The sequence below is a fragment of the Saccostrea cucullata genome, unplaced genomic scaffold, assembly GCF_032062105.1.
Source record: "Saccostrea cucullata isolate Sc308-1 unplaced genomic scaffold, CSIRO_AGI_Scuc_v1 ctg111, whole genome shotgun sequence".
Lineage (NCBI taxonomy): Eukaryota > Metazoa > Mollusca > Bivalvia > Ostreida > Ostreidae > Saccostrea > Saccostrea cuccullata.
Window position 1 is genome coordinate 655,240 of NW_026936933.1, and position 72,089 is coordinate 727,328.

General features: G+C 32.1%; 3 protein-coding genes, 1 long non-coding RNA gene and 1 pseudogene across 4 annotated transcripts; all 5 read left to right on the top strand.

The window, feature by feature from the left end:
* The first annotated feature begins 8,060 nt into the window (after positions 1-8,060).
* On the top strand, positions 8,061-13,310 carry LOC134246885 (uncharacterized; annotated as a pseudogene).
* On the top strand, positions 12,485-13,310 carry LOC134246901 (uncharacterized). The gene is made up of 3 exons (XM_062729248.1): positions 12,485-12,587; positions 12,774-13,118; positions 13,300-13,310. The coding sequence occupies exons 1-3, from the start codon at positions 12,485-12,487 to the stop codon at positions 13,308-13,310; spliced, it is 459 nt and encodes a 152-aa protein (XP_062585232.1).
* Positions 13,311-18,801: 5,491 nt separating this feature from the next.
* Positions 18,802-21,563, top strand: LOC134246884 (uncharacterized). Its single transcript, XM_062729229.1, has 4 exons — positions 18,802-18,850; positions 19,383-19,509; positions 19,668-19,734; positions 19,848-21,563. The coding sequence occupies exons 1-4, from the start codon at positions 18,817-18,819 to the stop codon at positions 20,067-20,069; spliced, it is 450 nt and encodes a 149-aa protein (XP_062585213.1). The 5' UTR covers positions 18,802-18,816; the 3' UTR covers positions 20,070-21,563.
* Positions 21,564-40,537: 18,974 nt separating this feature from the next.
* On the top strand, positions 40,538-52,023 carry LOC134246902 (uncharacterized). The gene is made up of 4 exons (XM_062729249.1): positions 40,538-40,772; positions 46,077-46,196; positions 48,997-49,099; positions 51,912-52,023. Exons 1-4 carry the CDS (start codon positions 40,538-40,540, stop codon positions 52,021-52,023), a joined length of 570 nt encoding a protein of 189 aa, XP_062585233.1.
* Positions 52,024-52,527: 504 nt separating this feature from the next.
* On the top strand, positions 52,528-62,356 carry LOC134246886 (uncharacterized). Its single transcript, XR_009987738.1, has 5 exons — positions 52,528-52,616; positions 53,231-53,260; positions 55,701-55,730; positions 55,866-55,925; positions 62,321-62,356. It is a non-coding gene; the product is annotated as an uncharacterized LOC134246886 (long non-coding RNA).
* Positions 62,357-72,089: the final 9,733 nt, after the last annotated feature.

A 72,089-nucleotide genomic window follows, 5' to 3' on the forward strand; every position in this document is an offset into this window, starting at 1 on the left:
TGGTATGATAGTAAATACGCCCGATCAAGCTTAAGTTATGCAACATATTTCATACATTTCAATGCTCACAAAATTTCTAAACTTAATTAATCATCGTACATTCCATTTTGTGCTCACAACAACCTCTTTTTACTAGTATGAAACATATGGAGCTAACGAAGAGTATTCAATATCAAAAGTCCATAAAAAATACAAAATAGAATCAGAGCAAACACGGATCTCCAAAACATCCTGAAGTGGGATCAGGTGCCATAAAGGAGTGAGCATCCCCTGCTGACCGATAACACCCGCCTATAATAATACTTATCTCTTTCCATTGAAATAGAATTATATTTCTATAACAATTAAAACTTAAAGTAATAATCAGTTACTAAGTAATATCTTTAGTTGGTACTTCAGAAAAGTAGCAGAAAACTGTGCAATAATATTTTATAGGGAATGTTTACAAAACCCGTGCATTAGAGTTTTCAATGAATGCAATGTACGAGAGGTTATCAAAAGTTCATACACTAGCGCCATAAAAATGAAACAGCACATAATATACCATTGAATTTTTTATGATTTTGTAAGAAACTATATTTCTATAATATATTAGTAAAACTATGTTGCTCTTTTGATAAATTATTGAAGTGGTTGTTTGCAATGGTGCAATTTTGTCCAGGTGGCGAAATCTCGAAGATTACGTTTAAAACATGAGTAAAACTGAAAAAAAATCTTAAGAAATGAGCATTTGTCATCCAGAAATCCCTGTATTTCACTCACAAGACATGACACGGCTGTCCTGTACAGTTAACTTTTTTTTCTAGTTTTGCATGCTCTTAAATTTTATGTGAAATATTTTAACAATAAAGGGCTTGTACTAACATCGAAAAGGGGAGGAGGTTGTTTCCAAAAATCTTTAAAGTTTCACTCCTTCAAAAATTGGCATAAACCTATAAATTGTTTAAAAGGGCTAAAGAGAAATGAAATGCATCCAGCTAGTACTTGTTTTTAAATACTGAGAAAAAATAAATATTGAAAGAAATTAGACTGACGGAAAATATACAATTCATGTCGACATGTTAAGGGGATGAAGGATAATTAGTCACATGACTCAATTTAATTCCGTCATAAATAATCTCTGATAAAATATGTACAAAACAAGATTGAAACCACAGTACATGTACATGTATAATTCTGTGACTCTTTGTTCTAGTTCACCATCTTGTGTAAAAATATCTAAAAACCATTCAAACTTTATTGCAAATTTTATCACGTAATAGATTGATCCACTTTTCTGTTTCCCTACACTGCGCATCAACTTGTGTTGACGCCATAGTGGATCTCTTAGTACACTTTAGATTATACACGGTAAATCACGGGTAGTATAATATCATAAAAACGGGTCATGATCAATACATGGTGGGGTATTTTTGAATTAGAAAGCATAAAATATTTTTTACATGGTTGTTGACGGAAATATTTTGTAGGTATGTCTTATTTTGCTTATTTCACAAATGTGTGACATCATAGTTTGGTTTTCCCGTATTGGAGAATGTAAACATGACACGTTTTTCTCATGCTCATGTCTTGTTTAACTATGCCCTGTGCAAAATTGAGATTAGTTTCACCATTCGATAATTTTCACAGTTAATCAATAAAACAAAGAACTTGCATTTCAACGTATATTTTCAAATATTGAATGATAGTATTTTTTTGCAAATTAATTTTAAGGTCAAGATCTAGTAAATAACTTGAGACTAATTTTTTAGTGCTAGATCCATTATGACGTCATAATCAATTTTAACTTTCTTTTTCCCGTACTTTACGGCTTTAATTGAATTATGTAGAAAATATGGTATTTTCATGTCATTCAATATGAAATCATATGAAAAGTAAACCGGATACCTATACTAAATTTGATATTGATTTAAAAAAGAGGCCATGAACATACTAATTACCGTTTTCTGAGAGACTGTAGGCAATCTGGATACATTTCCTTTGCCGAATACGAAAAAAACTCCCATATTCATGACTGGTTTTCTTAATTTTTCATTGAAAATGACAGTTTAAAATACAGTTTTTCGTCTTGTTTACCTACAAATTATGCCCCGAAACACCTTATTTGACCAAGCTAAAGTTGTAAAGCATCAATAAAGGAATTTATTTCTCAAGTTTCATAAATCTGTAGGCACCTTTCATTTACTAGATCTTGACCTTAATGTTGTTTAAGTTGTCTTAAAAAGTACATATTTTTCCGTCTCTAAATGCTGTGTGAAAAAAGAATCTCGCTTTTTGAATTTTTAACCATATTAATACTTCGAAATATTTTGAGAGACACATGTTTGCTGCTACATTTTTTGTCTATCCTGAAAAAAAAATTCAGTATGGACCGAGTAATGGGCCCATAAACATGGAGATTAAAAACTTCACTTAGACACTGTTGGGCATAGTATTTGTCACTCAATATCTCAAAAACAAGTCTAGAAACCTATTGATATATAAGCTTTAGGGTACAGTGTATGTGTGACATACTAAATTAGAAATTTGCAAAATATGAAAAAAAAATGAACGACAGGTATTTTTCAGCTAAAGGTCCTTCTTCCCCTTAACTTAACTTAAGGTAATCTCATCATTAAGTGTATGAATTAGAAGGAACGGGCATTTCGAAACAATGATGCTGTCGGATGTCATGAATCTGTACGGCGACAGCGCCGGGAGATCATATGTTTTTATGCCCCCGTAAACGGAGTTTCGGGTGTATATAGTTTTTGTCGTGTCCTTCTGCCTATCTGTCGAGCTTTCTCTCTGTCTGTTTATTTGTCGGTAAAAACTTCAACCTTGTCCATAACTTTTGATTTGGTGGAGCTTTAACTTTCCTATTTCACATGTGTATTCCTTGTGACAAGACCTTTCTTTGGGTACCATCAAATTTGACCCTGACCTTGGAATTCCTACTCTTAAAAGACAACCTTGATCATAATTCGTGAAGGGTTAGGACTAGAGCTTTCATACTTTACATCTTTAATTCTTGTGACAAGACCTTTCATTTGATATCAAGAGCATTGACCTTTTGATTCTGACCTTGGAGTTCCACCTACTTTTTACAAACTCTAAGTTTTGCCATAACTTTTGAACGGTAAGGACCAGCACTTTTATATTTCCCATATGTAAGCTTTGAGACAAGGCCTTTCTTTAGAAACCAAAAACCTTGACCCTTTGATCTTGTCCACGGAGTTTGTCCTACCATTACAAACGTTAACCTTGGTCATAACCCTTGAACAGATGATGCTAGCTAGGGTTCTGTATCTCAAATTTGTATTTCTTGTAAAAAGGCCTTATTTAGGTACCAGCATATTTAATCTGCATTTGAAATATAGCTTAATCTTTGCTATGTTGCTATTCGGGGGCATCAGTGTTTCATAAACACATTTTATTTTTCATCTAATGATAATTTTGCAATTTATCAACGTATTAAGATAAAATTATGAATACATTTTTAACTTTTATTGTTTTATGTTCCTTAAAATTTTGTAAGCACAGACTAGATAGTATAAAGTTTATGGCATCAGTCTACATGTGTACGAACATTTGATAACCGCTCATACAGGATTAATTATTATATAAATATTGCATGTAGTTGAGTGTAACATTGAAGATTTTCACCACAAGAAAACCACTGTCAACCGAGGCGCAGCCGAGGTTGACAATTGTTTTCGAGGGGCGTAAATTTTCAATGTTACACTCAACTACATACTATATTTATTATATTATACTGAATGTTTTAAACAAATGCATATAACAGTGAACCGTGCGCGCATAAACTCTGCGCAGTCGCTATTTTTTGGAATACCACCCGTCGTCAAGCAATGTTGACTGTTGCTACGCTGGTGGGCGTGGCTTCATTATTAAGCGGTTAATAGTGTTTTTAACAAATGTTTCTCGACCAATCAGATTCAACTAATTTATATAAATGTATAATATAATTATTTATCGTAATGTGTTACCTCACATTTCAGTTTTCCTTCTTCGTGTGATATATATTTAGACTGTACAAGGTAATGATTATTTCCTTTTATCTCCAAACTTCTTCACGCTCAAAATAAGGTTATATCTATTCTCCTCTGTTCATGATTTATAATTTTAAACGCAATTTGTTTTAGAAATCTTAATTTAAATGTTTATGATTTCCAGGGCAGTCTGCTATCTGGACGTACTTTCTTTTTATTACTCATCAGAAGCCTGTGGATTCGATTTAAATTCTTTTAAAAGTACTTTTTACGGTATTTGTTTTAAATAGTAATTGTTCAAACATGTTTTTTAATGTTTTTTTTTTCTTTTTCACTGATCAACTACCAAAGTTAAATAAATGATAAATTAATTTAATGCCGTAATAATTATCAACGGTAATTTTTTTTAAATCTCAGATAACAAACGTATAAAAATCAAAATACAAGTATACATGTATGTCTTAGACTAGCAGTATATAAGATGGAATGATTTTTTTGAAAATTAATGTATTTTTATTTACAGAGAACAATGACTTGTGTAACATTAATTGTTCCGTGACTTTCTTGGGTTCTGGTGAAAAAATAAGTGACAAGTATAAAATCGAGGAAATTGAAGTAATATTCTCCCAAACATTGAAATTCACGATGTCCAAGCCATGTCCTGACTATGAAAATACTGAACTATACATAACAATGGATTGTGAAAAGAAGACATATAAAGGTAGGTGAATATAAGGGTTATACCATTTTTACAGCAGTTAATAAAAAATTACCTGTATGCTTGTACAATTAATAAATATTTCCTACAAACATATAATGTACATGTATTGAATTTTTTTTATATAATTTATCATGAGCATCAAGTGTTTCCTATTCTTTTCATTATTCAGAAAATATAGTAATGATCAGTACATGTACGTTTATAAAAATATGATAATATGAACCTGTTTATGAAACAGAGTGTCTGGTACGTTTTTGTCGTTATAACACTGACTCTTTAAAGCTCAACGCACTTTTTACACTCACATGGTTTTTCGCACAAATAAAGGTCACTTTGATATAATGCAAAATTGTGTAACCTGACAACAAAATATATTTAAAGAGCGATTTAAAACTTAAATTTGATCTTATTCTATTACTTTAAATATAAATTTGAACATTTCAACTAAATAATATCAAAGAAAGCTCGTTTAATTGTTTTGTGAATACCTGTGGTAGAATCATATAAATGAAACACCATACAATTTATAAACGCATTCCCTTTCAAAACACCGAGTTTTAAAACTTAAGATAATGATTTTAGAGAATATGCACCTTTGATATGATATATCTAATAATATAAGGATTATGTCTCGCTCTGAAGCTCGATAATATTAAGTTTTATTGCAAGAAAAATGTTACAGTTGTTGTATATGGAACGCCGGGACTGTCTTATATGAGGATTAAACATTATATGCAGTGTTTCCTTCATTATATGCGGTACAATCTTTATTATATGAAGTAGGTTTTACTTTATATCCTGTACAACCTCCATTATATGCAGTACTTCTCTCATTATATGATGTAGATATGTCATTATATTATGTACATCTATCATTATATGAAGTGCTTTTAACATTATATGCGGTAGTTCTAACATTATATGCGGTAGTTCTAACATTATATGCGGTAGTTTTAGCATTATATGCGGTAGTTCTAACATTATATGCAGTAAACACAACAATATATTATGTACTTCTCACTTTATATACAGTACATTCATCATTATATGTAGTATTTCTGTTATTATGATGATGCTGATCGTAAAATATTATGTCCGGTCCAGTTGGCATTCCGTGCGGTAGATTTTGCATTTCGTTATGATGTAGACACAGTATTATATATATGCGGTGCTTTCTTCTTTATGATGATGATCTTTCGGAAGCTACCATTCGGAACTCTCTGTTCAACGTTCTTCTTTCTATCAACTGTTGAATTCAGTACAAGAAAAATACATGCGCGTATTATTTGTGTCTCTGATTAAAGCAGTGAATAACAAATGCTACATGAACTGATTAAATTGTTTTAAAAGATTTTAAGTAGGGTAATAGAATAAAATAAAATTCCATCTATTTTATGGTATGTAGTAAAAAGAGAGAGAGAGGGGAGGTAATGAATATGATATAAATATTTTAAGAGTGGAAAAAATTGAGACATTTTTCTATCTTTCTTGTAAACAATATGACATTCAAAAAGATTCATTTCATACGTAGGAAAATCAATGTCACAATGGATAATGAAAAAAAATAACTGATGTCTTCGAGTACGCAGGTCTTTAACAGCGCTTTATAGAAAACATTAATATGTCTTTTCCTGATACATATCATTTATATAGTACAGTTAATATCAGCCATTTTTTATATGTCATAGTTTAATAATTAAAACAATGGAATGATAAAAATATTTCAATAATAAGCGCATCTCTCTCTCTCTCTCTCTCTCTCTCTCTCTCTCTCTCTCTCTCTCATTGTAAACGACTGAAGTATTGACATGACGTTGAAATTCCTTTAATTAATGTAGGGAAAAATCTAGTTAATAAGTCAACGAAATCTAAACAAGCTTGAGGGGGTGGGGATAGGGTGGGGTCAGAACCCCCCCCCCCCTGGACTTTGCAAATACTAAAGCAAGGAAAAGGTAACCTAGGACCCCCCTCGGAAAACGCAGACCCACCCACCCACCCTGGTAACGCGAATTTGTGTTAAATTGGTATGAAAAGTCAGAGGTTCGAAACACCAGAAGTCATTGACCCCTCCCCCCTCCCTAAGTAATAGGTATTTAAAATTTGGGCGATTGTACGTTGTTTGTTTTTTGTTTTTTGTTTTTTTTACTTTTTTAACTTTATCTTTTTTTTTTTTTTTGCTTGTCAAGAAATTCCTGGGTTGGATTTTATTTTTTGGACTGGGGTAACCCCCCCCCCCCAAGAAAAATTCTGGATCCGCGACTGAACTAAATAGTGAATTTTGTACACTTTTCAAAAATACATGTATAACTTTAGTTATGAAATTCTTAATTCAGCAGATGTTAAATATACAAGAAATATTTGTAACTTCATACATGTTGCATTTAATTAATATAAGTGTATGGCCTTTTTAGTGAAGAACTAAGGCGCTTTTCTTCATTTGATTTATTGTTGAATAGTAAATGTATGTAGTAGTAAGAAACTGAAAAATAAACAACACAGTTATAAGTACAATGTTACAAAAACAACAAGTAAAACAGCACAATAAATGCAACTCAGGCAGACTAGTACATATCATTATGTGTTTCATTCTATAAATGACTCAATAAAAATATCTCTCTTAATACAAACTTGATTCTTATGAAATTTTGTAAATAAACAACTTGCTAAACTTAATATGTAATGAGATTTAATGTTTTGACTAGATAATTCGAGTTGACAATACTTATAATCTGTCGTACATGAATTATTCGACTGAGTACGTGACATACAAAGACCATGTGCGCCCTAACCTTGACAGGTAACAGGTCCCTTCGCCCGATCTACTTGTTCGCCGGAGTCCGTTCGCGCAGGGTCCGTTCGCCCAAGAATTTCTTCGCCCAAAATCTTGTTCGCCCTATTAAAGTTTCGCCCAATACTTATATATTATATTATATATTAACTTAATTTGACTTATTTGAAATAAAGATTAACATACATGTAATTTTTTTTCCTTTACGAACTTGGATTATTTTTTCTGAAACCAGGAACAATGTTTATTTAGTCTTAATTAATTTTTCATTTGATTCTAATGCATTTATTAATGATTTGGTGTTATATTAATTAGATGACTAATCTCAATGTTAATTGGGGGGATACACCCGTGTTGTTTTTACGAATTGCGCTATGTTTTGAAAACAATTAAGGGACTGCGCTATGTTTTGAAAACAATTAAGGGACTGAGACGTTAATAGATCCCTTATAGAACTGAGCAGCAGATCCTGAAGGTTTTACCTTTGAAGAATCTCCCTTTGATCTCAAAAAAAGATTTATAAGAAGATGGAAAATGAAAATTCAACATTCAACTGTCAACCATGGCAGAGGTCAACCCCCCGTGCCTGTCCTGTGGGAGAGAAGTACGTCCGCGACAGCATGCCATCAGCTGTGATGCATGTGAAGGTTGGCAGCATCGCCTGTGCAACACTGGTAAGAATTACATTTATTTTACAACAACTTTAATAAATGAAATTATTTAATAGTTCTAGTTTAGAGGAATCTAGCAAAAATTGTGATATAGAAATAAATAAATAAACAAATATTTTTCTTTTACCTTTTTGTAATTAGCATACACATTTCTTTTGTATATATTGATTTTAACTGAATAAAAATAAATAAATTAAAATAAATAATTAATCAAATTCCATGCAATCAAATCAAATAAAAAAAGGAGAAAGAATAATGCAGATTTCATTGTTTATTATTTACCAATGAAGGATATACTTGTATTAATATTTAATTAATTTATTTTTTCATGAATATATATGTGGAATATTAATTTTTTTTGTTACTAAACTTGAGAAAATTTGGGATGCAAGTCATATATGTAGTCAACAAATATAGTATATAAAATGATATGTCAAATTGAGTAAAAATAAATAATAAATTACCAAAAATTCAATTTCTCAAAATCTACAGAGTAATTTTGTATGTGAAAAATACTCCAAAAATATTAATAAAATTAACATAACATTGTCGACAACAAATTTAAAATATTTAAGAAACCTTGTATTTTTATTTTTAAAATAAACGACACCATATCTCCTTCATAAGTGAAATGCTACCATACGTACCTTCCCTTTTTTTTTTCTTTTCATTGTATGTTTATTGTCATACTTTGCACATATGGTATACTGTATCATTTATGCTATTGTATCATAATCATGATAAAAATATTGATAATTTTAATTACAAATATGATGACTATTTTATATATTGTACCTGGTGTATCATACTGATGTACTGATGCTGGTTTTGGTGTGAGTCCAATAAATGGACTTGCTTGCTGATTATTAAACAGAGCATTTAATTAAATGTGATGAAATAATATTATTCAGCATAGTCTTAGTACATTTATAATTTCAATTTTCACTTGGTTCATAAGTTGAGGCAATTGCTATCATGTGTAATTTAAATACATATTGTAAAATATGAATATATTGAGGAAACTTTAATTTTGTTGGCAAATTCATAGATGATAACATGATATTGTAATATTAGTCTTTTACACATACATGTCATAGATATGCCTGGATATTGTTGTTAAGGATGAAAAATATCAAAGTCATAGTTTTTTTGTGTATTTACATCTTATCTAGCTTCTATTGAACAGGGCATGTAAATATATAAATGATAAAATGATATAGTAATATTATTAGTATATGTACATTTCATTTGAGTCAGTATCTGTAATTGTAATTGGAATATGGATAATTAACAGAGTAGATAAATCAAAGAGTGGTAAGCAATTCTAGTATATTTGTTTCGAACAAAAAAAATGCAAACTTTAAAATTTTCCAGGGATATCACTACAACGGTACAACGATGTAAAACATGGTAGGGAGGAGCTCCACTGGTTCTGTGGACCATGTGAGGCGAGGTATTGGCCAGCCGACCCACCAGCTGATGTTGACCCTCCAGTCCAGCCAGCCGACCCACCAGCTGATGTTGACCCTCCAGTCCAGCCAGCCGACCCACCAGCTGATGTTGACCCTCCAGTCCAGCCAGCCGACCCACCAGCTGATGTTGACCCTCCAGTCCAGCCAGCTGACCCACCAGCTGATGTTGACCCTCCAGTCCAGCCAGCCGACCCACTTGATGGATCCTTTGATGTTGGTCATCGGCGGGCATCCATCCACCCAGAACCCATGGACACGTAAGATTCTTCTTTCAAATTAGTAATTTTTATTCCATGATTTAAGGTCTCATACTATTATATGATTAATGTTAAGTTCCAAGGTTGAGTCAATTATAAAAAAAAAGAAAGGAGAGATTGTGTGTAAATGAAAAGAAGGTCAAGCTTTATCATAATTAAAAATTATACATTCATCAACAAACAATCAAATATGCATAATTTTTTAGGTCCCTGAATGCAGAGCCTGATTTGCCAGACGACATCCTACCAGACGATGGTGTTATCCACTACAAAGTCCTCGAGAAAGGCAGCAAACGTGGTGGTCGGCTGTTGGTTGCCAGCAATGGGTTTACTTTTGGAGTAAAGGTATTGAATTGTGAAACTTTTATAAGTAAATTAAAACAATACTTTATACCATTACTTATAAGTTAATTATACTGTAACAGGAAAGGAGAAAATGCATGGCTGGACCGGGAATCGAACCCGGGACCCCTGTATCTCTAGTCAGGTGCTCTACCAACTGAGCTATCCAGGCCGATATCCACGGCCCTAACCATTACATTCCTCCCTCCTTAAAGGTCTTTGGCCCTCCAAAGACCCCAACCCAGGCTCATCCTGGTCACGGCACCAAATCTGTAACAGGAAAGGAGAAAATGCATGGCTGGACCGGGAATCGAACCCGGGACCCCTGTATCTCTAGTCAGGTGCTCTACCAACTGAGCTATCCAGGCCGATATCCACGGCCCTAACCATTACAATACCAATACTTTCATACATAAATATTCAAAAATCAAATCAATATTTAACTATCTAGGACCCATTAATAAATGGCATATAATTCAATGAAATGTATATCATTAATTTTATGATTGTTTTCATTCAGCATGTCAACAAGTCATCAACTCTCTGGACATGCAGCGTCAGATCATCAAAAGTCAGATGTCATGCCACAGTTAGCCAGAAAGGGGACCAGTTCAGGGCCGGAGTTCATCCCCACTGCCACCCAGCAGATCCCAAACTGCCCATCTACAAAGAAGTAGCTGCAAAGGTATTTTTTGTCTATTCATTTAAAAATTAACAAAATGTCAAAGAATTACAAAGAAATATTTTTTGTTATTCATTTTTTAATATTTATTGTGCTTCATTTACAAAGTGTTCATTAGGCTATATAAAATTGAAATCTTGGTTCTCAGGCCCGCGCGCATCCGTTTTGAGGTAGCCGCATTGCCGATTTTATTGTATTTTTGATAAAATAAAAAGTTGGTATTGCGGAGACCAATCCGGGAACAAGATATTAAGGGAAAAAAAATTCCGACCTCATTTGTTTCGTAGTTTAGTATTCAAATACCACTTCCGGTAGCCATTTACAATGAGATTTTGGCTACTTCGTTTGAAAATACATTCGAGGACATTACCTACGATGTTTACACGCTGTTAACCAATGGATAAAGAAAAAATTTTGACCAGAAATGGAAAGTATATCTGTGATTAAAAAAATTATCTTTATGTTAAAGAAAATTCGGAAATTAAAATTAAAAAAAATACCTTCCTCATCTACTTCATTGCCAATAAAATGAAAAATAAAATGCCGCCCTCCCGCATCTGTTTTGGAGAAAATTGGCCTGAGAACCAGGGAATTAAATTTAGATAGCCTTACATTATACAATTTTTACATATTTACTGTGCTTATTATTTACAATATTTATTGTGCTCATTTCAAAAGTATTAAATACATTATTAATTTTGCACAGGTGAAGGAGCAGATCCGTAACCAGCCGCACTCTACAGCCATGGGTGTTGTGTCTGATGTTGTGACCAGCACCATCCCAGATGAACATCGCTTCCTTGCGCCTAAGCAGAGCCTCCTGAAAAGAACTGCCAACAAGTTCCGATCTGCAAACACCCCACAAGAACCATCTGACCTGGACTTTGAGGTAATCTAGGAAAAAATAGTAGACTTATTAATATATCTATTATGTGGTTTACATAATGCTTCATAATTGGACATAACTTTATAATTTATAACAAAAATTTGAAAGATATAGTTTGTTTGAAATGAAGATCCGTCATCTCAATATTCCTCATTGAATTGATTTATTAGATATTGTATTTTTTATTACATATTTTTTTAACTTTCAGTTGGATGTAGACTTCCTGAGATGCGATGATTTCCTACTAGCAGACCTCAGAGTTGGTGCCCATAGACATCTGGTTTTCTCCACGCCATTCCAGAGGAACCTCCTGAAACATGCCAAACGCTGGTTTATGGATGGCACATTTAAGGTATGGATTATCAAATATCTTGTATACATAATATATATATATATTAAAATCAAAAGTTACCAAGAATAACTATGATTAAATGATGAAGATATATTTCTATATATATAATTTAATTTAAGGAAATATTTGAGTCAAAATATTGAATTATTCATTACTTTGTTTCTTTTACAGGTTTAGTTAAGTAAAAATATTGAATCATTTATAACTATGTTTCTTTTATAGGTTGTCCGAGATCCTTTCAAGGCATCTGGGCAGTTACTCAGCATCCACGCCTTCATTGTGCAAGATGGACAGCGGAAGTAGCTTCCCCTAGCGTTTGCTCTCATGTCCCATAAGACGGAGGAAGACTACGTTGCAGTATTACAGGCCATTGTGGATGCCATCCAGGAGACGAGTGTTGAAGAGTTCATGGTGGATTTTGAAGTTGGTAGGTCAATTCATTATTTATATTGAGGATTGTTTTAATATTTTATATAAATTGGTTTAATGAGGAAAAATATTTGGTAACATGTTTGTTAAGATAAGAAATTTTGTATGATTATTTGTATGATTATAAATTATAAATGTACTTTTAGTATCACAGTTATATTTATTATATTTATTTCTAATTCAGGTGCCTGGTTAGCCATCCGCCGTGTCTTTCCTGCAGTTGCTATCAAGGGGTGTGTGTTCCACTGGACCCAAGCAGTCTGGAGGCATGTGCAGTCCTGTGGTTTGGTGAGGGCGTACAGGGAGCAGGAAGCAGTCCACAAGTACATCCGCCAACTACTTGCGCTACCCTTTCTACCTGCCCAGCACATCATTGCCACCTTCCCGCACCTTAGAGACAGAGCCAACACACCCCAACTAGAGGACCTTGTCAACTACATCGATCGTCAGTGGTTCCATCACCGGGTGTTCCGGGTGCAGGACTGGTCCATTTTTCAACGCACCATCCGGACCAATAACGACGTCGAAGGTAACTTTTTTATTAATTTATGATTTTTATAATTTATAATTTATAATTTATAATTTTTGATAATGTATGAAAATGTATTGCAGCAATTAAACAGAAATGAAAAAGAAAATGAAATAATAAATATATAAAAGTAATTAAAATTTAAAATTGAACATTTCATTTATATCGCTTTTTTTTCCAGGATGGTTGTGAATGAACTGCAACTGTTGTGTACTGTGTTATTAACTGTTTTATAACTGCTTTATAAGTAGTGCTTAATGTTAAATATAGTAGTGCTTCAGAAAATGTTAATTTGTAGTGCTTGTTCATATTTGTGATGTTCATATTTATTTGTAGTGCTTGTTCATATTTATGATTTTCATATTTATGATGAGAAATAAAATAAATGGCATTAAAAACTTTATAGCTTGTTTTTCTTTGCATAATAAAACATCCATAATGAAATGAGGAATATGAACTGAGAAATGAAGATTTAGTATAGTAATATTGATTAAAGTATAGTACCTGTATGGATTAGAGATATATGATAAATCCTCATGGTTTATAATTAAGTTCGTTTATTTCTGGAGGGCTTGCACTAATGAAAGAGCATAGGTGAAGGGAGATAATCAAAGATATATAATATAGAAATGAGTAATGATAAAGTTGCTTTGATAAAGGAATAGTGCATTTATTTTAACTTGTAAATAATAAAAAATACTCAGAAAACTCATAAAGTTTATCTTATACTTATACAAATTATACATACCATTCTGGCAACATTTCCAAACAGGCCTGTCAAGTCTTTGATAGAGCGTGTATTTAGTATGACCCGATGTGACATATGCACAATCAGTCAGTATTATTTCGAATGTACCAAAAATGTAAAAAAAAAATCATTTTATGATATTCTACATCAAATCTGGGCGAACGGACCCTGTGCGAACGAAAAATTGGGCGAACGAACTCTGGGCGAACAAAAAATCGGGCGAACGGGGTATCGGGCGAACAATTTTTTGGGCGAACGAACATGGAACCACCTTGACATTAGCTACCGTTTCTAAATTTAGACAAAAGTACAGAATCATGTTTCATAAAATTCTACACATACTACAAATGCATACATCTTCATCTTGCACAAGGTTTATAATAAATCACTAAGACACATAATAAACAAGAAAAACTTACTCTATGCCGGACTAAAACAGCCAAACATGACATAAGGCTTGCAGATTTGATGAGGGCGCCATGCCGTACACAAAACACAAACGGAAATAGTATGTAAAAAACAAACAGATAACGGATTCAATCCGGAAAGCTAACAAAGGGAAACAACTCATTTTCATGTAACACTACAATAAGAAAATCCATGTGACTAAATTATTATATCTGTTCACTTGCGCCACATGTGGTTTTTGTCAAATTTTAACTAAATAAATGAAAAAATAATCTAAAATCATGAATCATATCTAAGAACGAAAAAGGTAAAACTTTCTAAATATAACAATGGGGATTCCGAAGGGTAGCTTCCGAAAGATCATCATCATAAAGAAGAAAGCACCGCATATAATACTGCGTCTACATCATAACGAAATGCAAAATCTACCGCACGGAATGCTAACTGGACCGGACATAATATTTAACGATCAGCATCATCATTATAACAGAAATACTACACAAAATGATAAATGTACTGTATATAATGTGAGAAGTACATAATATATTGTTGTGTTTACTGCATATAATGTTAGAACTACCGCATATAATGTTTGAACTACCGCATATAATAATAGAACTACCGCATATAATGTTAAAAGCACTTCATATAATGATAGATGTACATAATATAATGACATATCTACATCATATAATGAGAGAAGTACTGCATATAATGGAGGTTGTACACGATATAAAGTAAAAACTACTTCATATAATAAAAATAGTACCGCATATAATGAAGGAAACACTGCATATAATATTAAATCCTCATATAAGACAGTCCCAGCGTTCCATAGTTGTGCCTGCATGAATATTTTATAGTCAATTTCTCTACAGAGAACTTGAATGATACTTTGTATGGCGATTGTCCGTAGTTATGCTAATTAATTACGAGATACTGAACTTTAAGAGTGTCCTTAGAATTATCAAATCTGTTTTTATTCTCTTGTGAATTATTACCGTTTACTTATTTTATTGGATGCTTACTGGAAATGGCTTTTAGACACTAATTGTAGAACGGATATGGTATGAAATACGGATCTCCGGATAAGTTGCTACCTACACCGACATACCTGTCCACTTTCTATACAGAACTTTATAAATAAGACCTCTGGATTAGACTAAAAATTATATTATAATATATTTAAGAAATAAAGTCCGCGTTTTCGTGAATGTTGCAGAATAACCTCCGAGGTCGAGAAATGTTGTTTTAAAGATAAAATACGAGGCGTTAGCCGAGGCTTTTATATTTCAAACAACATTTCGAGACCGAGGAGGTTATTCTGCATCATTCACGAAAACGCGGACTTTATTTCTATTCTACCAAGGGCGATAAATACGGCTGATTGTTTCCTCTATAGAGAAACGAATTAGGTCACCATGTCTCGATTACGCTGTTCTATTTAACACCAGAGAGAAATTTTGTTGACTTACCTATATATGGAATGCAGACGATTTGAGCTTTCGTTGCATTAAAAATAGTCTTGTTTAATTACAAATTTGTTCGTTATATATATTGATCAGTTAAAATGAATATACAAAAACAAAATCATGTTCTTGTTTTACTGCTAAAATCACGTTGTTTAATGTGTAGGGAGGTCCGTGGAATAGCCCCGCTTAGCTATAAAAATCGACATTCATCAGCAACTTGATGCAATTTACAGTGTTTTTACTGCAAAAGACGACACATCGATGCGGTCTAAACAAGTATTTCATTCTACAGCCAAACATGCATTTGAATTGTTCAGATTTGATACGTGTTTCTGATCTGATAATTTTTTGATGACGTTCGTGATTTATTGGAGAATAATGTCCGGCGGCTTCCTTTGAAGTTTTCAATAACCGTGGTAGAATATATTATAATTAACGAGTTTTATAGATGTTTTATTAGTTAATAAAGTAGTTCAAGTACATTGATTAAAGTGTTGTTCTTGAAGTTCTACATTTCACATATGACGTAGTCACTGCAGCACTGCGTAACGGTATAAAAGCAGCAAACTCCTAGCGGCGTTGTCAGATCTTCTCTAGAAAAATAGTGATAGGGCAGAGAAGTCGGTGCAAGTCGGTGCCAGGAAAGAATAAGGTAAATTAATATTTTAGACAGGTTAGAAAATTAGTTTTGAAATTTCTTAGTCTATTTAGGAATTGTAGCAAAATATGAATTCTTTAGACAATAGTTATAGTAGAATTTTATTGTCTTTAAAGTATTTAGACATTGACTACTCGGTGCGAGATCTCAACCAAAGTTTGTTCTTAAATTATTATAATTCATTTTAGTATTATTGACTGTGTAAACTTGTGATTATGAATTAAGAATAATCAATTCCATTTTATTGAGATTTCATTTAGTTAAAGTTTATTTTTGGCACCGACGACACCGAGCACCGGGGCACCGTGCACTTGGTCGCACCGAGTAGTACCGAGCACAGATTAGTATATGTTTGACTTTTCTAAGTTGCATAGACTATAATTAACAATGGTTGGCTTTAGTACAAGAACTCTCCTATCTACGCATGATATGCTACCATAGGAAGGGGGTGGACTTTTTGTTATTAAGAAGTAGATTGTGGATTTTAGATATAGTTCTGATTGTGTCAAGAGTCCCTGATTGTGCCTGTATAGTTATCCATAGTAGCAGCAATGGAAAGCACTGAACATCTTGTAGCTCCGGAAACAAAGAAGTACAGAACACCTAGTAGCACCGGAAACCTTGTAAGCTTGTAGCACCGAGAACCGAGTAGCCATGAACACCGATCCGAGGAACCCCGAGTAGCACCGAACAACGAGGAGCCCCGAGCAGCACCGAGCTCCGTGGAAGTTCTGCCGAATATTCTATTAAAGAGACTTTTTGAAAATATCTATAAAAATATATTTATTGTCTTTGATGCTGTTGATGCTATAATAAACACATGTATTAATTGTTTTTATACACTTCTTTTCTTTATCAAATCTAGGTACCTTGGAATCCAATTATTGTAACGTGCCTCATAGGTACCAGGTGGAAATAATATTACACGTTACTATTGGTGACAGCAAATCAATTTATTGATAATAAAATCAATATTCATTAAACTCGAAACGTTACACAGTGTACCTTAATTTGTGCGAAAAACCATGTGATTTAAAAAAAATTGCGTTTGCATAAGCTATATTCTGTAATAATACACATGTACTGCCATTCATTCTCTACTCTTGTACACGTTTTCATTGGTTCATTGTCGCCCGCGTGGCGCACTGGTTAGAGCGTCTGCTCTAGAGTCGCCAAGTAAGGAGTCAATCCTTACGTCGCGGGTTCGAATCCCACTGTTGTACGTGGAGACCGGTTCTTCAGATGAGACCGTATAAACCGAGGCCCCGTGTCGCAGTAGGTGCTGGCACGAAAAAAGATCCCTCACTGCTCAAAGGCCCTGACTGCCGAGTATAGGACAGAATTTGTAGCCCTCCACTGGCAAGTGATGGCGTCTCCATATGAGTGAAAAATTCTCGAGAGGGACGTTAAACAACATATAATCAATCAATCATTAGTTCATTAATTTGAAATAAATCAGATTTGAAGTATATTTTTAATAAGAAGTAAATATGTAGCCAGTTCACAATGGAAGTTATATCTTTAGAAAAAAAATCTAATGTCTACACAGTCTGAAATCAAGCTAAGTAATGTCTTTGTATCATGTCCAGAATTTGGATTTAAATGTCTTGACAAAAGGGATCATAAAAGAAAGTTGGATTCTATTCAGATAGCTTATTACAGGTGTATAAATAGTACAGCGGGTGGATCTTCATATAAGTTTTACTTATTGTTTATTTTATTTCAAGTAATTTGTTTTAATTTATTTAATTATTTTGTCTTTTAAATTATTTTATTGAATCATAATATTTCATTTTAAAGTATCCATCTTGGACTGAATCAAAAATTCATACACGCATTTAAATTAAAATCAGTTCTAACATATTCATAAATGTATAATTTATGAATTACACATTTTAATATCATAATAATATTTTTTTTTTGTAAAAAACATAAATCAACTTTCATGTATACATTAATGTATTAACATGTAATATCTTTTAAATTTCTTTCGATATTTTTTTTTTAATTTAAACGTAACAATAAGGTATATTTTACTTATTAAGAAAGACGAATTGGGGAGTCCTGTTCTGACTCATCACAGTGTAAACAAGGAACCCCTCATTCGTCCTGTAATGCAACAAGTGGAGTCTGTGAATGTGAAGAAGGCTACATAATGATGTACAATATGTGTTTTCAGGGTAATCTGGATGATTTTATTTCGTATATTTAAATTAGAACATATATTAAATTACTTTAAAATTGAAAAATAAAATGAGGGCATGCAGTTGCGCTTTAATCTAATTTTAGATAAACACGTGTGTGTTACTCTTCTATTCAACAAACTTTTATTATTTATTTGTCACAGGTAACCTTTCATTAGAAGATATCTGTGAAATAAATGAGCAACGCAGGAAAATATGTTCCCGTACAATGGTGCCAGAAGTGAGTTCCTCTATCAAAAACGGTAAATCTCTTGGCGAATTATCCCATTTGAATCTTTTATTTTGGTACTTTACACGTGGTTGTTGATGAAGGTACAGTAACCATGCTCGAAGGTCAAATTGAACATTATATAAACAAAATTGAATCAGGTGCCATGGGAGAGTGAGCATCAGTTACATAAGTGGGAACATAAGTTTATGTTTTCGACCACTGTTCTTTATTTGCATCTTGTCATTGAATATTAATCCTATATTCTAATTAACTACAAACGTTATTACATGTATCCTTCAGAATTGTACAATTAATCCGATTAGTTTAGAGCATGTCTCAAGAGGTGAGTTAATTCGTGATGTCTCCCTCACGCGCAGGGTAACAACTGTTGTCGTCATTTTAATTAAAATTCAGATGTCGAAGCGAGATAACTATTATTAGTACTGTAATAAACATGTACAACTGCTACATATACGGGATAGGTGTTGACATATTTTGAAAGTCTCCCTCCGAAACAGTTTATAATTGTATATTATTTACAATAACACTTATCTAAATTTTAGAGAAAAACAATGAGGACATCAGCTTATTATTTGGAATTGGAATAGGAGGAATTACTTTTGGTGTTCTTGCATGTGGAATGCTATACCTTATTCTTCTTTGGTGTAAGAAAAAGGCAGTCCATAACAGGTACCTCACTTTGTCTAGTAAGGTTATTTGTAATTCGTTCAAATAAACACAAGAAAATTGCATTGTGTCTTTCTGATAAGGTCTCATGTGCAGTATTCTGAAAAAAAAATTTACACAGCTATACTATTAGATTATGTTTTACTGTATTCTTCATTTAGACAAGCGTATGAAGACTCTAGAAATACTGGTGAAAACACTAAAGAAAAAGGAAAACACACGTTTAAGGTTTGTATAAAATTCAAATTATTGCTTGCAATAGTGTAAGATACTGAACACCTCTATTCCTGATTGACGTGTTTTGATGATTTAAGGAGATAAATATTTTATATATGATATAGGTACCCGGCGCAGTATCCTTTGATAACCTATCCTGCGACCAGGAAAATATTATTCAAAGCGAAATTTATAACCATCTTAATGAAGACAACTGTGTGCCAAATATTGCATCAGACTACGACCATGCATGCTTTGATAATCAGGAAATAGATACGTACAATCAGCTGGGATCATACAACACAAAGAACATTATAGTTACATCTGAATATGCTGAAAGTAATTGATTTTCACTATCTATCACATGCATCCAAAAACTACAAATATACCAGGTTTTTTAAGTAGATATATTTATATCATTTGAATGGTGTTGTTTCAAATCCCTCATGTCCCCAATATCCACCCCCACCCCCTAAAAAATAAACAACAAAAAAATTCCCGCAAATAATAGATGACAGAATTTTTTAACAGTATCGTGAAGGAGCCTTTAGAAAAGAAGCTTTTGATGCAATTAATGACACGTTTGTTTATCATAGAATCTTAATATTGTGGAATCATCAATGTTAATTGGGGACTTATGTTCGTGGATTTCGTGGGTCACCCTTATCCAAAAATTTACATCCCAACTTTTATTTTATAACAACAACAAATTTATTTATTAAATCTTCTGAATATGTGAGTTACCCACGAAATTACTTTACCACGAACCAACAAAATTTTGCCCACCCACGAACATTGACCCCCACGAATCAAAATTTTTCCACAGTAATTTGTTTTATACACATCGGAAATGAACAGATCTCTTGGTAGTAGAGAGTGCAAATTACACACTTTGCACGTGATTTGTACAATAACCTTTACCTTGCACACAAAATTCTATATGGAAAATTGCACGGCTTACACGGAGAGCTGCAGAAAACACTTTGTACGTGGTTCTCGCAAGTGGTTTTCTAGTTTTGAAATTTCTATTCGGAATCCAACAGCCATTATTTAAATTGCTATAATCTTATCAGAAGATTTGGAAATGGTTAATTTTAATTTAAAACGTACTCACTTTACACACGTACAAAATAAACTGATAGAGATATTCAGTCTCCAGTTGTTAGTATTGTTCATTATTGCAATTCTGCTTGTGATTCGCTTGAATGTTCAAATATCAAATGGTAGCCGGTGTGGCTATCGGTTAGAGTTGCTCTAGGGGTGCGCAGTAAGGAGTCAATCCTAAGGTTGCGGATTCAAATACAACTGTGGGACGTAAAGACCGGTCTTTCGGATGAGACCACATAAACCGAGGTCCCGTGTAGCAGTAAGTTCTAACACAAAATAGATCCTTCCCTGCTCAATGGCATAAAAAGCTAAGTATAGGAAAAGAAATTGCAGTTCTCCATCTGCAAATCGAGGCATCTCCATATGAGTGAAAATTTCTCGAGAGGAACGTAAAACAATCAATCAATCAATCAAATGTCAAATGCTTTGTTTTACTTATCTCTAATATTAATACTCTGGTGTTTTTGTATAGCAGAGAATGTTTATAAATTATGATTTATTATATTAAAATAGTTTTATAACATGTAATGAGATTCATTTATAAAGTTAGTTAGTGCTTTGATATAATAAAATTGATTATGATAATAGAATTGTTCATATATTTTTCATGTGGTTTAAAAGAATTCTTTTTTGAGTTATAAGGTCCTGTTCATGATTTGCATGGACAAACAATACATCAAAATCCTCACATACCATTTTTCCTTTTTGTTGAGATGAGTGGTGTGAGGATAAGATTATTGAGGTTTTCCTAGTGATTCGCAAAAGTTATGGAATGAATTCAAAGCAACACCGCAAAACTGCTATTGACAAAGTTCTAGGATTCTAAGAATAACTGCTTCAAGTGTCCTTTAAAAGGTCAAAATTTTAAGCGGATATAGATGAACGGTTGAGATTTCCTAGGGCTTTTGATGTAAATTTGGAAGTTAACTTTAAGCTCCTGTCACACTGTTAAGATTCATGATAGCTACAATTCATCACAAATTCAAAAATCGCGGCAAATCGAGATATTTCGCAGAGGTAGTCGTAGGATATCTTCCTTAATCGTGTTGTATCGCAGCAAATCGCCAAACTCGGCGATTGTTTTGAGCATATTCAAAACAATCGTGGACACAGCACGATTTTTCATTTTTCGAAGACAATTGCACAACACCCGCACTGCACTAGTACACTTATTCGTTGAAATCTTCGAAGTTCGTGTGACATTCGCGGTACTTCGCAGTACTTGCGACACTTCTCGAGTCTTACGAGTTACTCCGAGTGTCCTTCGAGTTCGTGTCTCTCGAGTAATTGCGATTGTCCTTTGAGTAACTGCGACTGTTCTACGTAGCGATATAAAGGATCAAAGTTCGATTTTCCCGCGAATATATTACGAAAAGGAACGGTTGGGCAAGTGTTGTACGAGTACTGTGCGAGTGAACAAAAACTTTATTCGATTTAGGCATACTTTGTAATGTGGTATATTGTAGTCCTTCTTACTAGTATCGTATGTAATCGCATTTAATCCTTCATAATCGTAGAAATATCGTAATCAGTTCATAACGCTGTCTCCTCAGTTTGGACTTAATAAAATCGTACACACCGCGTTATTTGTCGCACAAACATCGTAGACATGCAGCTTTAGCAGCAAAATATTCCACATGCTAGGTAAAAATCTGGCGATGAAGGTCGATTTTCAACTTTTTCTAAGTCATGGGCAATCGTAGTATAAATCGCGACAGTGAGCCACGGCCTGTAAAAGTTCGTCTCACTACAGTTTTAAACATTCATATGGTGTATACATTTAAAATTTCATTGAACTAAAAGATATAGAGTATCACTTATTATACCCCCCGCTAACGACATTTAGGGGGTATATAGGAATCACCTTGTCCGCCTGTCTGTCTAGCTCTGTCTAGCTGTCCGTCTGTCTGTGCAAACGTGTCCGGTCCATATCCTTTTTACGGAGGAACATTAGAATCGACTACTCCATACAAAGATTGCCCATGAGCCAAAGTTGTGTAATGACCTTGACCCAAGATCATTTGGGGAAGTTCAAGGTCACTGGAAGAAAAATTTCATAATTCGTGTCCAGTTCACATCTTTTTTTATCTATAAACTTGGTAGGTTCTCATTTCAAGCAAAGATTGCCCATTACCCAAGGATGTGTCATGACCTTATCTCAAGGTCATTTGGGGAAGTTCAAGGTCACTGGAAGCAAAATTTCATATTTCATGTCCGGTCCATATCCTTCTGATGGATAAACTTGGTAGGTTCTCATTTCACACAAAGATTGTCCATGACCCATGGGTGTGTCAAGACCTTGACCCAAGGTTATTTGGGGAACTTCAAGGTCGCTGGAAGAAAAATTTCATAATTCATGTGTGATACATATATTTATTATGGAAAAACTTACTTCTGAAAAACGCAACGGGGGATATTTTGTCCTGTTTGGACAGTTCTACTTATTATTGTCATTTTTACCACATATGAAAAGAGTTTAATCTAATTAGCCTTATATACAGAAAAGCTGCAAGTCGACTTCGTCGTTGACGTGATCTCAGTCAGTACAACGAGATTATTCTGGATTTCATTCTACACTCGAATACAGTGAAGTGTTTTCGTGGCAAGATAAGTTGCACATGGATTCAGCTCTATCTTATTTATGAGAGATATGGAATCTTTGTGCTTATAAAATGTAAAATTTGCATTTAATCATCGAGATTTATTAAATTAGCCTTGTTTTAACACAACGTCATAGTTTTTCTTCTGAACTTTTACTTAAGCTAATTAAGGTAGGTACGTGTATGGGAGTTCTGAACCTAGCTAAGCAACATTATTTTTTTTTCAATGCTCATAATCTTCTTTTGAAACAATTTTTTTATCATAGAGGAATATTAAATTTATAAAAAAAAGAATGGAAATATGACATTATGTTCTCAAACTTCAAACAAAAACACAACACATGTATATGTATTTAGTTTGGTTTTTTACTGGAATTAGTACTAGTAACTGGAATACAACACTAGTTACAACTAGCTTCATTTCACGGTAGAGAACTAAATATTTCTATGTATAATCTAAAATATATTCAGACCATTTCGATGTGTAGTCTAACGCAGTCTAAATAATGTGTATTGCCTGAAAAAGCTCACCAATGTCTATATCAGTAACGAAGTGGTCTTCTCCAAGAACCTACCGAAAACATTTTCTCTCCGCAATTTCACTCATAATGCAATGAAATAGACAACTGATTTTTTTTAATTTAACGTTCATTAAAAATAATCATTTATGTTACAAACAAATTAATAAATGATAAAACAATATTTTTAATCCAATGAAAGCTGAAACCGTCATAATGTTTCTCGGTTGATTGTATCAAACAGCCTTTCATAGTAAATGAAACAACAATCAGTAATGATATTTTCTGAAATGTTTCGTTTCATTATTATTTCGTAAAGGATTACTGTAAAACTGCTTCTGATGCTGATACCTTTGTAATTTTCATTTTCAATATAAATTGGAATATCGTTTGTTTTAGACAAGCACGTTGGACTTATACTGGAATAAAAAATCTTGTTGAAAATGGTCCTTGAAATAAGGAGATTTATGTCACTAAACTCGGAAAAGTACTGTAAATGTATTATATTTAGCGTGTACAATATTTGGCTGAAATTGATTTTTGAACAAGTTAGCGTAGATTTAATTTAGCGCATTTATTAATGTTCTTATTAATGTATTTATGTTTAAGACATTTAGCGTTGTACTTGAATTAGCGGAAGTTTTATTCCGCCAATGACGCTAGGAAGAATACACCGCCAAATGTAACAGTATTCATTTTATTTACCGACCTTGATATTCGATATATTGTTGAATGAATTTGTTGAAACTAGATCAGGGCCTTTCCGATGATCGGAAAAACAACCTCGAATTATAAGGAAGACGCCATTACAACCCCCCTCTATACACGATCTTTGGAATAAATGCATGGAGACCTTTTATCTGTGTAATATGGAGTTGAACTTTATTCAATGTAATGATATTACCTAATTTTGATGATTCACATACATGTATGTTCATTAATGAGCCATGTAAATTTTGTTTACGATAAATATGTGGGGATGACCTTATTCTTTCAAATTTGTAATCTAACTTTTAAAGCGTTTTTGTCATAACAATCTTTTGTGAAGAAAAAAAAACAACAAAAACACGTGTTTTCTTCTTGTATCTTTGAAATTTGTTTTGGGGTGTTTAAAAATACTGCTATTTGATTGAATATAAAATAGTTACATGTATATGTATATTTAGAGCAAATATCAGTTATCGTTTTTGGCTTTCGTATTTGGAAATCGCCCAGACATGATATAGAATACATACAATGTAGTACTTACTGGTCACATACAAACGCCATAACAGTGGTGCAACGAACCGTGAAAACTTCTATTAAAGGTTCTCAAAGTTCAAAAAACCTTTAATAAGTAATATCAAGAGGTTTGTAAAACAAAGTCTAATTAATGCTAGGATAACATTAATTCACAGAATTCCTGGGACTCCCACAAAACTTCAATATTTTATCTCCCTGTCCGAACACATAACAACCATATCCACTTTCGGTCAATATCATCTTAAAATTTATCAAACTGATGTAGACCTATAAAGTGTTGAAATTAACCCCAAAAAATCATTCAAATTTCTCACTGCAGCGAAAATATTGAACGACTTAATTGAATTCATAATTGTTTTCTTCAATGTACATCTTTAAATTTCTAAACATGTTTTCAGTCACAACTCTCTTTTTCGCCTCATTTAAAAAAAAAACAAACAAAATTCTATTTTTTTTTTAAATATTTCTTCCAAATTCAAAGGCAGGGGTCCATTCTGTAACCCCCTTTATCTGCTATTATTGCATGTGATGAAAAGATACATTTGAGTATTTAATTATAATCAAGTAATGTAAAATGTGCCAAGATCTAAATATCACATCTACACATCAATCTCTTCCTAATTATTAATTATTTTAAATTTCATCGTTTGAATAGATGTCATAGATAATGAAAAAAATCTCTGGTAATTATGTTAAAACGTAACTCTATTAGTTCCCCGTAAGTTGTCGTTTGTTTGCAGTCCGCTGTCCATCGTGCGATGTCTGGTCTGAGATTCTGAAAATGTTCAGTAACCCATAATGCAACACATGCAGCTAATTAGTCGGTTTGATCGTCACGTTAGTGCCTCATATAGCATGTAAATTTATTCTTATGTCACAGAAAATTGTTTCCTCGACCTGTGGAGTATACAGACATGCTAGATATATATCATTTTGATGTAAGATGTTAATAAAACTTATAATTAAGTGTTAATAAACTTAAGCCAAAGTAACATATTCACGGATATAAGATAATACAGTAAGACAAGATTTAGGTGTATCTAAAATCAAAATAACAGTACAATCACCTTGTATACAATTAAATATTATTTTCTTCTATGAAATGCATTAGTACAAATCTATCAACATTTTGGATGTTAGTTTCTCGAAACAATACTCCGTCAACAAAACAATATACCGGTAGTAATCATAAGTAAGAATATTTAAGGTCGTGAAATAAACTTTAACGAGAAGCCTCCATTCAAATTCCATCTGATAACCGTACAGAAATTCACCTCATCGCACCACTTTTTGCTCTCGTCTTTATCATGTGGCTCCATATTCTCGGCATTACTAAATCTTTCTACTCTGGCCTCCTCCTTTCTCCCTTTATAGGCGTCCGCCTATGTATAGCTTTACAACCTAAGCACTGCGCGCTTGTTACTCTTTAATCCTCTCCTCATGACTGGGAATAACGCTCTTCACCTCTCTATAACTTCACTTGGAAACTGCTCTTTTACACTAAAACCTATTTAAATATGTGTTTATACATACTAACATATACTGAAAGGAAAAAGAAACGCAGGGTAGCATAAAATTCGAAAACTTTTTGACCGCGAAACCGAAAATTACGAAAATTGGTCAGATGAGAAATTTAGTTACTCTGCACCAAAATCAATGTTCAGAATTACTCAACCGTAAAATGTATGACGTCATGTAGGGAAAACGGTAAAAAGCCCAAAACACGTGCAATTTGATAACGACGAGTTTGTCAACAAATCTTGTTGCACCATTTGATGCACCTGAGGTATACACATTGTTTTTCAATATTTAGAGACGATATGAATTTCTTGCAATCTTAGTACAGTTTACGGAACTTCAGTGGGGTCAAATTTTCGAATTGCCTAATTAATGAAAAATGTAACAACGGGTAACTAAGCAGTTTCTTGTAAATTTTCCCCCATAAAACTTGTAACCCGTTGTCAGAGAGGGCCTGGAATGCTTTTCAATCAACCGTGACGATGACGTTAACGCGAAACAGAGCCATGTTACGAGCGGGTTATTCGTGCTGCCACCTCTTAAATCGCAACCCTACTATCAAAAAGACCGCCTTTTATACAGTAGACTATTCCAGTCATTACATTCACACAAAAAATAAAAGAAAACAATTCTGCAATTTGGTTTTTTGAGCATGTCAACTTACGGTTGTGTTCCTCTCCCTCGCGCATGCGCGCGTTGCATGACTAATTTTTTGGCGTGGCTACCGATGCCCAATATAGCCAGGGTTTAAAAGATAATCACTCGGATGAATTTCATGCAAAGGAGAAATAACGCTCATGACAGATGTGCAGGAGAGACATTGAAGATAATGAGTGTTTTCGATTTTCACTTTTAGGGGTATCGTCATATGAGCTTCAGTAACTCAAGAATTATTAGACAAAATCAAATGAAATTTTGGTTATATCTTTTTGAAAAATAATGTTAAAAGTTAGATAGGAATACTGAAAAAAAATTGAAAGGAAAGTAAATTTAATTCACATCAAAAGTTTACCCTGCGTTTCTTTTTCCTTTCAGTATATATTATTTCATCTATTAAATGACATAATTCCTCTACACGCCGAATTAATTGTAACATTTAATATAAAATACTTCTTAAAATTTTATAACACTGCACTCCAAGATTATAATATATATATAGAGAGAGATAATATATGCCGGTATTTTGATTCGGAATTCCGTTTTAGAAATTACATTTCACCTGTGATGTAAGTAATCTATATCTACCTGACGTGACCCACATTAAAGAAAGAGGACATATATCCTATGTGCAAATAACACAGACTGAGGTATAGTGTACATTTTACTTGTGATATATTATTTTTAATATATATTTTAGAAATGCTTTTAGAATATTTGCATTCATTCAGTCATAAGTTTAAAGTATTAAATAAAATAAATAACAGAGGGTTTTCCTTTTTAGTTTCGTTTTGTATTGGTTTTTTCATTTGTTGTTGTTTTGTTTTGTTTTTGTTTTTTGTTTTTTTGTTTTTGGTTTTTTTTTTCATTACTTTCTTGAAAATGTTTATCTGTTTATTTTCCTTTTTTCATTTCGTTTTGTTTTGTTTTTGTTACTTAAAACAATTACAGATTTAACTTTGACAACTGCTTATATCTAGTTTCGCTTTCGATAAGATATTGGAATTCCTAAATCTTGCAGTATGATACATAGGTACATAATTATTTAGTTTAATTTATTAAAACAATCTTCTAACAAATACCCTTTTCTTTCCATTTTTAAATCACTTGAGCTTAATGGTTAAAAGAGGTTTTATTATAAACATATGTTAAACTTCATTTGGCAAATATCAGTTTCATTTGATTCGACTTTTTACCAATAATCAAGGAATTGAGGAAAAGATGTATGAATGGTAAACAGTTTGAATGATTTTTTTCCCAAAAGTCACTAGAAAAAAATGAATGAATTGACTACTTTCAGTCAATGTAAATTGTTCTGTCATAATTTGTTGAGAAAGAAGCTTTGAGTATTATTTTAGCTACAATGAGGTTTCAGATTAATTTATGTTCACTTGATTTTATAGGAAGAATATAATATCATTTAATCGTTAAACCTGACAAAAGAAATGGCTCAGGAAATTAACAAAGGGATTGAAAATCTTAATCCAGAATGTGATATTTAAATCTAAGATCGAGTTCCTTTACGCATACATGTTATGATGAAAAATGAACTTTTAATGTAATTGAGCAAACAGTGAAAGGACAATGAACAGTTATTGACTTTATGTCTGGTAATTTGTACCTGACTTTAGCGAATCATATTGAGATAACGAACAATATTTAAGATCAAACATCCATAAAACAATACAAAATAAGAGCTTAGCAAACATGAACTTCCAAAACATCAGAGGTGGGATCAGGTGCCATAAAGGAGTGAGCATCCTCTGCCAACTGGTCACACTCGCCACATTGCATGTGCTCTTGTCATGATTGGGAAATAACTAAAAAAAGAACTTTATTCGGAAGTAACCAATATTTGCCCCTAAATCAAACTTTGATGGATAAAATTTAATTATATTTTAAAGCGGGGGGATTCATGCTGACTTCAAAGAACTGAATGTTTTCGTCAGCAATGACGTTATATGTTTGCAATGACCTCAGGAAAATGACGTAAATCTAACATTTTCATGATTTCTATAGAAAAATGTAAAAATTGCGTCAATGTTTTGAGTAAAAATCACCGAGCGCAGGTGTGGTTAGGCTCAATATTTTGAGATAAAGTGTAGAATAATAATATCAATTAAATATGCAAATATTGTTCTTGAACAGACAATCGCTCTATAAATTCTATAAATTGTTTAAATTTTGATCATTTTGTCATTTTTCTGAAAATAATGCAAAATCGGACGAGTTTGTGACGTCATAAATCCAAAAAAATTGTCAATAACCTACTTTGAAACTATAATATATTTTGTTAATCTATATTTTTCATATATTTTTCATACAATTTATACAATACAAAACATTTTAAGAATTTTTGTGGGTGCAAAGATATGCAATATACCGATTATAGTTCTTTGTCGTCAATTCAATTTATAAACTTAATAAGGGACTAACAATTGATATAAAACAGTTACCAGACGACTAAAGGATAAATTGTGTTTGTTGTCACGGTCATTGTACATGTATCGACCAAATCTACTTAAAGCGAGACTGCTGATATTCTTGTTTCATCAACTTTTGTCAGTAATTTCGTTTATTTTATTATTATTATTTTATCTCGTTTAGATATTGTCCATACATAGGACATGCTCTTGTTTATCGAGCTAACTGAAATATATTAACTATATATATAGGTGATGAAGGTATATTGCTGCACAAGTAAAGGAAGTTCATGATTGAAAAGTTAAAGAAATCACGTTTATCTTAGAGTGTGTTTGTTAAATTACCATTAACAGTTTCTTTTAAGTAAAATATCCAAATATGAAAGAGATGTGTCAATATAGTTCATCTCACGCTTACCAAGACATATCAGATCGACATAAGATTGAAAATCACCTTTGTTAATTGACACTAAGTTGAAGATCGATCTTAATTTCGAATTGAAGACCACAACTAGTGTTTTCTTCTTTCCACGCATGGACAATTCTGTGTCACATGAATACAAAAAAGTCTACTTATAACGGGATGCTAAAGGTTTCCAATGGAATCAAATAGATTGTTGGAAGACCTGGTCTCCAAAAACAATATAGATGTTGTCAATCAGAAACTCAAGCATCTTTTTATGTCATATTTAGAGTGTTTATGTGCACGGTCAGAATGTTTTTAATAAAGTATTTTTTTTTTTTGCAAATGAACATTGACAAGGTAAGTGATTTACAAGTTTCATTTTTATTGAAAAAGCAGTTGTCAATGATATTAAAAATCTGAATTTTAATTTATCGTGAGGAATGGTTGTATATAAAATTGAAAGGTCGTAAGTAAGTTTATATATATATTTTACAGATTCATATTGTTTTCAATGCAAGTCGTTTGTTTTATCAACGTACAGAAGAAAGGTAATGATAGAATTGTTAACTGTTGAGCACATAATTCTGTTAATTGAATTGTATCGATGATTTTTAAAAAAATATATATGTGCAATAACTGATTACACTTGAATCAAAATCACTACTTTGATTTATCATTGCATATAAATCAGTACTTACAACGTATCAGTTTTCTACAATGGCATTACATGTCAGTAATAAAATATTCAACTGTAAATTCTCATTTGCCCTATTTAATTTTATGTATACTAAAAATAATTTCTATTTGTTCTTAAAAAAATCAGGTTAGATTTCTCGTAAAACATCATCTGTCCTCTATTATATACGTTTGATTTATTTTATGATATTCCTTTTGATTCAAAAGAGATTAAAATAAGTGGTATTTACAAGAGAGTTAAAATGAGTGTTAACTTTAAAAGGAATTTAAAATTGAAGGTATCAAGGTTACGTGAGCGAACCGTAAAGAGGTAGTTAAATTTAAGTTATGAAGTTACACCGTAGTTATGGTTAACGAATCGGCAGAATGAGAAAAAACACGCCATTTAAGTACTAGTTTTCTACGTAAAATCCACTGGAGCCGGTTTAACATAAATTTACGTTTACCTTGTTGTAATAAGTTTCGTGTTTACGTACATGTACCTGTGATAAAAGAATTTTCCGTAATACACTGAATGGAGTGGGGACTAACAAGTAAGATAAAATCCAACAAGGTGGAGACCCCAAAAAGGGTACAAAACAAATAGATTAATAATTAATAATTGCCTTGTACTGTTGTGAAGTATGTATTTATTATCTTGTATTTTAAAGGCGTCGCTACACAGATAAAGTGTTTAAGCAACATTCATTTTAAAATTACATCTTTTTTGATCATGTAAGACAAATATCTTCCAGTTTTTTTCCCTGAATCTATAGCAATGTCCAAGACCTTGACATAAAGCCAAAGAATTTACGAAAGACCCCTTTTTTCGAGTTTCGAATTGAAAAGTGTAGTAATTAATCAAATTTCCTTACCATAAAAGTTGCGATGGAATAGGTATACTCTTGTCTACTTCACAAAATTAGCAATACCTTTACATGAATTATCGTATGGTTAAAAGCAAAAATTATATAAGTTCATCTTCTGGAAAGATTCGCTTTCGCTTGCAGTTGAACAAAATGGAAATAAATTTTGACAAATCATTGAAGAAAATCAAATTTATAAACAGTTCAATTGTTTTTGAAAAAAATTAAACAAAATTAATTTTCGGGTTTTAAGATACATGTATTATTACAATTGAAAAAAAAAACTAATCTTTGAAACGTTTTAATCTGATTTAAGGGGGCCGACTCGTAGCACAATTTTTCGCACATCATAGTAAAATAGAGCGTATTTACAGTAACTCTTTAAATCAACTGTTTTTACTTGATTAATAAAATTAAACAAAACTAAGAAACTACAGTTTTAAAAATGTAATTACAATTTTATATAACTGCGTTTTAACCGATTTTGCAACTGATAGGTAAGTTGGCTTCGTTAAAGTGTGTTTTTGATGTTATGATAAACTAAAAGCTTTAAAGTAAGGGGTAATAAAAATGTTATTTAATAAAAATTAATAAACATACGCTCTTGAAAATTAAAACAGAAATTTTAGAACCACTCCATTATTATTATCATTTTTTCATATAATACCTCTGTGCCCGTCATATTTTGTTGAACCCTAAAAACAGGAAAATTCACTAATTTTTGGCCTTTTGAGTTGCCCCCTCTGGTAACAAGAAGGTAGACTTTTGTGTTTCTTACATATAATGTATAATATAATATTACTCATCATATATTATAGTTTGAACAAAAATCCTATTGTAGTATTTGTATAATTTGCTTTAAAGTGCTAAAAAAAAAAACGGCACTTTTCTATATCATCTCATAGTAAATGTACTGAGTACCTATAATTTGAGACGGAACCTTATAAATACCTGGACGGTAGATTTCTCCCAGACTTCGCATGTTCATTAAAGTTGATATAAGATATACATGGCATACAAATGAACAGTTTTGCTATGGTAGTTTTCACACAATAAAACCCAAGTTGTCCCCTTAAAGTAGATTGACGTCGTAATCGTGTGCCTTTGATGTTAATTAACGTCATATTCGTAATGAAGGGGTAATAAAAATGTTACAAAAGAAAAAGTTTTGAACACATAATTTGAGATTTTCAACATAGAAATTTAATAAACTCTCCATCATATTTGATGTTTTTTCTTTAATTCCTTTGTATGCATAATAATTTATAATACTCTATAAAAATCACCGAAATTTGTAATTTTGAGATGCCCTACGGAAAAAAGGTGATAAACTTTGGTGGTTCGTACATATAATGAACACTTTATTATTACTCATTATATATTATAGTATGAGTAAAACATCTATTGTAGTATTTGTGTAAATTGCTTTAAAGTACGAAAAAATAAGCACTTTCCCATATAATTCTAAACCGAATGTACCTGTATTTTGAGATGGTCCCGGGCGATGGATTGTCCACAAACTTAACATGTACACTGAAGTCAATGTAAGTTATAACACAACAACCTGCAAGATTTAAAGAGGGACACCGATGAAGAAAAATATATTTATGTTCCTCTGCTATTATGCAAGACCGAAGCCAAGTCAACAGAGCTAGTTTTTTTTGATGGATTAAAATTAAAATAACAACAGTAATGAAAGTGAAAAATTGTCATTCATTGAAGTAAATAACGCAAAACAAAATATAAACATACTATAAGGGGGTCAGAGAAGACTAGAAAAACTTCGTAAAAATACAAAAATCTTTGGTATCATATTATGCAATCTGAACCCCTAAAATTAAATATATCATTAAGCAGGCACTGATATGCCTGTCGTCAAAAAAGGGTGGGATAAAAGAAAATAAACGCTAAACAAATTAATATGAAGAATTATCGACAAAAAAACGACGTCATCATTCTAATAGTACATTCTAAAACTAAAAAATAACAACTTTCGATAGAAGTTAAACCATGTATTAAAGTATGCGGTGTAAAGTTGAACGTTTGCATCGTTTTTGTTACGAACAACAGAGGAAAGACCATGATCATGAAATAAAAACATTGTCTTCTTTCATTATACGAATTTATTTAAAAATGTATATCAGTATTGCATACCTTATTTTCTAGCTTTATTTGCGCATGAATTACATATGATATTCATGCTAAATGCATTTGAACACCGACTTCTTGTGTTTGTTGACAGGAATTCTCGTTACGTTTCACTTTCATTCTGCTAATCAATACTGATTAACAGTTATTTAAGAAATAAACAATGTTATTCAGTGAACATGGAGTTATGAAAAGCAAATGCTCTGCTGGCATATTCTTTAGCGCGCATCATGGAAAATATGCCAGCAGAGCTATTACTATTCATAATGCCATGTTCACTTAATAATCGTTGTTTATTACTTATATTTGCATTCTTTGATTTTTCAAGAATATCAGAGGAAATTCTGACTTTCATTAGGACGGCGCTTCTTGTCTTTAGTAAAGATAAATATACGGCTTTAAAATCAGCACACCTGATCAGTGTTCCTTTTCTCTTATAAATCACAAACTATTTATTACCGTTTTCCTTGGAAGACGGTATAGTATAGTTGAAGTTTTTTACAGTCTCCGGACTATGCACTTCCTCTCTTTTGTGATTGGTAGAAATTGCATGATGAGAAAATTTTCAATTATTTCATTGGTTGAAATGCTGTTCAAGGCAAAGGAGATAACTTTCTGATGATCTAATTTTCGTACGACTTAACAATTTTGCAAGATTTCCAATCTTAAAAAAATGACAAAACGAACAGCAAAATCAGCAGGAATTAATTTTTAATAACATGGTATTTTTTAAAGCAATAAATAAAAAGGTCTCTTTAGTTTCATTTTAAATAAAATTTGATTTTTTATAGCTTGCAGGCCTTACAATTTGTTATTATTCTTTTCTCTTTTCTTGTTTGAAGAACAGCCGAGGTTTGCCGAAAGCTCTCGGCCAGTCAAAGTTTACGGAGATGACTGAGCGACAACCATGGTAGGGCTAATGCCAGTAAAAAGCTAATGTAGAAATACAAAATTCAAAAGAATTATACGGCCTGATAGGTGTAGATCAGTTTACTGTTTAAGATTGTTGCTAAAGACGGTAAGCTTTTTTGAAAAGCCCTACTTGTAAAGTATTTCCCACTCAAACACTGTTATTTGGATACAAGCAGTGACGTCATCACATTCTCTTAATTTTTTTTATGCAGTTGTGACGTCATCGATCAACGTTTTTGAAACCCTCTGACAAAAATCAATAATCTAAAACTATGAAGAAAAATGAGAATGCTGTATTATGATTATTACATGTACTCCAGAATGCTTTTCTATGATTTTTTTTTTAGCTTTTCTATTTAATTTTAATAGCTGAAATCATTCTTGAAGATATACTAGTTAAAGAAATTTCTCTTTCTGAATATTACCCAATTGTGAAGAGTAATCGTTCTTTGAATAAATATGCATGATATGAAATTAAAATTTATGGGAGTTTTCTACAATTTTTAAAAAGTTTTATTGTACAATAAATGCATTGACCAAAATTAATTTTTTAAAGATAAAAATCAGCAATTTAAGATATTCGGAATTTCTTTTGTTTTTTTAAAGATTATTTTTAAAAACTTGTATTTATTCCTTTTACGTAACATTTCATATAAATACTTCTCAACACGTTATATAAGTGTAGTAGAGCTTGTTCTACACGAGTGTGATAAAGCAATTGCACTCATAGTAGAAGCAGTTGCGTCTAGAGTCCTATGAACGCAGTTGATGACTACATGTTCATAGTGAGAGAGAGCAGTGAATATGCAAATATAACGCCATGGGTTTGGTATTTAACCTCCGTGACAAATACATAAATACATATTATACCAATTATTTACATGTCTTAGTTCTTTTCTACCACCTTAAAGACATACACAACGTACCTTACCTACTGATGATTTTTCAAGATATTCTAAATTGAAACTTATAATACCATTACATGTTCTTAGACAAAAAGTCAGCATGCATTACCAGGGGTTTTAAAAAGATATCAAATTTTAATTTTTTTGCATAAATCAACGAAAAATGTACCAAAATTACAAAACATAAATTCCAGGTTTTTTCATGAAAAATTGTTGTAGAAGAGATGTACAAATTCATATATAGACTTTAAAAATATTGCACACATGTCCTTCGTTTAGTGGAACTCTTCGACTCCAGGGAAGAACCCAATACAGTTCAAACTACGTTGCGTATGACCTTTACTCAACCTTTAAATACAGATTTTAAGAAATCCTCTCTACAATTCATTTCATAATTATAGCTAACTATGATGTCACATTGTTTATGGAAGTATAATATCTGGTTGTAAAATCTGATTGCAGCCTTAACATACCAGCGTTATTTCTGTGATACGTCTTACCATATCAATATATTAGAAACCCGGTGCCACGAGTTATGATTTTTTGTTGAAAAAGGATTAGAGATAATGAACAGTATTAAATCTCAATGTCCATAAAACAATACAAAATAGGAGCAAAGCAAACACGGACCTACGAAGCTTCAGATGTGGGATCAGGTGCCATGAAGGAGTGAGCATCCCCAGCTTATTTTTTCACTGCCGACGTGTGCTGTTTAACACGATCGGAAAATAACGGGAAAATCCGTCGTCAGTTCAGTGTTTAAATAATGGACTCACATATTAGTATGAAAAACGTCAGACAGAATTTGACTCACTGATAAATTGAAATCGCTGACTACGTCATTGTATCGACAATAGAACTTTCGAAATGATGACTTTACACAAGACTGGTGATATTCTTGTTTCATTAATCCACTTGTCTTCTACCTCGTTTTAGAAATTGTTCAAACGTAGAGCATACTCTTGATTATCGAATCAACTGAGATATATTTGCTCCGTATGTAGGTTATGAATGTGTATTGCTACATAAGTAAGGGGAGTTGATGATAGAAAAGTTAAAGTCATCATGTTTATCTTATAGATTGGTTGTTAGATTACCACTAACGTCTTTTTCAAGTAAAATATTCAAGTATGAAACAGACTATGTGGTATCTTTAATCTCAAGCTCACCAAAATATATCTAATCGACGTAGGAATGGAAATTACGACTGTTAATGGACAACGTGTCGTCAGTATGTATAAATGTCGAGTTGGAGGCCACAGCAAGCTAGTGTATTTTTCTTATCACACATAAGATTTTGTACAGATTCTGCTTCATGTGAATATTAAAATAGGTCTGCTAATAACGAAGCGTAATTGGTACCCATGGGAATTCCAACAGATTGTTGGAATAACTGGTCTGCAAGTTATTCACAAATAATTGTCAAACAGAAACTCAAGCATCTGTTTGATGTCAACTTCAGAGTACTTGTGTCTGCAATCAGAATGTGTTTTAACAAAATATTTGCAAACAGCGTTTGCACATACAACCCCTTAAGTTTTCCGTTATGCAATTTTATTTTTGATATTTTTTTTTGCATACCGTAACTTTTACGCTGACTAATTCTGATAGACGTTTTGCAGATTAATAACATTTACTATATAAATTATTCCTTTCATTGATTTGTCCTATTAGAGAAACACCGACATCTTACGAACGAACGTAACCAAAAACAGGGATCTGTCATTGTAGTCTATTGTATTCACGGTTGCTTTATTAAATTCGTCAATTTTATTGGGATTTCGATATATAAAATCTCCACAAGATACCTCAAAGCCACGTCTTGTGGTAGACGCTACCATCACGTTACAATACATTTCAATTGACATTTAAACGAACAAAGGATTCAAGAAGGGAAATAAAAGGAAAAATTTTAAAAATGTCATTCTGTGGCATGAAATAAAAAATGATAGTAAGTGCGGATCTCGTAGGGGTTGAATAGGGGAGGGGGGGTACTTTACGAAGGGCGGTCGGGACAATAAGGAGTTATGGTCTAAAACTAAATTTCAAGAAATTCTTGTTCAAAATACAATAAAATTAATATGACTTTAATACACAGGTGTTATCGCCATATTATAAATCCAGGGGGATGCCTGTTCGTAATTTGTCGGTTGATTAAGCTTCTTCTTACAAATATGTATCTTTGAAAATCTTCATATAGTTCTCACGGGTGCTAGTGGGCAGGAACCCTCCCCCCCTCCCCCTTTTACATCCCATACCCAAAGCTATTTTTTAATTTCACTGTAAAATCTCAAAGGCTTGTTGAGATATTGCTTGAAACAAAAGTGTAACAGACGGACAGAGTTATAAGACGAACGAAGAGACCGAAATTAGTATCCCAAACTCTCAAGGGGGGGGGGGGGGGGGTCGGCGCAAAAATGGAAGTTTAATGAATTGTGTTTTTGACATACTTGTAATTTAAGAAATATGAGAGCAAATTCCATATTAGCATGTCATTATAGGACCAATGCCCCCTCCCCTAATCCCTGGAATATATATAAATACGGGTCCAAAGATATTTTTTGCTCTCTTTCATTAATAATATTTACAATTTACAACATACAAAATTGATACCTGCAGTTAAAAAGTTGGAGGTGATTTAAGATGGTACGGGCATGTTTTTTTTTAAAAAAAAAGCGTAAGTTTAAGACAAAGAAAAGAACACTTTATAAAGCGCACTACCTATTTACTTAATTGCACAGATTTTATTTTTCAAGCTGTAAAACGTAACCTTTCCCCATATGAACAAGGCGCACACTACGAGTAGTTTGTATACGTTTAATCACTGACGCATGACAAACGTGTTTCCTAATCCGTCTAAAGTATTATGGTGTATTTTCTCCTATTTGTTCGCTTCTTTAAAACATTGTAGTGATTACAAAAAATTCAACATAAGCAATTTTCAAATACAAAGTGGTTAAAACGCTTTCCGTTCTATTTAAAACATATACTTATTTCTTCCGATTTTCAACTTTACATGGGTACAATCACTGGTCCCGAGAAAACTATCGAGATACGGGAAGTTAGGGAGAGTCACGTTCGTTCGACAAGATGTCAACGTCTTCTTTTCCATATCTGGCCCATCGTCTGGCGTAATTTTCAATTAATCCAGGTTGATTAAAATACAGTATGATGTGCTCTCAAAAAGAAGAATATTGCATAAAAAATCTATAAAAAGTGTCGTTTAAGGAACAACAGGACTATTTGTAGACAAGTTGTCAACTCATATTGCGGATGGTGTATATTTGTTCTAATTGTTTCCATCAGCTAAGATATGTTTACGGTTAGAAATCAAAGTTTCATACAATAATATTTTTAACTATCACAGAGGCGAGGTGTATGCAATTTGTTAAGTTGACACTAAACCTTTATGTATCTCTATATTTTTTTTAAAGTTTCTTGAATATTTAAAAATTTCTTCAACTTTTTTTAATGACTTTCAAATGTGATCAATATTGATAAAAGATAAAAAAAAACATTCCTTAAGATGAATTTTAAAAGTATTTATAATATTGTTACTTTTTAAATTAAAAAAACACACAAGAATCTGAGTACCGTTGCCACATAATTAAAACAAGAAAAATTAATTTACACAGAAAAAGAAAATTGAAATAGGACATCGTCAGGAAAGTAAAGTCTGAAGTCTGCATGGAAAGTATCCGAACAAATACTTTCGTCGTTTTGATACCTTGCTGAGTCCTTTTAGTCCACTATCTGCGAACCTGAGGGGACTATAGATTTCATCCGAGTCCATCCGTCCAGCTTTCCCTATGTTTGAACGTCAGTCTCTCTCCACCTGCTTTTCTAACATTTTTTTTAAACGCTTGCAGATATTTACCTGATTTTTAATATATACGTTTATCGTGGTGAGTTACAGATAGAGCTAGAATTTCGTTCCACTACATTGGTTTTTGATAGAATTATAGCATTTTTAATTTTTCAAAATCGGGATAACGATCTGGTGTGTTATACACTAAATTTAAGTTCCAAACGAGGTAATATCCTAAAGAGAAAAGGGGAACCCGGTAGAGGAAATGTGTTGCTTATGCTATAATCAGAATGCTTGTATCTTCAAACACGTTATATTTTAACTTGTTAATAACCTCTCGGACTTCGTTTGAGCATGTCTACACAAAATACTAAGTACAATGTCCGGTTTTATAAAATTAAAACCAAACACTGAAAATTCAGAAAAATAATGTAACTCGTTTATAAGGAAGATAAAAAAAAAATGTTTGTGGTATTGATCATTGAATCAAATGTGTTGTAATCTTGACATTAACGTCTTCATCTCAATATTAAATGATTTTTTATTACTGCAATCAACATTCCTTTGTTTCCTTTAAAAATATAAAGCATTTTTTTCTTTGTTTAAAATAACTATATTGAAAATATAACAATAATTATTTATTTTCAGTTTTGATATAGAAAGGAAATCCAAATGACAGTATAAAAACAAGAAGCTAACATGTGGAAACGATGAAAAAAGGTTTATCAACGTTTTCTACCTTTATCTACTTGTCGCGATGTGCAAATGATCATTTTTTTTCTTTTGCAATATTGGAATAATAAACTGTAATCATTTTTTGTACAACGAATTTGTAGAATCAGCGACAATATTTATTTTATGGATGGTAGGAAACGTGCTGCTTCAAAATGTAAGTACAGCAAATATTAAAAGAAAAGGTAACAAGGAAAATTCTGCTTTCAGATAACCTGACATTAACCTTTAATTTGAAAGAGATTTGTAAATTTAATGGGTAATGTTCTTTCTTTATTTTTCTCACTGATCACAACGAATGTTAAATGTTCAGGTGACAGGAAACGGAGATTCTTTGCAATGTAGGAAGTCTCTCGATACACTCGAGAATGTGCCAAATTGTCCAAAAGACAAGGAAGGATGGAATGAAAGAGCAAAACAAAAGAATTGTGAAGCTCTTTCCCATAATTGCAGCGAGTTAAAATATCACTGCGTATTAAATGAACACGGGAATGGAACTGTTGAAGTATGTGCACCACCAAGATTTTTACAAGGTCAGTTTGTCTTAGTTTAACCACTTCTGTGCCACAGGGCCGATTTTGGGCCGATCACACAGTTGCGTAGAGTGCCACGGGGCCGATTTTGGGCCGATTTTATTGAAATGAATTGTAACTCTGTATTTCTTTTACTTCTATTCAACGTAAATGATTATTAGACTTTTAAATATTTTTATTGCATAAAATTAAAGTTTTTATGGCTTATTTGTAGAATATCATGAAAATTTCAGGCAAATATATGGATAAACAAAGTAGTTTTATTCCAGCGATGACGCCATGAATTTTCGAAATAAATGAGTTGTAGCATAAAGTATCGGTATTATTACTATTGAATATGCTCAATGAACACGATTTCATTTCAAGTGTATATTTTCATTTTATTATAAATTCAGTATATTGAGGTAATACTCGTCCATTTAGCAGCAACGGTTAGAATCAACGTCATTTTACGTACATGACGTCATAATAACAAGTACGTGCAAGCCAAACCTTTAGAAAACGTTCCGAGTTTACAGATTACCACTACTCTTGAGGCATTTAGATTGATTGACTGATTGTTTAATTCCGTGATTTAATATTGTCAAGTTTATTTATTTTATTTTGTTGCATATGAACAAATTAAAATTTATTTCCTGTTTCGTTTTGTTTCCCGTGTTCGATGTATTTTTTGTAAATTTCCTAAATGCAGATTTTACATGCTGCTACTCAACTAAAAGCACCTGATAATTAAACATATTGAATAGATATTGAAAATATAACCAAAGCTAATAAATTTAAATGTTTGTTTTTGCATTAATTGTATTCCGAAATTTTAATTTTAATCAAAATTTCTTTTTTATTTGTTCCGTATTGACTTTATTTATTACATACCGGTATAACTTTCAATATTTCATTTTTTTTTAATAAAACATATGAATTCAATGTATTACAGTGAGAGGGGTAATCATGATCAGTTTGATATGACAATTTTTCTTCCAGAATTTTAATGGAAAATAAAGGATGCAATTTTTTTAAATTTCTAATGAGAAAAACACATGTATGGCAAATGAATGTGACAATCGATTTTCGAAAAAAAATTGTGTTATTTTTTTTAATTTATTTTGTTAAAATGCTATTGATCTTTCTATTTTCATTGTGTATGATATATCCTAAATATATTCCTTACACTAGTGTGTAAATTTTAACAGGAGTACAGATTATTTAGATTTTTGCTAGGGAAGTAAAAATTGCACCTCCCTCTGATGATGACTATACAAAATAAAGTTTACGTTAACAAAAAATACAAAATGTTGTCATATATTTTTTTGATTTGTCCCTTTGAATTAATTAATGCTAATCATGCATCAGGTAAATTATATCTTCGGGACTAGGTTAATATAAAACAATTATTGAAAATCTATATCTTAAACTGCAGTAGAAACTTGCCTAAAACGCAAAATGGGGGGAGGGAGAGAGAGAGAAATGAAAAACAAGAAGTAAAAACAATATATTAAAGGTGATTATTTTTGATAATTCTCACTATTGTTTTCGGCTTCAAGAAGAAAGAAAAAACGGCAAGGGGACAGCCGTCTTTCAGTTTAAAAAATTTAAACTAAATACATGTATTATATTATAGCAAATTAATATTTTTTTTAATGGGTAAAACTCGATCCATCCCCACCCCAACCCCCATCCATTAGAGTACGTACGTGCTACGAAATATGCGATTTTTTAAGATATCGACCTTTTCCTTACTTACTCGTGCGAGTTCCATTTACATCATGGTATATGTACATGTATGTAGTTGTACTTTTGAAAACATTATATCTATAGACAAATACAATTTCAGAGAGAGAGAGAGAGAGAGAGAGAGAGAGAGAGAGAGAGAGAGAGAGAGAGGAAAAAAAACACAGTTACTAAAACACTCGATTAATTTTGAAAGGTCTTTGAATACATTATTATTTAAACTTATTGAGTGCCTTTTTTTAGTGATTCTCAAGGTTGGTTTCCTCAGTTAAATTAGTATAGCATAAAGTGATTGAGCATTTTTTTTTATCTGATATTTTTTGGATAGGGTCCCTCCTCCCTGGGGGGGGGGGGGCTACATAATTGCAGCTATAGCTTTATTAAACCACCAACTCTTTTTAATTGTGTTACTATGAATACTTCTAAGAAACAAAATACGAAAAATTGTGGAATTTTGGGAAGTCTTTTTTAAATTTTACTAGGATGAGTTTATGTATGTTTAAAATATTTATTTTAAATCATAATACGATCGGTACATTTAATTAAAATTTTGTTAACGCTCGATATTCGGAAATAGGGTTGAGCCGCAAAGAACCGGGTCTAAATTAAACAATAAAATGCTTTCATTGTTTGTCATTACTGGAATTAACGGAAGCAGCTGTTGCAGAAAAAATACATAACCCGTCTAAGCGGGTTATGTAATTTTTTTTCTGCAATAGCTGCGACCGTTAATTCCAGTAATAACAAACAAAGAAAGACATTTTATTGTTTATATTTATATCTGTTTAAATAATCATTTAAAGTAGGATTAAAAATATTAATTATTGTATTATTGATGCGAACGTCTTTATATACGTTTCATTGATGGAACAGCCACTGATCAAGAAACTTTGTAAAGGCGACATGCCTACTGTAGTTCATGCAGTGATTAACACAATGGGTTTTCTAAACTAATAAAGGAGAAAATATTCAGTGGATGTAAATATAAACTAATACACTGTATATTTTTTCTTTCCTATTAAAAAATCGCAAATGGACTGGTGTAACTGAAAAATATATTAAAAGATAAATGGGCATAAAAATTCTTACCTCAATTCCAAAAAAATTAAAATTTAAAAAAAGTCCTTACTCATCTATCAAGTACTCTCCTGGTTGATACTTGTACGAAGCGTGTTGGACCGAATTATTTGCAAACCAAAATGGCAGTATAAATGGGCTAAATTTTCGATAATTTCAATTTTAGGGTTAGGAGGGCTAACAATTATAAGGAATGTTTTGTTGTGGAAATAGTGCAAGAAGATTTTAGAAAAACACGGTTTGTAATATTTTGAGATGACAGTTTTGAAAACATGGAGAAATTAATCAAACAGCGCACTTTTTTGTGCGCAATAAATATACAGTTTTGTCAATGGATGGCACTGTAGCTCTCCGGTCTGTCAATATATATTTTTTCAGAGAGCTACAGTTCTGCAACTAAATTTATGGTTAATCTATGCTTGAGTAGACCATCCGTCAAAAAATGCAGTTTTAATTTTTGTTTAATCTTGTATAAAAAGAAGCATGGAATCGGATACAAAGCTGACGGTCTACATGCAGGTAACCTAAGATGTTAAGTTTTAAAAACTATTTACGATATATGAGTCGAGTTTTTTTTTTGGGGGGGGGTGTCCCTCATTTTGAAATGTTCCGTTTAAGTTATTAAATATCTATATGTAAATAATAAAAGTAACGAAAAACCAACCTTTGGAAATACAAAGCCCACTTCAAAAGTATGAGGAGAGAGTCGTGTATTTAATAAAAAACTTAACCAAGCCCCCACCCTCTTTTCCCCTCAATTCATAGACATGTTTATACCCGGTACACAAAATATGTTTTTCAACTTTGAGCTGGTTACTTCCGAATCGTATCCTACAAAAAAATCTGAACTCGATTGCCACCGATTTCTAAAAATTGTATACAAGGACAGACTGCTGTTTGAGGCCGGATAGCGCCTTAAATGTTTTAAAAATGAAAAAAAAAATACGCTTTACCATTATTCATTTTTTTTTTCAAGTTATTACGAAAGAACATCTGTCACTGCACACGTAAAATGTAGAATTTGCATCCACTTTTGATACATGTAAATATGTAATTGTTGCATAATGCTTAAATTCTAGCAAAAAGCAATGTACATGTATATTCATTTACGTTTAATATGTACTCTATACAAAATGAAAATAAAGTAACAATACTTATAAGGGTTGAGGTAAATCATTCACAATTTACTTGGGAAAAGAATAGAGGCATACACAAAGTGAGGACTATTCTATTTCCGACTGTCAGTTTTCAAAGTTCGTACATGTCCTAGAAAACAATTATTTTCAAAAAATAGGTAATGAGAAATGTCTTTGACACATTTGATTTTTTTATTTCATGTATTTAATGGCATAAAGGTTTGGCGTGTCAGGAAGACAAAAATATCCTAACAGTATTTGAATTCTCTAAACAACAAGATATAGCAATAAAATACACGCGATTTGTTTTAGGTTTTTAATTTTCTTGATATTAAAAGGTGTTAACCTCCATATTACACGGTCTTCTTATCAGTGTAGAGTTTCAGACTAGCTAATTTATGAGTAAACGAGTTTGTTGGGGTATATTTTTATTATTATTTTTTTTTAATTCATACAGAATGCGTTCAGAGTACTTTTATTTTTAAACAATGTATTTAACTTCCGTACATTGTAAATACATACCAGTATGCAAAATGGAAAGTTTACCAATTCATATTCGGAAATAATTTTGATGGCTTTAATACATCCATTTTCCTTTACCCATACTTCACAGTAAATCAACCAAATTATCAATCAGTGCGTAAATCAATTTAAAAAATAAGGAATGGACCGCGCAGCCGTGTACGTGTTGGAGATGACGTTATCTTCAGAAGACACAATTTTTTTGAAATGTCTCTTTCTTTAAATAATAAAAAAAAACTTTGTCTCAGATCATGCGCTGAAACAGGATCTTCCTCTGTTCAAATTATACATAACGCAGGTGCGATTTACGTCATTGATACAACATAAACCCGCAATTTTTAATAACGTCACGACCATTGTAACGTCATTTACGTGTGACGTTACGTTTTTTGGCAATTCAAAAATTTACGTTGGCAGCGAAAGGGTTAAGATAACGTCAAATCTTAGGTAGAACTTTAAGAAAATTCTTATTCATGATCAATCAGTCATAATCGTTTATATATAACTTACATTACAGTTACTCTATTTAAACATTCATTGATTGAACGCCATTAATCATATATTGTTAAGTAAGTTTATATGAACCAAATATTAATCACTTATTTCCATTTGTAAAGAAACCAAACGTGTCAAATACGGTAATGCAAAAATGGGAACCAAATTCAAATGTTGGAAATTTGTTATATGATACTCAGGTGACATACAAGGTCCATGAACCTCTTGGTGTCAATTTCAAAATCACATAAATGAACTCAATATACATATATTTTAATACAGTTTTTTGTGTGTTTTGCAGCGTATTGTATATTCAATCAATGTGGTATATTTTTTTAATATATAGGCTACTGTCCTTCATTCATCACAAGTACATCTACGTTGTATGACCACTACGGTAAAAAGTGTTCGGATTTTCGCTATAATCCATGTCCAGGACGATACTCTTCAAATGAAACGTACAAATGTAAGTTTTTTCTCCATATATATATAAATACATATGATCTCCAACCTATTATCTATTTATATCATACTAATAAAATTTATCGTATAGTCATGTACATATTAAAATCAATTATTTCTAGCTTAGTTCATTTATAAGAAATGAACAATAAACATCTCGAGACATCGTTTACGCTTTTCTTGACATTTTATCTAATTTTATTGTTTGTCACCCGAAAGGTTACTAATTGGGACCTTATCATAACTTGATTAAAGCCTGTTTACAGGGAAAAAATGTTTAATTTAGGATAGACTCTGATTCTTATCCAAATTTTTCGAGTACAACCTTTTGTTTGGTTCAAAGATTATAAAACAGCGTAAACTGGCCTTAAACAGGTTATACTTGAATAATTTGCCTAATAATTAGAATCATTCCTTATAATTTAAATAAAACATTGGCAAACATTTGTGGGTGCAGAATTTCGTTGATTTCCATTAGTTCTAATTTGCCACCCAATAATACAATTAACAGTAATAACAGAAGAGATTGGAAGCGAGGGGAGTAATAACTGATAGATAGACCTAGTAGCCATGATGTTTGTTTACAACTGATAAGATCGAGTTACTGTTTGAGGTTAAAGGTATATTAATTAACGAGGCCCGATCTAGTTGAACTGCGCATACGTTTTAACGCAGCGTCGACTCAGGCACGTCATAGTACCCTTGACTGCCGTCACAATTGAACACAATAACGTCACGATTAAAATGACGTCAAATTGCGCTAAAATGCTTCGCTGATCTTGCATACCTGGTAGTTCTATAGAATGTACATGTTGAAAGCTGGTATTTCCATAATTTACATGTTTTTTAAAAATACCTTTTAATTAATAAACAACTTTGGATCATGATTTATTATGAGGTATCAATTTCTTGGTACATATGCATTAATTTTACCTTTTTTATTTCAATTTGTGAGTTAAAAAAAACAAACACTACAACCAAATGTAAACGATTTTAGTCTTTCTCCTTGAACGTGTTGAAGTGTTTATACACATGCACCCTTTTTTTTATTGAGGACTTAAATATGCATGGATTAGATTGAGTTAAAATAAATCAGTCTCTGAATCATTTAAATGCAACCCCCGATAAATATTTTTTTCTATATACATGTATTACATGATATTACGTCATTTGTCGCCTTTACCCCTCCCCCTTTTTTCCCACGTATAACGTCGCATGTTAAGAAAAAAATAAAGCATGTAGAGAAAATTATTTCAGAATGTAAGAATTATTTAGTTTTTAGAAACTAATACATTATTGCAGTTGTTTGTTGATGTTATGTTAATCCACGGCGACTTATTTCATATCTAGTCGGATAAAATAAATCCTAATTTTGTGTTTTGATATGTCCCCTTTTCACTGCAATAAAGGCTACCTCCAATTTTCTTTTCATTTTTTATGAGAAGAATGAAAATTGCATGATATATGTGAAAAACAAAACATTTCATCCTGCATTTTTTTTTTATTTTCAATTTCTTTGTTTTTTGGAGAGTTTACTATGTTATTGTGTATAAAAACACGAAAAATGGTCTATATCTTGACAGTGCCCCATTTGACTACAATAAAGGCAAGGTAACAAAATTTCATTCTAATTTTTCTTAGCATAATACATACAAAAATATTTCCAAAAATTAAAATTTTTTATCATTCCGTTTTCGTAATTTTCAACTAGATCGGGCCTCGTTAAATCTGGAATTTTTCATGAATCTCGAGGACTGGAAATGAGAGGATTGCATGGAAACAGATGATTCGACTGGTTGTCAGGGGGTGTATTACCATAGCAAACCAGATTATGCAGAAATATTTCCATTTTCATTGATTTTTCTGTGATAACTCTTTTAAAACGTAGATGTCATGATCATTTTTCTGGCATATTATATTGGGGCGAGCGCAGGTATTCCTCAAAAATACACTTGCAACATTGATCCGCCACTTCAAACAACCTCAAGTGGCGCGAGAAATTTTGATTGTGACGTCGCTTAACGTAACAGATTCCGTCACATACTACTTAGACAGTCAATTGTGTTGAAGAACGAGACTACAGGCCCAAACTCAATACAGTGTCAATTCCCCGGGGCTTCTTTCCCTACGAATAATGAAATATAATAGTTATTCATTTGCTTGTTTTTTAATTCAGCCTAAGCCCCTTTTCGAGAAAGTCTTTCTTTAAAATGATATCCTAAGTTGTTAACTTTCAGTCCAACAGTTGTCTCTCCCTTCCTAAATCGTATCACACCAAAGAGAAGAAAAGTGTCTTCTAAATACCGTACATGTTCTTATCAAATATAAAAAAAAAAACATAATATGTTCGAAAATGATTTTCAATGAGCTCACAAACATTGACACTATCTTGTCGCATTTTTTGTATCCCTAAGGGTCATACATGTATGTTAAACGTCTTTATCTCAGATCTTTAAGTAACGTCATCACCGAAAAGTTACACAGCCAGGTTCAAGGAACTATTTATCATATCTAATAGTTGCCAAAAGATTGGCTAAATCAGGCACAATGTTTTTCAATGTGGCTTAAAATGGTCGATATCAATGCACTTTGAAAATAATTTTTTTTTCAAATTGCGTTAACTTGGTCCCAAATTTAACGCATTTCGAAAAAAATCAAATGCCTACTTTTTCGAAGTGCGTTGTTACAAATGCGAAGCGCATATGTTCTTAGAAAGATAAAGCAAAGTATTTTTTTAAAATTAAGTTTGGTTATTTGTTTTTAAAAGAAAAGTTTATGTTTGAATAATAAGAGCACTATTACAGACCAAGAATGCTACCAGTTTGCAGAAAAGCAACATTTTACTACAGCAAGTGTCAATACAAAGGGAACAACTACAAAACATGTAACAGAGGAGCGGAAAGAAAGGTACTCAATTTTAAATAAATATGGGTTTATAATAGGTAAACAAGTATGAAAAAAAATTGCTTAATTAAGGCAAGGACAAATGATACCTTATCAGCTGACCTGAACCGAAGGCTCATGTAAGATTCCCTGATCAAAATTTGTCCGTCGTCTGTCGTTGTCGCTGTCGTCGTTGTAAACTTTTCACATTTTCATCTTCTTCTCAAGAACCCCTGGGCCAATTTTAACCAAACTTACCTCAAAGTATCCTTGGGTGAAGGAGATTTAAGATTAAAGTTCGTTCAAATGAAGGGTAAAGCCCTTTTGCACTAAAAATTATTGGCATCTTTCAAAAACATTTTTCTCAAGAACCATTGGGCCAGAAAAGATGAAACTCATGTGGAAGCATCCTCGGTTAGTGTAGATTCAAATTTGTTGACATCATGACCCACGGGTATAGGGCTACAATAGCTGATAAAAGTTTTACATAGGAATACATATGAAAAATCATTTTAAAATCATATTGTCAAGATCAGGAAAGCTATGGCATGTGATATTAATATGGAAACATCCTCAGTTAAGAGTTAAATTTAGTGTGTTCATGTCATGACCCTGGAGGTAAGGTGTGGCCATAATGGGCAATCAAATCTTTACATAAAAATATGTAGGAAAAATCTTTTAAACACTTCTTCTCATGTATGGCAAAACTAAACATGTATGTTTTATTGATATAGTGAAATGCTCAAGAAAAAAAATTCAAATCCCTTCTCCCCTAGCAAGTAAACTTTTCAATACTGAGCTGATTTGTGATTTTTAACTAGCCCATGTGCTCAGGTGAGCGGTGTGGCCCATGAGCCTCTTGTTTCACAAACATCTTACTTAAATATGAACAGATATGCAAATAAATATAATAGTCAATCAAATGTTGTTTCCTTAAAAATATTTGAGGGTTGATCCAAAAGTTCGTTGAATTTCCTTCTAAAATTGATCATGATTTGATGAAAGCAAACACAATGCATATTTTGATATAGAGTCATAATGCAACATTATTTGACGTTTTCACCACATTCCCATTACCAATAAGGTCACACGAGCTTTCTGAAAATGGATAGTTGTGAAACCAGGGAGATACTTCGACGTAACGTCAAGTTAGATATGTTACCTCACGTTATAGAAGCATTTCATCCTATTGTCCGATTTAAATAAGAAATTATACATACTTTTGCCCTTTTCTACATTTCTTTTCTCAAGAAAAGCCACTTCTTTGAGGTATCCTTTTTGCACCAATTTATCTTCATTTTTTACTCATGTTTGAAAAATACTCCCCCATTTTTCCATATCTTTCAATTTAAATAGCAATTTCAAGAAGAGTACGTCAGCCGACAATAGCACTTTTAATTTGTCTATAGGGGGAACAAGCACTTAAAACAGAGCCTACAAAGGGAGACACACCTTTAATGAACGTCCAATGAAGTTCTCTTTTTCTTAAATTCCTTACGCCATTAGAAAACCAGTAACTGGATGCACTATCCACAGCCTATGTCATTTATATACGCGTTTAAAATTTTGGTATTTTCACAAAACTTATGACTTGACCGAAATATGTCGTTGTCTAGCATTTTAATGATGAACAATAAATCATCGATTCTCACGCAAAGGTTTATAAAAGATCAAGCAATCGTACATTACATCATTTTCGTTTTATATACCGTAGCCCGCGTGGCGCAGTGGTTAGAGCGTCTGCTCTAGAGTCGCGAAGTAAGGAGTCAATCCTTAGGACGCGGGTTCGAATCCCACTGCGGGACGTGGAGACTGGTCCTTCGGATGAGACCGTATAAACCGAGGCCCCGTGTCGCAGTAGGTGCTGGCACGATAAAGATCCCTCACTGCTCAAAGGCCCCGAGTGCCGAGCATAGGACAAAATTTGTAGCCCTCCACCGGCAAGTGGTGTCGTCTCCATATAAGTGAAAAATTCTCGAGAGGGACGTTAAACAATATACAATCAATCAATCAATCGTTTTATATACCACATAGAGCGATTTTATCTCCATTTCACGTATTAAAAATTGAATGATAATAAACGCGTTAATGTTTCCACCGCATTTCCAAACAACTGTTTCTATGACAACAGCGACAAATTTACCATCATAACTTTTTAAAATGTTTTTATTGAAAATATTCAACGTGCCTTTATTCTCATATGTAATTTTCAACCAATTTCAATATGAATAAATAAACTATGAAGAAATTCCACGAACTTTTGGATTAACCCTCGTATATACGAGGGTTGTCCCATAAAATCGTGGACAAAGCGTTTTTCTCAAAAAGTAATGGGCGCACTAAGCTGAAATTTTCAGTAAATGTTTATTCATCATATTTAAGTGAATCATAGTGTTTTTGATTATATATATTTAAAAATAAAGATTTTATTCTGCTTGAATGTGCACAAGGTACGGTCCTACGGCGCACGGTAAAAATAGCAAGGTTATATTAGAGAAGACATAAGAATTAATTCGTAATAAAAGTTTTCAATACATAAGATTAGGATGAAAATTATCCTAATTCCATTCCTTAATCAATTCTGTCGTCTTTTTAAAAATTTCAAGGCATTTGGTTAATTTTTGGCAGTTTCCCGAGCATTTGAAATGGGAAAGTAATAAACACAATGCTCGAAAAATGGCGACTTTTTATGACGTTACGGCGCACCGGAGAGCAGTTCAGATAGATTAGGATGTTGTAATGACGCCTTAAGAGACTTTAAATGAATACAGAAGAAAGAAAATATGAAAAATATCACCAGATCTTTAGTATATAAATGAAATGAAAGTTTTCTTAGTGAAGTCTTCGTGGTCGAGTCCCCAGATAGTACAAAACATATGGACAGACTGTCATTTGTAATAGCAAAGGACGCTGTCACTGTCGACCGTCGATGTGAGATTCTCTTTTAGTTGAATGATGGTGAGAATACTGTCTGTAACTTGCTAATAAATATTCAGAAGATCGCATGAGTGTGCCACATTGGTTTCTTAACTGGTTATAGATACTCACATATGTAAATCAATTAAATTTCTAAATTTAAGTGGGGCTTATCCAACTTTAAGTTTAGCAAAGATGAAACGTGACGCTGTTTTAGACACTTTGACGTTATCATCCGTGCGCCGTTGGGCGATACAGTACATAACATAAAATATCACAATTTGTTTACCTATGCATATATCTATTTGAAATTTGCTATGTATATTCATAATTTATCTACTAAAAAGTGGTGAAAATTTCAGAACGCAGTGATGATTATTTTTCAAACTAGACAACTTGTCCATGATTTTACGGGACAACCCTCGTATATCAACGATTGCAAAAAAAAAAATTGTCATTTAATTTATTCCCGTATAAAAAACATAAAACAAGAATTTTATTATTAAAATAACCGCTATGTTTGATGTTTCTTTCAGTTCAAAAGAAGCCTTAACCATAATTGGAGTAATTATTGGGATTTTCGTGATAATTGGAGTAATTCTATGTGTCTGGAAAAAAAAATTGCGTAAGTGTTTAGTCTTGCATATGTATATATACATTAAATTAGTAATTTTTTTAAACCGGCTACCACTTGTTCCAATACATTTGGCCGGATTAGACAGAATCCGGAGTGCAGGAAAAATAAAGGAAAATAAATGCTTGTAACAGTTATTTAATTTTTTCAATTACAAATTAAAATGATTAAATCATTCGATTTTTTGGAGCCTACAATTTTATTCAGAGTATTTGTAGAAGACTTACTGCCATTTTTAAAAATTCGTTCGAAATGTTCGATAGCTAAACATCAAGGTGAAGCTTATACGGATCAAAATCTTGAGAAGTTCAGATATACAAAGCGAGGATTATGCAAGTTAAAAACACGCTAAACATGAAGATAAAAATATTTACAATTTTATTATTTTTTGTTTACATTTAATTTTTTTTACAAAATTTATAATGAAGCCATTTCAAAATTAAACTTTAAGTTTTGATCCCGATTTATATTTGATTTGTCAATCGTGTACTTTTACATTCATTAATGTTAAATTTTGTTATATGGAATTTAAAGCAAGTAAACGTGTACATATCAAATCAATGAATTGTGAATAAACTTTGCTCTTTTTTTCCTTTTATTTTGAGTTCGAAGATGTCAAAGAATCCCACAAGGAGGTAGATACATTTTTAGTAAAGGTCAATTATTTAAAAAAGACTTTCAAATTGTATTCAGCTATTTAAAAGTACATGTATTTCTTTTTTGCCATTTATTCATTTTGATATACTATTGTTATCCATATTATTGGCTCAGCTAATGACTATATATGACCTAGCTAATGCGTCTAGCTTTGCTTTTATAGGTATAGAGGCAATGACGTTATTATCTGTTACGACCAAGACAAAATCCCCGTACGAATAATAATGAAATTCATGAAGTACATGTAATTTCAAAGAGAGAAGAAATTCAAATGTGTGGGCTGGGTTATTTCTTCAGACCCCTCCTGGCGTATGCAATCACCCTCTTGTCTCTTTTTTAGTAGCGAACAGTTTTAAGTTATTGTGTGCGGAGATTAAATTGTTCCTCAAAATCTGAAAATGCTAGGAAGGAAAGGAGAGATCCATTTCTCTTTCAAGGCCTAGATTTTTATCTGTATGCATGGTTTATTCGCAGGTGAGGAGAGGGACTTAATATTACATGCGGTCCACCCCGAGGCATTGACGGCCGTGCAGACCGTGAAAAACGCTTATGCTTATAGTATACACAAACAGTATAAACAGGCAGTCCACGAGTTTTACTTGTACAGCTTGTTGTCCTACTGTTCATCATTAAATTAGCAGATCTCGACATCGTAAATAAAAAATATCAAATACTAACAATAAATGATAATTGAAAAATTCCATAATTTCAGACTTTTATCTAACATCAAATAAACAGAAATCTCACCGGTCGACTTTTGAAAAAAAAAACAACAAACAACTTTGATATATTATGAACATAACCTACTTATTCAGCCAATCAAATGCTTCCATTTCTCGCGAAGATTCGATTCTTCATGGTGAAGAATTCTTCTATTTCTGAAATATTTAGCGGTGTCTGATTGGTTCACTTGACAGTGAGATGGTGTGTCTTCATCGGTCTTTGTTCAGCACACAAAGAGAAACTATTCAAAACCAACGTGCTGTTTACAATAATATTTAAACTTTCTATGCATTGCTACACTTTATGTCACTGTTATATTCTTTTGTCGCCTTTCTGAATATTATTTTTTTTTCACATTTCGGTACATACAGAAAATACAACCATCGTCATATATATATTAGGGCGCTCTCATCTTTACGCAAACATTTTTCAAAAATATAGATATTACGATTCTTGTTACAAGGATATTCATTAGTTCAGTAGCTTTAATATGTTCACCGAACCATTTCCTTAGTAAATCACGTAGCATCGTTTTTGAAAGGGGCGGCAGCCAGAAGATTTTTTTTACTTACTTGAAAAAAAGGTGACAAACAAAAAAAAGGGGACATATCCCAAACTCGATTGTCTTATTTCGGGGGGGGGGGGGGGGGAGACTTTCAATGAACATTTTCGATAGGAAAAGTTATGTCTGGAAAAAAAGTGGGGGAAGGGGCAGGCGTGCCTGATTCAAGCTATTCCATATAATCTCGTGTTGACCTTAATGGGATGAAGTCCATTCTGAAACCGTGTGTGTTCGATATTGATTGCGTGCTCGATATGTACAACGAGCGGTCAAGTTGAGCTTTATATATGACACAGCCATGGGAGGAGTTTATTTTTAATCCATTCATTTGATTGGCTGAGGTTCTGTTCTAAGTCAGTAAAAACATATGAAGAGAAATCTTCGTCACGAATTCATGACGAAGATTTCTCTTCATATGATCTTACTATTACTTACATGTACCTTACATTGTACGTGACAGCAACAATGACTTAAAATTCGTTGTAAAATAGAATAATGAAATACGGGTATAAATAAAAAAAATACTCATCCTTTTTTGTCCCTTTCAAAATCTTTAAAAATCAATTAATAAATATCGTTAATATGGTATCAATGAGATCTTCGATACTATTGTTTAATGACTGTTTTGATGGTCGTTTTAAGACTAATTTTCTTGTGTTACAATAAACATTAAATACATATTAAAAATACTGAAAATACTAAGTAAGAATTCGAAAATCCTAGGAAGGATTGATTTCGGGAGAAAAGGCGTCGAGGTGGGGAGGGGGGGGGGGGGGTGAGGGGGGTGGGGGGTGTTAATCAAACATATATTTAGGTACGGTGAATAAAGGAATTTCCCCTCTCTAATAATAGACAACGTAAAGTAGAAAAAAATTCTAATGTATTACATATACGTTCTTAACAGTTGGTCTTTTCTAATATTTAGAATTGCACTATCAATTTAATTTGCTCTAAAGATACTTCTCAGACCTGTATGTTTTCGTGCATTTTTTTGAAAATACGTGTTTGAAATTATTTTTTGTGTGTCTATTCTTGTCTTGTAAATTATACACCCATTAACGATTTGTCTTTTTTTACATTACAACAAAAGGTTGCCGTACTTGAAGTATTTGTACATATTTTCCTTTTTTTAGGACAAAGATATCAAGGAAACCTACATGGAGGTTATTATTTAGTTTATTTCATCAAATACTAAATATGATAGATACATCTTGGTTAAATAATTAAATGTAATTATGTCAATTTCTCTCACTATGTTAATTAATAAACTATCTTAGATGCAAAACTGATTATTACAGTTGGTGTTAATCAGACTGACCCTGCTCGAAATCCACTTTTGAACCCTGACCAACAAAGCGGTAAGTTTTCTCCTTCAATCTTTTTTAGTCATTTTCTAAATCAGAATTAGTTTTTGTATACAAGTTAAATCATAAAGGTTACTAGAAAACATGAGCCAAAGACTTTTTTAAAGCCCGTATCGTGTATTTTTGACTTTTCTATAACCATTGAATAAATATTAGTACAAGTGTTCCTAATAAAAAGGTACATTTATGAAGATTATACATCCACTCAGGTACGTTAAGGCAGCACCAATATCGTTATTCGGCAAATTTTGTAAAATGTAACATTGATTAATCGGAAAGCCATGAATAAACAATTATCATTATTATTGCTGATTCTATTGTGAAGATTTCTATGAGACTAAGGCTTAAAGAAGTTCTTTATTTCATGCATGACATCATTCTGAGAGGTCTATAATTAATGCAATGTTACATCCCGGGAGTAATAAATCTCTCTTTGGAAAGATGATTATGCAAAGACATCTCTGTGGCAGGAAAAATGATGCCAAAATAAGGCCTCTTACCCTGCCCAATTATTGTTTCAAACACACACTAAGATATCAGATTTCGGCTGTACAGATGCAATAAATAGACTCCTGGGGGTCGTAACATAAAGGCTACTTAAGTCTTAGACCGTGCTTAAGTAGGACTTAAGTACAGTCTAAAACTTAAGACCGTAACTAGAAGCGTACTTAGATTTGGAAATCTTAGCAAACCTTAGGCGGCCGGTAGAGGTGACTTAATTATATCTTAACTTTCTTGTACTTATATTTAGAATTATTTAATGTTGACTTTCGATGTAAAAACATTCCTATATTCATATTATGCATTAAAGAAATAATTATCTATATTTGACGCTGATTTAAGAATTTTATTTTTTCGTTGGGAGGGGGATGGGGTGGGGTGGGGTGATCACTGATCACAATTTCATTCACAGCACAGCGCTAGCATTCATGTAAATACAAAATTTAATTTTAGGGATACGTCTGAAATTAATAGGACTTCAGTTATAGAAATATCCCGATTTTTGTTTTGTATCCTTGATTATAAGTATATCATTAAACTTCTGCATTTTTTGCTTCTGACATACATGGCATTATACATAGTGGGGATTCTAGAGTTTCAATTTCAAGTGAATAGGCGGTCGATTCTCTTTTCTTGTCTGCGATAATAACAGGGTAAGTGAGCATTTATCAAAACAAAAGAGTTACAAGAGGTAAACTGAAAACACCTCAGGTGATAAAACAATTGTCTTGAACATTTACAATGAACTACAATTCGCCACTTTCTGACCGTGCCTTATTTGTTTCAAACATTCCGAATAGTTTATAACATAATTATAATTTTAATACGAAATCTAATCTAACATAACTTTAACCGATAGGTAAGGGCGTCAACTTTAATATGTAATTAATTAAAACCCTAACTGAATCTCATTTAGCAGTATATCTATATAAAATCAAAAACTATCAGTTGACTCATGTGAAATATTTTTAACATAAGTCTGACTTAGCTAGGACCTAGCTTAGTTCGCTGTATGTTACGGTCTAAGACATACTTAAGCAGTACTTAGACAGTTCCTAAGATTTTGCCTAAACCGAACTTACGACCCTACTTAAGTCAAAAACTTAGCAAGCTTTATGTTACGAGTCCCTGAGCTCTGGATCTGAAGTTGAAGATATATCTCAACATCATGTTAATCACTGAGCTACCAAACAATGGATGGAAATTATAATGCTGGACAATGATTCGATATCAGCTTTGGCAGGGATGTTTGGGAAATGACAGGGCTTGTAAGCTCACCAAATCTAAATTTCACTTATTGTAGACATAGTATAGTGAGACAAGTATTGATGAAAGGTAATCATTTTCCTTTACGTGTCACAAGAAGCAAGGAGAGATAATAATACGTTTTGGGGGCTAAAAAAGGAACATACGAAATGATGACTTTAAACGTGATGCTAATATTCTTGTTTCATCAATATGTTTGTCGATGATTTATATCGTTTTAGAAATTGTTCATACGCAGAATATACTCTTGTGTATCGAATCAAGTGAGATATATAAACTACACTTGTAGGTGATAAGGTATATTGCTGCATATAAGTAATGGGGAGTTTACATTTAAAAATTGAAATTACTATTAGTTATTGACAATAGGACGTCGTATATCTAAATGTCGAGTCGAAGTCCACACCAAGTGTTTTCTTCTTTTCACGCATAAGATTTTGGACAGATACATAAATATCTCTGATAATAATGATGCACTATTCGTACACATAGGAATTCCAATTGATTGTCGGAAGATCTGGGGGTCGTAACATAAAGGCTACTTAAGTCTTAGACCGTGCTTAAGTAGGACTTAAGTACAGTCTAAAACTTAAGACCGTAACTAGAAGCTTACTTAGATTTGGCAATCTTAGCAAAACTTAGGCGGCCGGTAGAGGTGACTTAAGTATATCTTAACTTTCTTGTACATATATTTAGAATTATTTAATGTTAACTTTCGATGTTTAAAGTTTCCTCTATTCATATTATGCATTAAAGAAAATTATCTATATTTGACGCTGATTTAAGAATTTTATTTTTTCGTTGGGAGGGGGGTGGGGGTGGGTGATCACTGATCCCAATTTCACTCACAGCACAGCGCTAGCATACATGTAAATACAAAATTTAATTTTAGGGATACGTCTGAAATTAGTAGGACTTCGGTTATAGAAATATCCCGATTTTTGTTTTGTATTCTTGATTATAAGTACATTTTGTATATCATTAAACTTCTGCATTTTTTGCTTCTAACATACATGGCATTATACATAGCGGGGATTCAAAAGTATCAAACTTTTTAGAGTTTCAATTTCAAGTGAATAGGCGGTCGATTATCTTTTCTTGTCTGCGATAATAAAAGGGTAAGTGAGCATTTATCAAACCAAAAGAGTTACAAGAGGTAAACTGAAAACACCTCAGGTGATAAAACAGTTGTCGTGAACATTTACAATGAACCACAATTTGCCACTTTCTGACCGTGCAGTATTTGTTTTCAAACATTCCGAATAGTTTATAACATAATTATAATTTTAATACGAAATTTAATCTAACATAACTTAAACCGATAGGTAAGGACGTCAACTTAAATATGTAATTAATTAAAACCCTAACTGAAACACATTTAGCAATATATCTATATAAAATCAAAAACTATAGGTTGACTCATGTGAAAATTTTTTAACATAAGTCTGACTTAGCTAGGACCTAGCTTAGTTCGCTTTATGTTACGGTTTAAGACATACTTAAGCAGTACTTAGACAGGTCCTAAGATTGTGCCTAAGCCGTACTTACGACCCTACTTAAGTCAAAAACTTAGCACGCTTTATGTTACGAGCCCCTGGTCTCCAAAAACAACATAGATTTTGATAATTAGAAACTCAGGCATCGTATTCATGTCAACTTCAGCGAACATGTACTTGTTTTTTTTTAAATCAGATTGCTTTTACAAAATAATTTTGCAAATGAGTAATGACAATGTTGGCAAAGCGAGTATCATTTTATTTTTTAAATAGAAACTATCAAATATATCAAAAAGCCTGGACTTCTATTAATCGCGTGGAATGGTTGTGTATGAAGAAGGATATGGAGATAACAAACAGCATTCAGTCTCAAAGTCCATAAAACAATACAAAATAAGAGCAGAGCAAACACGGACCCCCGAAACATCAGAGGTAGTATCTGGTGCCATCTAAAAGTGAGCATCCCCTGCCGACCGTTCACACCCGCCATGTGCTCCTTGTCATGATCAGGAAATAATTTTTAAAGGTCGTTAATTTGAAGCTGTTGATTTTGGAAAGATCTTTTGATTTCAAATTGTCCAAAAGGTAGTTCAAATTCATTTTCGTTCTTTGATATATTAAATATATTCAACACTGACATCTGATGTTGAAGAATTTCTTTCTTAGAAAGGGAAACTATGAGTATAAGATGGATAACCACTTGTAGAGTCAAATCCAAGTTCTTCTAATATGCAATTATATAACGAACCTTACACACGAAGAAAATGTTGTTACCTTTAATTTGTCAGCAGGTCAAGTATGTATACTGATTGCGTAATCTATTCAATTATATTTTCACTTCTGGATTATTGATTAATCGTTCAGTTAGAACCACTCTCTTGAACTACCTTTTTGTGTTTAAAGAATTAGAAAAAAAATTAATGCTCGTCTGTTTTATGTAAAGAACTGCAGAAACTTAAAATTAAATTTAAAAAATAAAATGAGGAATGACAAACGGGAGAATTACTCTCGGTATGTTCATGTTACTGTCAGGTAATGTGCCTAGAATGTTATCGTAAATAATTATCGAAGAAATTTTATCTTATTTTTATCTAATATGATTACAATTAATGTTGAAACTTTATCGATGTTAGTTAAGATTGCCTTTCTTTTCCCTTATCGCAGCATAATGTGTCCCTACGAACGTTGCACAAAAGTAATGAATTGTGTGGAGGCCTCAAAGATAAATATTTTTTTAAACTTTGTAATTTCTAAGTACTTACTTTAAACGTTCTTTTTTGAGAATTAATCGATGTGTTAACTTAGACCTTTGTACTTATAAACTCAACATTAAATTGCTTTGCACTTTATTCAGTTTACAAAAATAAAGGCATTTGCCTACATATCGATAAATTCTGAAGAAAGAATGCTTAATCTTATAATTTATATACCTGCGTTCAAATAATATATTGGGGCAGGAAATCGCCAATGACTATTTTATTTTTCAACAAAGCAAACTACTACCTTTTTAATCTTCTTTTATATTGTTTTGCTTGAGAGTCTAAACCCCATGTCTTGAATATTTTATAATCCACTCTCAATAACAGCATAATCTCTGTCTCTTTGACATGGTGATGAACTATTTTTTAGCAGTGCTTGCAACATTTAATAACGAGGTCTTCAATATCCAGGCTATGTTAATTTTTTTTTAATTTATAAACACTACATTTGATCTTTAATTGTCAATTTTTGTGTCTTAATTATCTGTAACTGTAACTTGACACTTTGTTTATTTAGTGACACGCGTCCGTGATACAATTAAAAGGATAAACAATAAATTTTCATTAAGCCTAAATGTAATCAAAGGAATATTTTTGTTTATAATTAATAAGAAAAATAATATATACTGTACTTATTATAAAAATAAAATCATTAAAGTATAACTTCTGTTTAATGCATAATCTTAGAATACATACCGGTAAATAATTTAATGTACACAGACATTTGTCAACGAGATTAGTCGGCACATGTTTTAAATTACTTTTTGCTGTGGTACACCTTGGTTGATGACAACTTTTGGGCAACATATATATATGAATGTACAATCCGTATATAAATATAAGTAAAGTTTAATGCAAGTGAGTGAAACTATTATTGACGTCACAGTACCATCCTTACATCATTTTTACGGCTCTGATATATTTGTGAACAATAATTCTTTAAATGTATCAATGAATGAAGATATCTCTGTAAATACAGGAAACGGTGGCTAATATGATATCCATGTCATTATCTTTTATATATGAAAGAATGTATGAAAGAAGGATATGAAGACAACGAACAATATTCAATCTCAAAGTCCATAAAACAGTACAAAATAGAAGAGTAAACACGGACCTCCGAAAAATCAGAGGTGGGATCAGTTGCCATGGAAGATTTAGCATTCCCTGCTGACCTACCACACCCGCCGTGTGCTCCTTGTCATGATTAGGTGATAACGGAAAAATCCTTTGTCAATCCAGTGTATAAATAATAGACTAAAAATTAGTATGAAAGACGTCATTCAGCTTTTGACTCAATGACAAATTAATTGTATTTGTTGACAAGGTCGTTGCATTGACCAATATTTTTTTCCATGAAAATTTCATGTTTATAAGTTTATATGAATTCACATTATTATTATTATTATTTTTTTTTGGAACTTTCGAGTGAAGTTTTCTTTGCACGATATTTATGTGATATGCTCTCAATGTAAAGTTCATATGGATCTTATATCAAAATTGCATGAAGCTTTTATAATTATTTTAAATATTTTGTTTTAATTTTTCCTCTTTTTTACGCAAAGAATCTTAATGAAAGGCATTTGAATTTCATATAAAATTTATACAAGCCACATTTGGTTGTGTAAAACATATAAGAAACAAATGAAATGTTCATGGTGAACACAACATTACTTTTCATAAAATCAGAATGTGTAACAAAACATTGTAACAGTTTCGAAACTATTAGCTTTTTTTTTTTTTTTTTTTTGAGAAAAAACCCCCTCTAAAATACATTGTAAAGTTGACTATCAAAAGCTATATATTAAACATCTTTCCTCTGATATAACTATAATTCACAAAAAATGTATATGTTTCACAATTTCAGACAATATTCCTGGTACTGGTCAGAACGCAAATGGACAAAACAGATCTGGAGGTATGTTGCAAGAAAACAACAGAGTAAATGTATTTTTTAACACATTTGATAAAACTTATAAAAATCAAAAAATGTACAAGAAAAGGGATATTTCATATCAACAGATATGGGAGACTTTTAAATTATTATTATACCTCATTTTAAATATTCTTCAAAACGCGTTATCTGATTGGTTCTGAGTTATCAATTGATCGGGCAGTAAAACTTCATTATTTACGGCCGTCGGCGCGCTTTTCATCATATTCTACCTCTTCGGAACACCTAGTGTATTTTCCCGTCATATAGTTGTCGTTCGTTGAACGAAAACTCCCGAAAGTAGTAGACATCACAATACCTTGGTTTACATCACAAAATTGATGATAATGTGTTGACCAAATTGCTTTAGTATAAATTTATGTAAAAAATGAAAGTGAATTTGAGAGCGATGCCGAATTTGAAAATTTATGTTTATATTAAAAGTTTTGCCTCTTTCGGTAAAATAAACAATTCATTGCATAAATGTTCGGGAAACATGAAGACTTATCCAGCCAAGAAATATCATATTCCCCTTGGGCGAAGCCTTCGGGGAATATGATTTTTCTTGGCTGGATAAGTCGTTTATATTTCCCTCGCTATCATGCAATAAATGTATTATTAATGTACTATATACATGTAAGTGTAATACAAAATTAAAAAGTGTCAATCAAACTGATCCAAATCCCAAGAGACACTGTCCAAATATAATTCTAAGAAAATTTACCTATATATATTTTCTGAACCTGTTATCTGTGTTTCGATGTTAGTTATTTATACCATGAATTAAAATTTACTTTAATAAATGTAGGATATAACCATCCAAAATTGTGAAATTCATGTCCACCTGGTTTAGGGGTACTGCTTTTTGTGTGGCACTCTGTTGATTGTACATGCATGAAGAAAATGCACTTATGATTTATTTCTGTAGATATCTTCTTCTCTGCTCCTGAGTGATAAGAAGATGAACTTAGTGCAAGATTATGATGAGCAAGAGTGCCTCTTTTAAGATTAAGTATTTCATATCCTCTTTGGTCAGGGGTCCTGATAATTGGACGGGGATCTGTGTATTATATAATGCATTAATGTTGTGATACCCTCTCCTCTGCATCTGAGTATTACACAGACATTTGATAGAAAAAATAAATCTAAATGTACTATTATGAATATAAATAAGTGCATCTCTTCTCTGCTCTTTAGTTTCTATTAAATAGGAAGAATACAAAATTGTAATAGGTGAAGCAAATGATTGTTTCTCTATTTTCCTAAATTGTACAAATTACGTACAATCCTTAACAAATAAATCTTTATATATATTGAAAATAAGTCGGTTTAAGATTGAATGAGAATACAAGAAAAAAATGTGATATGTATTGAAACAAAATAAATGAATATTTGGTTAAAATGAACAAGGATGCTCAAATCGTATATTTGCCAGAAAGCAAAATAAAAGATGGGCAAGAGGATAATTTATGTAGCATTTGTATTCTGCGATGTCCTAATTGAGAATTATGTGATTGAACCCTTAGTTTAGATGGTAAGAGACTGCACAGAATTCTATTATATTTTGTGAGCTTAAATTTTTATCACTTTTATTGAGAGATCTCTTGATCATAAAGAGCCAGGGTGAATAGGGACATGTTTTAGTTTTTGACAAGTGGCAAATAGCTTAATTGCACTAGACGAGTGACGAAAACAATGTGTTTATATCTAATACTTTACACGATAGGCCATGCAAGCATCCATTGTATTTGTATATTTTGCATTCAATATCATCATTGTCAGACTTGGGAAAACCAGGTAAAATTCCAAGGAAGTCGCTTGGATCTTGCACATTACAATAAGCAGGCCTAGGGGCATTTTTACTAAATACTTGAAAGTGATGTGCCAGCTTCATATTTCAGTTAGTTTGTTTTTTTACTATGCATCCTTTATAGTGTTGTATGTACGCAGGTGATCATTGAACCCATTGTGTTTTACTTACATGTACGAGGGTTGATTTAAAAGTTCGTGGAATTTCTTCATATTTTATTTTTTTTTTTGAAGTGAAATTGGTTGAAAATTACAAATGAGAATATAGACCCTTGTAGAATATTTTAGATAAAAAACATTTTAAATATTTATGATAGTAACTCTATGGAAGTTGCCATAGAAACGGTTGTTTGGAAAGCGGGGGAGACATTAATGCGTTTATTAGCATTTTAATTCCTAATACATGGAATAAGAATAAAACCCCCCTATGTGGTATGTAAAACAAAAATTATCTCATCATTACGATTGCTTGATCTTTTATAAACCTTTATGTAAGAGTTTTACTGATTATACTGGATATTTAGTTTATTAGTTGGTAATTTATTGTTCATCTTAAAGTTTTTAGACAACATTGAAAATCCCGGCATCACTCTATCTTAAACGTGCATTTTATTGATATAGGCTGGGGGGAAATGCATTAAGTGAATGGTTTTTCAGTGGCATAAGAAATGCAAGGATCATAGAACTTCCATGGACGTTGATTAAAGGTGTGGCCACCTTTTGGAGGCTCTGTTTTAACATCCCTTGGCAAATTAAAAGCGTTATTGGACCTTGTCAGCTGTTGTATTGTTCTTGACATTGTTACTGAAATAGGAGCATCATATTGAAATATGATTAAAAATATATAAAAACTATGAGTGAAAAATGGAGATAAGTTGGTGCGAGAGGATACCCAGGCTTTTATTGCGAGAAAAGGGGGAAGACGGCAGCATTTTGTAGAATTACGTATTCGAAATGGACATTAGGCTGAGATGCTTCTATAACGTGACGTGACATATCTAACTGGACGCTAATTCGAAGTCTCCCCCGGAATTCACAACAATCCGTTTTAAAAAGGTGGTGTGACATTATTGGTAATTGAAACGTGGTGAAATTTTCCAATATTGTTGCAATATGACTCCATATTATAAATAAGCCCGTTGTTTGCTTTCATCAAATTACGATAAAATTTTAGAAAGAAATTCTACGAACTCTGGGATGAACCTTCGTATGTATAAACAAATATGAAAATATTCACAAGAATAGGTTGATCAAAAAGAAGTGTTTTTTATCTTCGTAGATGCAGAAAATGTCAACGATAACAACTCTACTAGCAAGAATATACCACAAGGTAAATTTAAACAGGTTTTTGGTGCTTTAAAACAATTCAAAATTATAATGCTTTTTTGTTTACAGCTTACATATTCATCTTTTTAATCCCAATTTCTTAGTTCTTTTAATGCTTCTTTCTTAGAGGCGATTATGCTATTTTAATTTTAAAAAGACACTCTAAATTTATCAGATTGTTGGATAAGTTTGTAGTCATAATTAATATAACATTATTCCAGTAGTTGAACAAAACTTGTTGCACTGTATTATTTATTTCATTGAACTACGTGTTATAAATTTCGAAAACTGTCATTTAACAAATATAACAATTGTTGAATACTGTCATCACTCGATATTATTTGACAGCCGTGTAATATCAGTAGACTGGTGGGAGGGGGTTACAAAAAAATCGCAGGAAAAGCATCATCCTACATGTCAACTCAAATGGATGACACAGATTTCATAAGCTGTGGATAATGGAATGTTGTGAAATGAATGTTGAAAATCTAGGATAAAAATGATTATTAATAAGTTTGTCACACAGATCTAGACTTTTGATTCATATTCACATTAAATTGGAATATATATTCTAAAAGAAATTCTTCAATTTGAAGTAAATATTGATATCATACTTAATACGGTACCCAGTCCTTGTCAAGTTACTAAAATGCATTTGTAAATTAGCCTTATAAACTTTCTTCTCTGGATTCTGGATTATAGTTTTAACAATTTTCATTTATATACAACAAGATTGCCACTTTTCGTAAATATTAAGAATAAAATCAAAATTTGTGAAAGTGCAAGAATGTGTCAATTAAACTGTTAAGTTTGAAAACCTTTTGGATAAAATACAAAAAATAATATTTTTTTTGTGAAATGCTATTAAAATATATTAGACGTAATAGTATACAGAAAACATAAAATTCAAATTTGTCTCTATATAGCCTTAATGCTTCTGTTCAGCGCTGTATTTTAGTGTATATTAAAAGAATAAATATGTAATCTGATCATATATAATTAATATGTTTTTTTTTCTTTTTCAGACCCCGGATACACAGTTGAAAAAAAAGGTTAGTTGTTGCATTTCTGACATTTTACATGATTGTATTTATTTTATGAGAGAATCGTTCTTTACATAAATATGTTTGTAGGGCAGTTGTGTTACTTTAAGAGTGTGCAAAATGTGCTTTATGAATAAAATTATTATTATAACCACGTGTATTGGTCACTATCTTTTATAAAACTAATGCACAAATAATTGTATCGAACTTTCAATCTCGTTGACCCTGTAAAATATGGCGGCGCTTCGAGAGAATTCCTTCGGCATAGAAAGAAAGTTTTTTGATTGGCATATAGGCCGAGCCGTCTAGCTCGTAAGTCAAGCACTGCTAGAAGACACATTCCGTTTGTCTAGAGTTCAACCCTGGGCTTTGGTGGAAGTGAATATCCTATTGAACGCTTCTTTCTTTATTTTTCGATAAACTGATGAATTGATCTACACTTATCAACACTACTGGTTTTTTAAACCCTATCCGTATGGAAATCCCCCGCCGTTCTCTGTATCCCACAGCATTTTCACATTTATCTATGGTATATCCACAGTATGGTACGGTATGCCTGCTCTGTATCTACATTAAATCGCAGTATGCCACTGCATGTATCCCCAGCATGCCACAGTTACCTACAGTAGAACCTGGTACACCTACAGTATGCCACTGTATGGCTACTGTTTCTTACAGACGTGTACGGTATACCCCATTATATGTCCAAGTACGCCCATGGATATGTTTATCAAAGCAAAAAAAAAAGAAATAAACACATTCCCAGAGCACTGTACATTTACCTAAAATGTGGGCTTATCAATTGAGTACACCTAATTATTTACCTGAAATTTTTTGAAACAATATTTTAAACAGATAGTAGTATTTTATTTGTAAAGAGACTTACTGAGTTCTGTCATAACTATGAAATAACTCTGCAAAACTAATAAATCATTGCTTTAAAAAATATTTAACTATCTATTTTTTCAATTAATGATTTAATGATTTTAAATTATTTAATTGATTAATTAACTTACTTATTTTTTTGCTAACACCTGTTTTGTCCATAAAATACTTGAAGTGACTTTGCACCTATTGAGGAAAAAAAAAGACAGAAGGGGGATGCTACATTTTGGAAAATTCTAGATGTTTTAAAATTGAATAATTTTCTTAAGGTTGATAAATAAATAAGTAAATAAATAAATAAATAAATAAAACGAATTAACTTTATGTAATAAATCATTGTAAAAATATCTATCCATCTATGTTTTTATTTATAAAATTGACGATTCAAGCAAATTAACTAATTATATACCCGAAAGTAGGATTTATTTGGCCTATTTTATGTAATCCGTTTTACGATAAAATATATGTCAAAGTCTTTTTGAAACATATGTAAGCAACTTTTAATTGTTTTACTTTAATGATGGATATCAAAATAATCGTTTAATTATGCACAATCTTAACCCGTCAATAGCTTTTTTGATACTTTGATTTTCTTTTGATTCACAAAAATTGGTTCTCAAACAAGGAAAAATGTTATTTCAAACAGCTGCATAGTAGACACGATCGCTCTGCCAAGAAAAATAATAAGGTATAGTGGTCAGTTAAAAGACAATAGGTGTTACGACTGTGTATCCCGAGTCTCTGATAAACTATCAATGGCTTTGAAGTTCTTCCATCACCTTGATAGGTTTTTGAAAACCGATTTTTTTTCTATTAAAACGAAGTTAAAGTATCAGAAATGCAATTGAAGAATTCATATTGTGCATAAAAAGGCGACTGTTTTGATTTTAAATATGATTGTGACGTAAATTTTTTGTTCATGTTTTCTATTCTAGAGCTTAATGTTGAGCTAGCTCACTTAGCAATCCATTAAGTCATATGTAAGTGTCATTTCCTTTTGAAAAGAATCGGTCTCCACGTTCGACATCATAAGTTTCAAATTGTTTACGTGAGGATCTGCTTCTTATTCTGCGACTCTAGAGCAGATGACTTAAATAACCACTGCGACTCGCAGGCGACATAAATTAGAAATGTTAATGTGTATGTTTAATTCTGGTGTAATAAATTTCATTTGCCTCCAACTGAGAATAGTTGATGAGATTTTTATTAACATCAAGTAAAAAATTGAACAAACTTTGCATTAATGAGATACACATTTTTATTATAGGAAATGATATCAAAGTCAAGAGTAGTTATCGTGAGTATATCAGCCAATATACTAAATATTAATAGGCATACTCATAATACAAAAATACTCTCTCTCTCTCTCTCTCTCTCTCTCTCTCTCTCTCTCTCTGTAATATGTAAATAAACAAAAAGGTTACTTGTATTAGTCACTGCAGTTTTCAAGGAATTTTTAACACAATGAATATTAAGTGAATGATTACACTGTGATTTATTTTAAATATATACAGCACTGGTACATCAGATCAATTATAATACATGTGTACCTGTATAATCAAGATAAAGACATCCGAAATAACATTTCTTCAATATAAATTTAAATTTAGACAGTTACATATATCAGTCATATGTTCACGCTACCCCTTGCCGTGGGGAGTTACACATTTTGTCCTAAGTTTGGCACTCAGGACCATTGATCAGTGAGAAATCTTTTTTGTGCAAGCACCTACTGCGACACGTGACCTAGGTTTATACGATCTCATCCGAAGGACTGGTACGTGAATCTACATCCAAAAGTGGGTTTCGAAACGGCGATGTAAAGATCAACTACTTACATTACTCTTCGACTCTAAAGCAGACGCTCTAACCACTGCGTCACGCTGGCGACACACTAGTTCTAGATAGACTAAACTCGATTCTGTGCCACTCTGTCATGAATCTATGCCCAGTTTGAGGTTGTTCTTTAGGAGTACTGTCGATATACATGTAGAAGTTCATTTGACGTCATATATTTGAACGCTACAGATGTTAATTATATGATTGTGAGGTCGCAATTAGCTGGGCTTTTTTAAGGACACTAGTTTGAAAATTTACGATTAAGCGCAAATGGTGATGACCCAAAATAAAAAAGCATTTATGCCCTCCATTTATCTTATTCTAGACAAATGCCTGTATTGTAAAGAATGCGTGAAAACCAGTTCCCATTTGGTCCTGCAGCTTTGTTAATTTTTACTTCTTTAAAACACTACAAGACATTGTTTGATGAATATTGTCATTTATTAATGACGAAAATAACAAATAATTACAAATAAACTACCTTAACTACTAGGGAGATCCCAGACAAACATACATAGACTCATTGGGCACCTAATATCACAATGGCAGCGGGATCTCCCTAAAGTCTAAGCAAGACATGATTATCATTGCTGAATGTACATTTAGAAGATGGGAGATCACCAGGTAACATAAATACAACAATGGCAGGGGGATCTCCCTGTGATATGAAAAATCAAAACAATGTAAAAATTAAGGTGGCATATACAGTAAAACACGTTTAGTACGAACACGGATATAGCGAATTCACGGATATAACGAAGTTTTTCTGGTCCCCGGCAAAATTCTTAACAAATCTTTGCAAAATTTTACGGTTATAACGAACTCTGATATAATGAATTTACGGATATAGCGAACTGATTTTGAGTCCCGTTGAGGTTAAATATAATGAATTTTACATCTTTTATAACGAACTTTGAAAGATTTCGAAATTTGAATATTAGAACTGACTTTATTTGCTCTCAGCATTAGTATATAAAATTCAATTCATAATAAAATCTTAGTTATCGAAGGTATGTTTTGTAATATTTGCTTCCCTAACATATTTGATAGTAACACTTGAAGGAAAACATGCATATTGCGAGTTCGCTATATATGGTTATACGAATTCGTTATACGGATATAACGAATTACGGATATAGCGAATTAAATTCACAGGTCCCCAGAACTTCGCTATAACCGTGTTTTACTGTACAAAAATGTTGCCATGGCATACAGAAAAGTTCTTCAAAAACAATGTAAACTTTAAGGTGGTATTTCCAAAAAGGATTTTCTCAAGTTTGAGGTATAAAACAACAAGATTATGCTGACCTACATGTATATAATTCATATGTAAATGAGTATTCAACTCAAAATGGACATATATTCTGCCCTTGTACATGCCGATATAACACAATTATAAAACACAACTAAAAAAAAATACTAAGTGTAATGAGGTGGTTAAGATGGGGATGGTGGAAGGTTAATTTTTTACACAAACAATCGCTCTGTTTACATAAAAGCGTCCTTCACGTACTATGGTAAAAACAAAAGTGACTTCCACGTGATCACAGTTCTGCAATTTCATTGGTTAATGATGAGGTACAAGGACAAATATTTATAAAAATAGATACAAATGAACCCTCAGGCTAAAAATAACTATAAAAACCGAATACTAAAAATAGATTTTGTGATAAGAATAGATGTTGCGATACAATGATGCCATAAAACATATTATTTAAAAATAATATTTCATTGATGAACTCTACTTTCATCTCTCACTTTGACAAATATGAGTCATAGGAAAAGTCTTCATAAATACCGAAAATTTTCTTAAATAGATTGTTTATTGGCAACTTCTGAACTGCTCATTTCCCTAACAAAAAATACTATATTTAACTATAGTTTCGAAAAACCTTATCGAAAACTTTGACACTTTAAAAAAGTTTATCGAAAACTTTGACACTTTGAAAAACTTTTTTGAAAACTTTTATACTTTGAAAAACTTTATTGAAAACTTTGATACTTTGAAAAACTTTATCGAAAACTTTGACACTTTAAAAAACTTTAATGAAACAATGATACTTTGAAAAACTTTATCGAAAACTTTGACACTTTGAAAAACTTTGGCGAAAACTTTGACACTTTGAAAAACTTTGACGAAAACTGTGACACTTTGAAAAACTTTGACGAAAACTTTGACACTTTGAAAAACTTTGACGAAAACTGTGACACTTTGAAAAACTTTGACGAAAACTTTGACACTTTGAAAAACTTTGACAAAAACTTTGACACTTTGATTTACTATAGTTAACTAATGTAAACTTTAGTTATACTTTAAGGATTTAAAAAAAAATTCATTAACCTCATTCAAGATGTCTTTTTAAGTGAATACTTCAAGATGGCTTTCGTCTTTTCTTATTTTAAGAAAGAAATGAGAAATATCTTGTACATTGTATGTATAATAAACTTGTTTTTTTCTTAACAGCAATAGAACATGAAGTTCATATACAAAGCAGTGGTAAGTTTATCGTTAGATGAATTTAAACCTTCCATGATACATGCGATAAATGCACAATTAAATTCTGTTTAATGTGCACAACATCCTCTGAGCACTCATGTATAATGTTTATTTTACTCTTATGATTTTCCATAAAATGTAATGTATTGCCGGGTAGTTAAGTGTTATACAATAATTATAGCATAAATTAATGGGGAAAACTAGTCAAAAATATTTCAACCTTACAAAGAGCAAGAGCCGCTTTAGGCCTTATTTAGCCCTGAAAATTTCTAAAAAATCAAAACCGCTCAGTTTAGGTTGCAAA

Coding starts and splice junctions, on each gene's coding strand:
- LOC134246901 (XM_062729248.1), top strand. CDS start 12,485: ATGTCCCATAAGACGGAGGAAGACTACGTTGCAGTATTACAGGCCATT. Junction 12,588..12,773: donor CATGGTGGATTTTGAAGTTG/GTAGGTCAATTC, acceptor TTTCTAATTCAG/GTGCCTGGTTAGCCATCCGC.
- LOC134246884 (XM_062729229.1), top strand. CDS start 18,817: ATGGTGCCAGAAGTGAGTTCCTCTATCAAAAACG. Junction 18,851..19,382: donor GAGTTCCTCTATCAAAAACG/GTAAATCTCTTG, acceptor TCTAAATTTTAG/AGAAAAACAATGAGGACATC. Junction 19,735..19,847: donor AAGGAAAACACACGTTTAAG/GTTTGTATAAAA, acceptor TATATGATATAG/GTACCCGGCGCAGTATCCTT.
- LOC134246902 (XM_062729249.1), top strand. CDS start 40,538: ATGTTAAATGTTCAGGTGACAGGAAACGGAGATTCTTTGCAATGTAGG. Junction 46,197..48,996: donor TTCAAATGAAACGTACAAAT/GTAAGTTTTTTC, acceptor GCACTATTACAG/ACCAAGAATGCTACCAGTTT. Junction 49,100..51,911: donor ACAGAGGAGCGGAAAGAAAG/GTACTCAATTTT, acceptor AAGTTTTCTTAG/TGAAGTCTTCGTGGTCGAGT.